The 72,089-nt window shown below is 42.9% G+C and overlaps 1 protein-coding gene across 1 annotated transcript; it reads left to right on the forward strand.

Moving 5' to 3' along the window:
• The first annotated feature begins 44,429 nt into the window (after window positions 1-44,429).
• On the forward strand, window positions 44,430-56,932 carry LOC127585425 (galanin receptor 2b-like). The gene is made up of 5 exons (XM_052042850.1): window positions 44,430-44,549; window positions 46,271-46,353; window positions 47,095-47,134; window positions 49,646-49,974; window positions 56,185-56,932. Exons 1-5 carry the CDS (start codon window positions 44,430-44,432, stop codon window positions 56,930-56,932), a joined length of 1,320 nt encoding a protein of 439 aa, XP_051898810.1.
• The last annotated feature ends 15,157 nt before the right edge of the window (window positions 56,933-72,089 follow it).

Below are 72,089 nucleotides of genomic sequence, written 5' to 3' on the forward strand. Positions count from 1 at the left end.
CCTCAATGATGATGGGGCCCAGCATGTGAGTGCTGAAGACAAGACTGAAGCATCCACAACTATGTTTAGGCAGAAGTGTTGAGCAGATGATCCACCTTGATTTCCTCCGAGATCTCCTAGGGCAACAGGTCTTCAGAAGAGGGGATGTTTGCTGACAATTGCATGATTTTCAACTTCATTCACAACTACTCAGCAAATGAAGCAGTCCATGCCTGGATGCAGTAAGATCTGGACAACATTCAAGCGTGAGCTTGAATGCTGACCGCTGAAACTGTCAACATCCTCTGGGTTGTCACAGACCAGATATTCATTTGGTCCAGCCAAATACATACCCAAAAGCATGTTAGAGAATGATTATCCTACTGCAGTTGACTTTCCTCCTAAGACAAGGTGGTATATTCTCCATTTGTCTGGATGATTGCTGGTCCACCAACTCTCAAGAAACTTGAAACCATTCAGCACAAAGCAGGCTGCTTGACTGGCACTCTATCCACTAACCTAAACATTTATTCCTTTCACCACTCACGTACCATGGCTGTAACGTGCAAAGCAGTTACTTATCTAATCTGTTGCAACAGCACTTCTTAAACCTTTGAGGTCTACCACCAAGAAAGACAAGATTAGGAAGTGAATGGGAAGACCACCACCTGCAGGTTCCCTCCAATCCTGACCTAATTCATGGACAACCTAATTCTTTCCAATTTACATAGCTCTTCATGTGTAAAACATGTCATATTGAATTTTCAACTATTTTAATTTAAATCAAAGGAAAATGAGATAGAAGAACTAATTAAATGTTGAATTAATCACAGTGGATCAATACATACCATCGGACACATCCAGGTGAATTTTGCTTGAAAGGCCAAAATTGTTGTCCATTCATGTCGTGGAAACTCTAATTTAATCTACAATAAGAGACAATAACTCTGAGTTTTGTTCCAAGGCTTTATTTTACATGGTACCATGGAGAGTGGGCAGCAATCTCCACTGTCACCCAGACTGTAACATACAGAAGGTTACAAGCTTATTTGATATATTAAAACAACAGCTATATCACTAGTTGTTACACACTTAAGAACTTAATCAATGTATCACACAGATCAAGATAATACAAAAAACACCAATCAGTTCCCCTTATCAGTGCACTCAAGGCTGACCTCGCACCCTGTTTTATTTCAAAGTCCGGTCACAGCAGTCTTCTGCAGACCTGCTGGCTCCAAGCCAAGATTTACTGTTGACTGCAAGCATAGTACTCTAATACAATGTCAAGTATCCCATCAGCCCCAGTGTAGTCAAAAGACACCATTTATTCTTCTACAATTCATAATTACTTTTGAGAAGTGGTAAGCCACCTTATTGAACAGCTGCTGTCCTTCTGGAGAAGGTACCCCAACAGCACTGTTGCTGGGTTTAAATCCTGGATTGCCGTTCCCAACAGCACTGCTGGGATACCTTCTCCGGAAGGACAGTGGCTGTTCAGTAAGGTGGCTTACCACTTCCTTCTCAAGAATAATTTTGAATGGACCACAAATGTTGGCCTTTCAAGCAAAATTCACCTGGATGTGTCCAATGGCATGTATTGATCCACTGATTAATTCAACAGTTAATTAGTTCTTTTATGTCATTTTCCTTTGATTTAAATTAAAGTGGTTGAAAATTCAATCTGACATGTTTTAAACATGAAGAGCTATGTAAATTGGAAAGAATTAGGTTGTTCATTATAAACTCTGTTCACACAGAGGTGGACAGTTGAAACAGATGTAATTATCTTTGTAGATTTTTGTGCAATAGAAATTGTAAAATTAATTATAAAATTTAAAAGGGACATTGGAACGTATAGACCTGGGTTTGTATGAACATTAGTCTTTGAAGGTGCCACTCAAATTGAGACAGCTGTTAAAGTGGTTTATGGGACCCTATAATTAGAGGCATAGAATACAAGTGTTAAACATTCATAAATCACTGGTTCAGAAGGATGTAAAGTCCTTACAGAGATTTCAAAAACATTTTATTAAAATGGCACGATGGACAAAGAACTTTAGTTATCCTGAGTGGCTTGAACAAAAGGAGATTTTTTTAAACCAGATAAGGTTAAGGAGAAAATTGTAAATACTTTCAAAATCTTTAACCGTTTTGTTGGAGAAAAACAAGGAGAAATTGTGAGTAATAAAAAGACATAGATTTAAGATGATTGGCAAAAGAACCAGATGCAAAAAGGAAAAAAATACACAGCAGGTTGATTCGGAATGCTCTTTCTGAAAGGGAGGCGGAAACATATTCATAATAAAAGCCATATGACTAGAAGATGTAGGAGCAGAATTAGGCCATTTGGCCCATTGAGTCTGCTCTGCCATTCAATCATGCTGATTTTATTTTTCAACCGATTCTCCTGCCTTCTCCCCGTAACCTTTAACCCCTTCACCAATCAGGAACCTATCAACCTCTGCCTTAATGACTTGGCCTCCACAGCCCTCTGTGGCAACGAATTCCACAGATTCACCACCCTCTGGCTGAAGAAATTCCTCTGCATTTCAGTTTTAAAGGGATGTCCCTTTATTCTGAGGCTGTGCCCTCAGATCCTAGACTCTTCTACTAATGGAAACATCCTCTCCACGTCCTCTCTATTGTTTTAGTATCTGATAGGTTTCAATGAGATCTTGCCCTCCTCCCCCCCCACCCCCCATCCTTCTGAACATCGAGTCCAGACCCAGAGCCATCAAATACTCCTTATACGTTAAGCGTTTCATTCTCGGGATCATTCTTGTGAACCTCCTCTGGATCCTCGCCAGGGCCACCACATCTTTCCTGAGAGACGGGTCCAAAATTGCTCACAATATTCCAAATGCATTCTTACCAACACTTTATAAAACCTCAGCAGTACATCTTTGCTTAGTCCTCTTATGGGATCTAGTCATCTCGAAATGAATACATTGCATTTGCCTTCCTTGCAACCAACTCAACCTGCAAGTTAACCTTAAGGGAATCCTGAATTAGGACTTCCAAGTGCCTTTGCACCTCTGATCTTTAAATTCTCTCCCCTTTTAGAAAATAATCTACAGCTTTATTCTTCCTACCAAATTGCATAACCTCGCACTTCCCGATGCTGTATTCCATCTGCCACTTCCTTTACCATTCTCCCAGCCTGTCCAAGTCCTTCTGCAAACTCTCTGTTTCTGCAACACTACCTGTCCCTCCACCTATCTTTGTATCATCTGCAGACTTGGCCACAAAACCATCAGTTCCTTCATCCAGATCATTAATGTATAAAGTGAAAAGTTGAGTCTCAACACTAACCCCCGCAGAACTCCACTAGTTACCGGCAGGCATTCTGAGATAGACCCCTTTATCCCTACTCTCTGCCTTCTGCCAGTCAGCCAATCTTTTATCTATGCTGGATAGAAAAGATTGCAGATGAATAACTGAAAGAAAACCAAAGTGCTGGGCTATAGAGAAAGATCAGAGGAACTGGATTAACTTGATAGCTTACTCAAAGGATTGTTATAAGCATGATGTGTCAAATGACCTCCTACTGCTTGTATTATTTTGTGATACAGATGCTGCCATTGTTATCTGATGATAAAATATCACATTTCTTCTGAAGTTGTACATGATAATGATCTGCTAAAAATATTGTGGATTTTTTCAACTGTATTATTGATTTTTTTTCCAGTATGTGTTCTTCAGTTTTTGAAGACAGTTCTAAGACACAACTTCACATCTCCCTTGCTTATTATTACTGTAATTAACACCAAGAATCGACCACTACCAGATCAGGATACCTTGCTATATCCATTCTCTTATCAACAGGTTTTGTTGCTCTTTTTCCATCTACAGAACTTTCTAGTTCAGGTAAAGATAGTACTTCCACAAAAACTACTAAATGCTGAGGATAACTTTTACGTATCTGTTTGCATAATCTGTGAGCATAATTAAGCATCGGTAAACAATGACTGCTACAGTAGTTATTACACCAATCCAAAAATTGCTGACTTTTCAAGCTCTTATCACAGCCCACTTTCTGTCACTTCATACTAGGTGATTGGCAGAAGAACCAGAGAAATAAAGAGAGGAAAAAATGTACATAGTATGTTGTTATGATATGGAATGCTCTTCCTGAAACGGTGGTGGAAACAGATACACAATAAATTTCAAAAAGATAGCAGATAAGTACTTGAAAGAAGTAAAAAGTGCTGAACTATGGGGAAATATCAGGAAAACTGGAATAATTCAATAGCTTATTCAAGGGGCAGTTACAATAGCTTATTCAAGGGGCATAATATGGCAAATGACCACTTAAATTATTTTACAATTCAGGCACTGCCATTGCAAGATGATATGCAACTTCGCAAGACAAACACAACTGCCCGTCCAGAAATGGTGTAGAAAATTTTCAAGACCAAGTTAATATCCCTTCTGGCCCTAGAAAAATGCCACTTTTATTGGGCCTCTTTTTTTTCCTCCTCTCTGGCTTGGTTTGTTCACAGAATTTTGTTGGTCATCCAAATTATGTTGATAAATCATAATCTTGAGGATGAATCAGGTCTGTTGAAATTAGCTGCAAATGGGAATGAGAAAGGTGAGGGGCGTATGGCAGCTAAGTTAAGATAGTTTCCATCTTGGGCAGACATCATATCCCTTGTCTCGAAGATGTAACACAAATTTACGTTAATGGACATATCAGTGCATTTTACAGTCTGTTAAATGCTGCAACTTTAATTACAGGGAGATGACCTGCTTTTCTGTGCTACAACTGGCTGTCTGGAAGCACTGGTGGAATACTTGCACATGAGGGACCAGGCCACAGGTAATGTTAAAGTATAAAGAAAAATTGAATGTTGAAAATGTAAAACAAGAGAAGAAGATCTTGGAGATACTCATCAGTGTGTCAGCATCTAGGCACTAAAGGCATGTTGGCCAATCGTCTTTTTTTCAGATGTAGTCATACTTGATGTATATTGCCAAGGCTGCCCTAAGTCAAAATTAATTATCATTGTGTTCTTTATATAGTACACGGTGGCAACCAAAAAAAACAGTAATTTTGCTAGACCAAGTACCTATCCAAAAGACACATGAAATACAATAAACCCATAATTGGGTGCTTAAAACTGTTAATGAATATCAAAAAACTGCAGATTCTGGAAAACTGGTGAAAACAGAAAATGCTGGAAATACTTGCAGGTCAGGCAGAGTCTGTGAGAAGAGAAATAGTTGATGTTTCAGGTTGGTATTGGGAAAGAAGGATAAACAACTTAATTTTCAATAGTAGAAATGATGGGGGAAGGATGGGTAAAACAAAGGGAATATCTCTGATGGGTTAATGGGGCATTTAGAGCCAGGTTATATTTCCTTGTCAGTGTAATGTGTTCTTAATAGTGAGGCTGTGAGATATGCCCAGCAGGCCCAACTATACTAACAGAGGCAAAAAAGGAAAAAGAAAAAGCAAGCCAAATTGATGACAGACAGAAATGGTGAGCTCTGGAAAGGCAGAAGTAGCGAGTAACCTAAAGTTGGAGAATTAAACTTTGAGTCTGGAAGGCTATGCTGAAAAATCTTAGTCTTCTTGCAAAGGTTAATGATTAGCTAAAGTCTGTTTTGGGACCCTGTGTTTATTTTGGCTTCTCTGGGCAGAGGAGACACTGGCTCCTATGAAGTTTTCTTCTCATAGATACAGCCTGGAAAGCATCCATGACTGAGAAGGTATAAACATAGTAATGCGGACAGTTTGATATGGAGCTAGGATGTGCAGGATTAGCTCTTGGGATGCTAATGCCGTCCTATAAGAAATTGAATGTCATCCTTTGAAAAACCTGCTCCCTCTGTTTTACTGGAAATTTAGTCAAGTAACACTTTTTTATTGAGCATTATGCAACTGAAAAATGATAATTAAAAAAATGCAACACCATCACTTCACATCACCTCAGAAATTCAACCAGGCACTTGTGGATGTGTCACCCTTGCACTCCTGACCTGATTTCTATATCATTCTCTGTGTAGTACTCCTGTCGGACCATATTATCGTGGAAAAGACCATCATTAGACATTCCCAGGATAACATGGTCTTCCCATTGCAGTGCCAGAGTGGGACCATTACTGGTTAAGTTTATTACTTACCTCAATCCCATGCGCTCTGCACTAAATCTTCAATTACTGTCCCAATCCCCATGCTACCTTGCCTCCTAACAATCTCCTGAGCACTAAACACCAGCCCATTGATCTGCCGCTCCTGGGTTCAGTTCAGAGTCTCACTACATAATCCCCTCTCAGTAGTATTCATCAGCACTGGCATTCCCCATCCTCAGCCATATATCCATTCCAGTATCCAATTCTACCCAACCATCTCACTGCCCACTGTCTCAATGCCAGTATTCCCTACTTACTGTCCCCATGCATCTACACACAGCAACCCCCCCTCCAAACCATTCATCAGTACCAGATTCTGATGGCTGGCTCTCTCCTGTCTCCACTAGCCACAGCAGAATAGATCTTGATTTAGTATAAAATTTCACTCAACCAGACCCAAACAAGACATATTGTGTGGTACTGTCAGGTTTGGGTTCAGTAGCCAGGTTCTGCAACACAGGCATGTTCATTCCAGGAATCATAGGCTAGTTGGATCTCAGGCATAACTGAGTTCTGTGGGAGTTGTTGTTGCCTTTTGTTATACCATTGGGAGTTTTCTGGTGATTATTTTTACCTATGGTGCTTGCTTGAAAAAGAAGAGACAGCATCAGAGGAAGCCAGGCAAATAATCTCAATCCCAGTGATTTTAGTATTCCATTAATTCATCTCGGTTGTTTTTTAAATGAGGAGAGTAATGAGTTTTAAAGAGACAGTTGTCAATTGAATCAAGGATTATTACCAATAGCTAATATAGAACACAGAATAGTACAGCAGAAGAACAGGCCCTTTGGTCCATGATGTTGTGCCAAACTAGTTAAGCTAATAATGTCTAATTGAACTAATCCCTTCTGCCTGCACATGGCCCGTATCCCTCCATTTTCTGCATATCCATGTGCCTATCTAAGAGCCTCTTAAGTGTCTCTATCATATCTGCCTCCACCACTACCCCTGGCAGCACATTTCCAGGCACCCACCATTCTCTGTGTAAAAAAAAACTTGCCCCACACATCTCCTTTGTACTCCCCCCCCCCTCACCTTAAATGCATGCCCTTTATTATTAGACATTTCTACCCTGGGAAAAAGATACCAGCTGTCTACTCTATCTATGCTTCTCAAAATTTTATAAACTTCTATCAGGTCCCTCTCAGCCTCCACTGCTCCAGAGAAAACAACCCTAGCTTGTCCAACCTCTTCTTATAGCACATGCCCTCTGATCCAGGCAGCATCCTGGTAAACCTCTTCTGCACCCTCTCCAAATCCTCCGCATCCTTCCTATAATGGGGCGACGAGAAGTGAATGCAATACTCCAGCTGCACCCCAACCAGAATTTTATAAAGCTGCAGCGTAACTTCCTAACTCTTGAACTCAATGCCTCAACTAATAAAGGCAAGCATGCCATATGCTTTATTTACCACCCTATCAACTTGTACTGCGTTGTTCAGGGAGCTATGGACTTGGACCTTCTGTACATCAATGCCATTAACTGTGTATTTTCCCTTTATATTTGATCTTCAAAAGTGCAATGCCCCACACTTGCCCGGAGTAACTGGAATAAGCTACAGCTTTGTCAAAGGAGAGTGATAGCACTTGATGTGGGTTAGCTGATTGTACACCAGAAGAACTTGTCTGCTCATTAACATAAGAGAATGATAATGGGAGACATACCAGAGAAAATATCATAAGGATGTGTAGAGATTTTGCTGAGGGCATATGCATCAAAGATGGATGTGGGAGAGAGAGAGTAAGCAGACTCTTAATGGCAGACATATCTTAACAAATGAAAGGCTCAAGAATAGAATATGGAAGTTTCAAAGGGAATTTGTCACAGTGTGCAAGGAGATTTTTCTGGAGACAAACATGGAAAGAAATGCGTTGGGAGGGGTTTATTGGGAGGTGGATGGTGTAGGTTTAAAGGAAGAGATGGCTTTGTACTTAATACAAATTGGAAAGAAATGGTGGTAAATGATGTGAATGGAGCAAACTGGAGATTGTTGAGATGAACTCACAGTAGGTGTGATTCAGTAGGTGTGAAATTATGTGGATTCAAATTTGAGATAGCAGCAGGAAAGTTTATCTACATTGGAAATTGCAGCAGCTCTTAAATTAGGTAGCTTTAATCTGCTTCTACCTGGTTTTGATGACAAAGGTGATAATTTCTGCTAATCTGTAAAGTGAGTAAAAAACCTGACAGATCCATGTTTTTAATCCATCCTGCCAGTGTTACAGAATACTCTGAATTGAGTACATCATCATTTTCCTAGTCACAGAGAGCATAATGAGAGCAAATACTTGTGACTGGAAATTCTTCATGACTTTTTGGCAATCTAGGTGGTCTGATTAGTAAATTTGCAGGTGACACGAAAACTGCTAGAGTTGTGGATACTGAGGAAGGTTGTCAAAAGATACATCAGGATATAGATCAATTGGAAAGTTGGGTGGAGAAATACCAGATGGAGTTTAATCCAGACAAGTGTGAGGTGTTGCATTTTGGGAGATCAAAAGCAAGAGGAAAGTATACAATGAATGGCAGGACCCTTAGAAGCGTGTACAGAAGGATCTTGGGGTGCAAGTCCACAGCTCTCTGAAAGTGGCAACACAAAAGGATAAGGTGGTAAAAAAGGCATACAGCATGCTTATCTTCATTGATTGGGCTATTTGAGTATAATAGTTGAGAAGTCATGTCGCAGCTATATAAAACTTTGATCACAGAGACACAAGAAATTGTGCAGATGCTGGAATCTGGAGCAATATACAAGAAGTGCTGGAGGAACTCAGCAGGTCAGGCAGCATCCATGGAGGGAAATAAACAGTCGACGTTTTGGGCTGAGACCCTTCATCAGGACCTCTTCCTTTCCAGTCCTGATGAAGGGTCTCAGCCCGAAATGTTGAATGTTTATTTCTCTCCAGGGATGCTGCCTGACCTGCTGAGTTCCTCCAGCACTTTTTGTGTAAAACTTTGATTAGGCCAGTTTGGAGTATTGTATGCAGTTCTGGTCACCACATGAGTAGAAGGATGTGGAGGCTTTGGAGAGCATGCAGAAGAGCTTCATCAGGATGTTGCCTGAATTGGAGTGTTTTAGGTATAAGGAGAGATTATTTCCTTGGAGTGTGAAAGGCTGAGAAGTGACCTGATAAGTATATAAAGTTATGAGAGACATACATAGGGTAGATAGTCAGAGTTTTTTGGTGGATATGTCAAATACTAGAGAGCAGAGGTTTAAGATCAGAGGGGAAAGTTTAAAGATTTGCAAGATTAATTTTTTTTACACAGAGTGGTAGGTGTCTGGAAACCACTGCCAGGGGAGGCAGTAGAAGCAGATACGATAGCAACACTTAAGAGGCATTTAGGCAGACACATGAACAGGCAGGAGATAGAGGATTACAAACCATGTGCAGGCAGATGGGAGTGGTTTAATTTTCATCATGGTCGGTGCAGACATGGTGAGTTGTAAATTTATATGTTTCTCTGTTTCTATTACTTCTATGAGTAAAGCAAACACTTACTATAACGCAGAAGGTCAATACCATTTGGCTTATTGACTCCACACCAGCTTAAAGCAGTCCAATTCCTTGTCATCTTATTCCGCTACAGCCCTGCAGCTTATTCTCTCTCTTTGACCACTAATTTTTAATTAATTTGCCACTTACATACATTAAGGGGTGATTTATTGTACCCTAACCCTAACCCACACATTCATGGGGTAAAAATGCAAGCTCCATACACAGACAGGACCTGGGGCCAGAATCAAACCCAAAGTGCTAACAGCTGGGTCACCATTGCCATCCATGCAACCTCACTAAGATTCTCATAAGGCAGCTTATCTGTGTCATCTTTTAATGATTTCATATCTGATAGGTGCTGCTTTATTTTCCTTTTCTTCATCCTCTATCTCACCTTTCACTGTGGTTTAATGGTATTCTAATGGGATATGGGGCATCGCCACTTGAGAAGCTTCACTGGATAGGAGGGGGATATTAAGATTTCCTAGTTGATTAGCAAGAAGCAAGTACAAAGTATTTTGGGTAGAATAAAAATAAATGCACTCTGGTTTCTTTCCAGCGGGAAAAATTGCGATTCAAATTCTTTATGTTCTTCAGGCATAAGAGCTGTCTCAGCTGATCTTGGAAGCAGCTGTGCTTCATATTTCACAGTCTTGCTGATATCTGATATGAACTGGGAAGTGGAGCTTCAGTGCCACTGGCCTTCTTTACCAAGTATTGTAACAAATCCAGAATTTGGCACAAAAATTACCATAAGGGTCATAAAGCACAAGTGAATTCAGGAGTACTGACTTTGGGATGGAAAACTACTGGAAACAACTTCTGGTTCTGTCATTAGCATAATAAGATTATGGCTCTTACAACACTGCAACATACTGTATATGGTGCAGTGTTAGCACTGTGGTCAATTAATCATACTGTGGAAACAAGCCAACCTTCTCAATAAATTATAATGAATGTTAACTTAGTGTACAATGTGAAAGAAAGTGCATTATATTAAAGACTTGCATTGAGTCTATTGAACCGTATGCTGTTTGTTTAGTCTGTCATGTGATGTCACAGCCCTGGAGTCGATTCCTTCTTTTCACATTGGTGAATTCTGCACAGAACTGCCTTCTCAATTCTGGCTTCCTCAATCTTCTGTCTGTGGTAAGGAACATTAACATGGGTTATAGCAAGTTTCACTTAAATAACTAAGGATTTTAAATTACTTATTCACCTTATTCACAGGAGGGGTATTGCAAGGCCAGCACATGTTGTCTATTCCTAATTATCATATGAACTCACTCATTTTAGGGCCCATTGCTCTGAGTCTGGAAGCACATATAAAACAGACAGGAGAAGGATGTCAGATTTCCTTCCCTAAAGGATATTACTGAGCCAATCTGGGTTTTACCCAACTCCAGTCATCATTCATATGCTTATTTAATTATTGAATTTAAATTTCAGGCTGCTGTGATGGGATCTGAACTAATTTGCCCTGGTTTGCTAATCTAGTAATCAAACCACTGGTCTACCGTACCCCTGCATAGTATGTATTAAATATTCAAAATTAGTGAATACTGCAATATTATTTTTATGAAAAAACATATATATTATATATACATTGACAGTTAAGACCAGAATAAAACAGAAAGCTTGATAATAAAGTAGTGAAAGTTATCAGTCATTGGTAAGGCCCTAATAAGTGCTATTACAGGAAAAAGTTTTGTCTCAGCAGGTAATTAAATTCTATGAGGTTGGTAGCCATGTAATTCCATTTTAATTAAATAGAGCAAAATGAGCTCTGTATCATGTGTTTTTGAGTGTTATCGGTGCCAGATTAGTTCAACAATGACATCTGATGCATACGTACTCATTTATGGTGTGAGTTATAGCAAACCCTACATTTGTGAGGGCATTAGCTCACCCTGCTATGAAAGTGCTAAACCAAGCTACCATCCAAAGCTTGTTCCTCACTTTTTTTTAATCTCTACAAAATGCACAGGTATAATGAAATGCTGAATGGAATATGAGGTTTGTATCAGGTCACTGCGTTGAAAGCAGGCGATAAAGGTAGTGTTGAATAAATAGGGTATGGCCAGTACTGACCTACATTCTTAAAAAGTGGAGTCTTCTTTGTTCCACACTCCAGTAAATGTTTTTAAAATCTTAATATGGGAGTAGTGTAACACTGAAATAGTTTAACACCTGAGAAAAGGGTGGAGTATGATCAGGGCCCAAAGGTTCCCAATTTGTTCTCTTCATCCTATAACTCCACAAACTGGTGAATACGAGATAATGATTGATAGGTTAAATTGTTAAATTTTAGTAGGTCAATGGGTTATATTCCAATTCTAGAAAAAAGATTCTGAACTCGCATAAAATTTCCATGCTTGGTTTGAGGGTCTTGGCAACATATTCTTTTTCCTATTTTCCACATAAACAGTTTTCTTGTTCATCTTTTAAGAAAAACAATGTCTGCATAATATATATGGGGTACAAAAATAGTTGTAGTAACTTGAGCTGGCATAAGTGTGGGATGCTCCAGCCCAGAAATACTGCTGTAAATGTGTTGTTATTTGTAGGATCCGGTGAGGTCTCATAATTGCCACAGCAATAGGAATATATCGTGGCTTTCCCCGAAGGCTCTACAGTAAGGCACACTTCTCCATTTGTGTGCTGGAGATAGTATAGGCTTCTCTTTATTCATTCCTGACCCTCCACAACCATGAAGAATGTGAAATAAGGAGGCTGTATGATAAATAAATAAATAATCTTGTTTGATGTAATATGCGCCATAACATTGTGGAACATTTATATCCATTTTATGAGTTAAAGGTAAGGAGGCAAAAAGGGTAGAAAAAAAGATAGGTTAGGAAAGGGAAGAAAAGAAGAGGCATGGTTGGAGGGGGAGGGGTGTGGGGAGATGAGTTTGGGGGGATTACTTAAAGTGGGAGAATTTAATGTTCGTGCCATTAAGCTGCAAGATTCCAAGACAGAAATTGAGGTGCTGTCTTGGAACCTTGCAGCCTAACGGCATGAACATTGAATTCTCCCACTTTAAGTAATCCCCCCAAACTCCTCCCCACACCCCTCCCCCTCCAACCATGCCTCTTCTTTTCTTCCCTTTCCTAGCCTACCTCTCTTTTTCTATCCATTTTACTCCTTACCCTTTGACCCATCCCCTGGTGGATCTGCTCTCCCCTCCTCCCCTGCACTTGCCTATCACTATCTCTTACCTGCATCTACCTATCACCACCTTGTGCCCACCCCACCTTCCCTCTTTTGTCCACCTATCATTGATCTGCTTTTCCCTCCTATATATTGGGCTTCCCTCTTTCCTATCTTCAGTCCTGAAGAAGGGTCCTGACCCGAAACGTTGACTGCCTGCTTTTCTCCACAGATGCTACCTGGCCTGCTGAGTTCCTCCAGCATCATCGTGTTTTTCATCTAGAAATTCCAGCATCCGCAGTCCTTTGTTTCTCTGTATCCCATATGTCTTCCTAACCACATGTCTACCTGCATTGCTACCTTCATGGACTTGTATTCTGAGGTCCCTCTGTTCCTCAATACTCCCTACAACCTTTCCATTAATTGTGTATGCCCTAGCCTCATTAGTCCTCCCGAAATGCATCATCTCACATTTGTGTGGATTAAACTCTATCTGCCATTTTTCACCAAAACATCGAAATCTCTCTGCAACCTAAGACTACCTTCCACACTATCAGCAACTTCCCCATCAGAATTTTCTGATCTTGCCTCCCACATCCACATCCAAGTCATCCCTGTATATTACAAACAACAAGAGTCCCAGCACCAATCCTGTGGGACACCACTAGTCACAGGATCCAATACAAAAGCAGCCCTCTAATACCATCCTATGTCTCCAATTGCCAAGCCAATTTTGGATCCAGTTTGCCAATTTGCCCAAGACCCATGAGCCCTAATTTTTTGAATCAGCGTCCCATGTGGGATCTTGTCAAAGACTTTACAAAATCTGTGTAAATCACATCTACTGCCCTGCCCTCATCAATACATTTTGTTACCTCATCAAATAATTCAGTCAAATTGGTGACACTGGATATGCCCTTGACAAAGTTATGTTGGCTGTCTCTGATCAGTCTATGCCTTTCCAAGTGATCATTAGTCCTCCCCCTCAGAATTTTTTCCAGTATCTTCCCTATCACTGATGTTAGGCTCACATGTCTACAGTTACCGAGCTTTTCCTTTCTGTCTTTTCTGAAAAGAGTGGTCATATTTGCTGTCTTCCTGTCATCTGGAACCCCGTTTCTCTCCAGTGAAGATTTAAAAATCTCAGTCAGAACCCAGCAATCTCTTCCTTTGCCCCAGCCTGGGATTAATCCCATCTGGTGCTGGGAATTTTCCTCCTTTAAGCTTGCCAAGGCATCAAATACCCTCTCTTTATTTATGGAGAACTGCCCTCGACTGTCACCTGCTATTTCACTGAATTCTCCAGCCACAAAGTCTGTTTTCTTTGTGAATACCAATGAAAAGTATTCATTTAGGACCTCACCTATACCTTCTGTCTCCATGCAGAGATTGCCTCCGTTATCCCTAATAGTCCCTACTTTTTGCCTTAATGCACTTATAGAACTCCTTCAGATTTAACTTAATCCTGTTTGCCAATGATTTCTTGTGACCCCTCTTTGCCTTCCTAACTTCCTTTTTAAGCTCCTCCCTACACTTATTATACTCTTGACAGGCCTCTCCCATCATTGGTTCCCTATATCTGTCATATGCTTCCTTTTTTCTCTCTATCCAACCCACAACATCCTTCAACATCCTGAGCTTCCCTATACTTTTTACTTCCCGGCCTTTACCATTATGGGAATATGTTAGCCTTGAGCTCTTGCTATTTCTCCTTTGAATACTTCCCACTCTGCAGATGTAGACTAACCTGCAAGTAGATGCTCCCAATCAATCTTTGCCAGGTCCTGCCTTATGTTATTGAAATTGGCCTTCAACCAATTTAAGACCTTAATTATTGGCTCATCCCTGTTATTTTCTGTAACCACTTTAAAATATGTGGAATTATGGTTAATATCTCCAAAATGTTCCCCTACTGACACTCTCTCCACATGACCCAGCTACATTACCCAAGATAAGGTCCAGTAATATTCCTTCCCTTGCTGATCTATCTACATACTGTATCAAAAAGCTGCCTTGGACACACCTCAAAATTCTGCCCCCCCTAAGCCTTTAACACTGAGGCAATCCCAATTAATGTTTGGGAAATCGAAATCTCCCAGAATGATAAACGTCATCTTATTGCATCTCTCTGATATCTGCCAACATATCTGTTCCTCTATCTCTTGTTGACTATTGGGAAGTCTGTAATATACCCACAGCAAAGTAATGACACACATTTTGTTTCCAATCTCTACCCATATGGGCTCATTTGAGACGCCTTCTTGGATATCCTACCTCAAAACTGAAGTTATGCAATATTTGACTAGTAGTGCAATACCTCCTTCCCTATTGCTGCCCCTCCTCTTTCTTGCCTGAGGTTTCTAGGTTGATTACCTTTCATCAGAGCAGTAAAGCAATGCTCCTAACAGTAAATACCCCAGAAATATACAGAACTCCACCTGTTAGCTGTGATCATAATAAAACTATTCTTTGGTTATTATTTTGTCATTCAACCTTATGAGTCACTACTGTGTTTAATCAGCTGTGGATATTTTTTGTTTCAACAGTTTCTGAAATACCACAGTAAAAATATTGTTTTCGAATCTGATGTGAAGCGAGTCCTACAGATGGCAGCACAGCTAAAATTGGAAGAATTGAGCAGTGAGGCAGCTGAGGCTTTGATTAATTTTCTAAAACAGGTGGAGTATGTTCTGATGTACTGTATACTTGGCTTTTGCGGTAGCCATTTCCATCAAGTAGGCTTTGCACTGTTAATTATATTGCAAACTAAACAAAAAACATTACAGCACAGTACAGGTCCTTTGGCCCACAATGTTGTGCCGACATTTTATCCTGCTCCAAGATCTATCTAACCCTTCCCTCCTATATAGCCCCCCATTTCTCTATCATTCATGTGTCTATCTAAGAGTCTCTTAAATGTCCTTAATGTATCTGCCCCCACAACCGCTGCCGGCAGTGCGTTTCACGCACCCACCACGCTCTGTATAAAGAAACTTACCCCTGACGTTCCCCTTATACCTTCCTCCAATCACCTTAAAATTATGCGACCTCGTGTTAGCCATTGTCGCCTTGGGAAAAAGTCTCTGACTGTCCACTCGATCTATGCCTCTTATCATTTTGTACATCTCTATCAAGTCACCTCTCTTCCTCCTTCTCTCCAAAGAGAAAAGCCCTAGCTCACTCAACCTATCCTCATAAGACATGTTCTCCAATCCAGGCAGCATCCTGGTAAATCTCCTCTGCACCCTCTCTAAAGCTTCCACATCCTTCCTATAATGAGGTGACCAGAACTGAACACAATACTCCAAGTGTGGTCTAACCAGAGTTCTATAGAGCTGCACCATTACCTGACGGCTCTTGAACTCAATACCCCGACTAATGAAGGCCAACACACCATACACCTTCTTAACAACCCTATTGACTTGCGCGGCAATGTTGAGGGATCTATGGACGTGGACCCCAAGATCCCTCTGTTCCTCCACACTGCTAAGAGTCCTGCTATTGACCTTGTATTCTGCCTTCAAATTCGATCTCCCGAAGTGCATCACTTCATACTTATCTGGGTTGAACTCCATCTGCTACTTCTCAGCCCAGCTCTGCATCCTATCAATGTCCTGTTGTAATCTACAGCAACCTTCTACACTATCCACAACACCACCAACCTTTGTATCATCAGCAAGCTTACTAACCTACCCTTCCACATCCTCATCCAAGTCATTTATAAAAATCACAAAGAGCAAGGGTCCCCGAACAGATCCCTGTGGAACACCACCTGTCACCGACCTCCAGGCAGAGTATGCTCCATCTACCACCACCCTCTGTCTTCCATGAGCAAGCCACTTCTGAAACCACACAGCCAAGTTTCCCTGGATCCCATGCTTCCTGACTTTCTGAATGAGCCTTCCATGAGGAACCTTATCAAATGCCTTACTAAGATCCATGTACACCACATCCACCGCTCTACCTCCATCAACATGCTTTGTCACATCCTCAAAGAATTCAATCAGGCTCATGAGGCATGACCTGCCCCTCAGAAAGCAATGCTGACTGTCCCTGATCAGCCTGTGCTTCTCCAAATGCCCATAAATCCTGTCTCTAAGAATCTTCTCCAGTAATTTGCCCACCCCTGAAGTAAGACTCACTGGTCTGTAATTCCCAGTGTTATCCATACTTCCTTTCTTAAACAAAGGAACAACATTTGCCACCCTCCTGTGGCCAGTGAGGATGCACAGATCATCACCAAAGGTGCAGCAATCTCTTCCCTAGCTTCCCGTAATAACCTTTGATATATCCCATCCGGCCCCGGTGACTTATCTATCGTAATGTTTTTCAAAAGTTCCACCACATCCTCTTTCCTCACATTGACATGCCCTCTCATATCAGTCTGTCATATGCCATCCTCACAAACGTCAAAGTCTCTCTCTCTGGTGAATACTGAAGCAAAGTATTCATTAAGGACCTCCCCTACCTCTTCCGACTCCAGGCAAATGTCTCCTCTTTTATCCCTGATCGGTCCTACCCTCACTCTAGTCATCCTCCTATTCTTCACATACATGTAGAACGCTTTGGGGTTTTCCTTGATCCTACTCACCAAGGACTTCTCATGCCCCCTTCTATCTCTCCCAAGTCCATTCTTAAGCTCCCTCCTGGACACCTTTTAACTCTCCAGAGCCCTGTCTGATCCATGCTTTCTAAACCTCAGGTAAGCTTCTTTCTTCCTCTTGACAAGATATTCTACATCTCTTGTCAACCATGGTTCCTTCACTCTACCATCCTTACCCTGCCTCAATGGGACAAACCTATCCAGAACCCCATGCAAGTACTCCTTAAACAGCCTCCACATTTCCACTGTGCACTTTCCCCAAGAACATCTGTTCCCAATTTACGCTCCCAAATTCCTGGCTAATAACATCATAATTCTCCCTCCCCCAGTTAAATACTTTTCCATATCGTCTGCTCCTATCCCTCTCAAAGGCTATGGTAAAGGTCAAGGAGTTATGGTCACTCCTTTTATGACATCAATGCAATTTAAATAATGAGTCAACAAGCTGAATAGGTAAGAGGTTACATGCTATCAATCTGATATCGTAGGAGTCATAGCTAAGAAAGATAAACTCGTGATGGAACCTTATGAATCAGAATTAGGTTTGCTGACAAATTTCAGAATTTTTAAGAGGATGATGTAGATGAGGCCTGAATATCAATCTGACTGTCACCAACAAATAATATGAATAGAATCAACGGCTTTTAGTTTTAGAAAAAAATCGAAGATTGTAAAAGATGAGGAAGAGCTGATACTTAGGGAGTGTCCATTTATCGCAAGACTGCAAACAATTGTCATATTTCCAATTTGTTACAAGTTAGATAATTAAAAAAATCAATTTATCAACATATTCTTCAATTTTTATACTGAAGTATGGTGGTAAAACCGACCCACTTATTTATTTGTTCTTAATTTGATGAACTACAGAATTGAAAATCAATTATAAAGCCTATTAACACTAATATGGCTGGGTCTTCACTATCACTTCATCATTGCCCTCTTCAGCCTACTCATGGTCATCGGAAAAATGATGGAAGCTAGTCTTCATCACTGCTATAAATTGTCTCTTATTCAGGAATAAGCTGCTCACCATTGCTCATTACAGAAGAGTTCCAGACATGATATGAGGGTTACTGTGTTTCACAATCAAGTCAGTGTTTGGCTAGCTGTTCAACTAATTAGTCTTGATGTCAATGAATTCAGTAGGGATCGTGAGGAAAATTCTGTACTTCCTGGGGTTAAAACTATCATAAAAATTATTGAATGTGGCTGCTCATCTCAGGCTCAGGACATTATTGAGGAGATCCAAAGGGCATGCTTCAAGCCCAATAAATTTCAACTGCTTCATAACAGTTTACCCTTCATCAAAAGATCACACATCAGAATGTTCACTGGTGATTATATAGTGTTCAGCTCAAATCCTAATCCCTCAAACAATGAAGTAGTCCATTCCCACATTAGCAAGATCATGTCATCATCAAGACTTGTGTTGATCAGTAACAAGTAACATTTATGCAACAAATTTTGTGCACATTGTACACCAGGTCAACCCTGAAGAATTTAATCCTACCCACAGTGGCTCATTTTCCAACTCTTTTCCAATTAACCTCTGTAGTTCCACATCCATCAGCAATTTAGAACTAACTGCACCTTACAACTGCAGTCGTTCGAAAAGATACCTCATCACCACTTTCTCAAGGGCAACTGCAGGTGATAAATAAGGCCCATACCCTGACATTACTGTTTTTACTTTCTCTTGGCTGTCCTTTATTTTATTACAACAACAAAAAGAATTTTTGTCAGTCTGTCTAATAAAAATAGTGTAGTTCCCATGTTTTATGATGGCGACAAGGAAGTGTACAGGAGTGAGATAGATCGGCTGGTTGAGTGGTGTTGCAACAACAACCTTGCACTCAACTTCAGCAAGACCAAGGGATTGATTGTGGACTTCAGTAAGGGAAAGTCAGGAGAACACACACCAGTCCTCATTGAGGGGTCAGCAGTGGAAAGGGTGAGCAGCTTCAAGTTCCTGGGCGTCGACATCTCAGAAGATCTATCTTGAGCCCAACACATTGATGCAATCACGAAGAAGGCACACCAGTGGCTCTACTTCATTAGGAGTTTGAGGAGTTTGGGTATGTCACCAAAGACTTGCAGATGTCAACAGTGTATGGTTGAGAGCATTCTGACTGGTTGCATTACCACCTAGTATGGAGGCTCCAATGCACAGGATTGAAAGAGGCTGCAGAGGGTTGTAGACTCAGCTAGGTCCATCATGAGCACAACCCTCCCCACCAACGAGGACATCTTCAAGATGCAGTGCCACAAGAAGATGGCATCTATCATTAAGGACCCTCACAATCCAGGACGTGCCCTCTTCTTACTACGATTGGGGAAGAGGTACAGGAGCCTGAAGACCCACACAACATTTTAGGAACAGCTTCTTCCCCTCCACTATCAGATTTCTGAATGGTCCATGAACCCATGAACACTACCTCATTATTCCTCTTTTCCACTATTTATTTATATTTGTAATTTATAGTAATTTTTATGTCTTGCACTGTACTGCTGCTGCAAAGCAACAAATTTCATGACATATGTCAGTGATAATAAACCTGCTTCTGATTTTGTGTTGGAGAGAAAGCAGACCTTCTGGTAGACACAATAACATCTGTATAGATTGCCCACCTCTGCCAGTGTATTCCTCCACACTAGTTCAATTGGCCGTTCAGAGGGAGAACACCATCATTTAGCAACAAATCTAAATTATTTTGTTGTTCAGTTGATTCTTCACTCACTCAGGAAGATGATTAGTGTGTGGCCTGCATATGGGCAACTGGGAGACATGGAGGACTCTGACAGTATTTATAACTTAGGTACTCTGCCCCTTTTTAAAATGCACAGTCTGTGCTTGGCATCAATGCAATTTAAATAATGAGTTCAACAAGCTAGATAGGTAAGAGGTTACATGCTATCACTCTGATATCGTAGGAGTTATACCATAACAATTCTTCATAATTTAGTAGAATTGCTGTACATGATGAAAAATATGATAGATTTGTAGAAAGAGAATAACTGGCAAACTGGTTAAACTGACTAGCAAAGGTTATCAACTCTAACAAATATTTTTTAAGATTGGATGTGAAAAAAAGCAAAATCCTTTGGTAAATTTTAAAACCTTTTCCTCTGCTACGTTTAGTGATTTGTTCAGTACCTGCTCCCAAGGATTTATCCTTGCATCTGTATTGTACTGCTTATCCTACTGCATTTTCAGAAACTATCAAGTGAGACAGGAAATACATTAGCTCAAATTTTAACTTCTGGTGGGACTTGTACAAGACACAACTGGGGCAAAGAATAAACTTTTTGTCCTTGTGAATGTAAAATCTGGTAGATTATAACTCATGGGCCTTGGCTGCGTGGCCCATTTCAGTCTTCTTCCCAGATCCAGCAGGAAATGTTTGGTAATAAAAACATAAAATGCTGGGGACACTCATTAACTGTAAAGGAGAAAGATAGTTAATGTGTCAGATCACTAATTTTTCTCTATGGTGCTGCCTGACCTACCAAATATGCAGATTTTCGGCATCTGATAACATTTTGCTTTTCAGGAAAGTGTAGCTGGCTGGCAAATGGGAGGAGGATTTTGGTCAACAGCTGGGATCCCAATAGAATGATATTAATAGAAGAGGACTAGGGGTGAGGGAGGTGGTGGGTGGAATAGGATAATTATCTCATTAGACTATTCTTGCTAATCTTGATAGTTCCAAGTCTTTATGGGCCTTGCTCATGTTTATAAACAGGCAAGGATATTACATCAGCTTTCTACATAAGCCTTGAGTTAAAATTACAGTTGTCCCCTCAATGATATTAATCAGGATCCTATCTGCATATTTATAGCAGAACCCTAGGTGCCTTCTGCAAGGTATATAACCTGCCGTCGAAAGGACAAGTAGGATCACTGTGGATTAGACTTCATAACCATTTTAACAGCATTCCTGTTGCTTTAATGTTGTTGATAGACTGAGCATCAAGGTCTCAAGTTTGTGCACTGCTATGTTCTGAGTTAACCTGTCTCATTTGTAACAGTCAGAAAGTCTTGCTTTTATATAACACCCTTTGCACACCTGAGGAAGACAAAGTATTTTTCAGTACTTTGGAAAAATAGTAACAGCTTTAATCTTGGAAACACAGCAACAATAAACTATGAATAACAATGCAGTAATGGCCAGAATCGACTCTAATGACATTAGCTAAGGTATATTGGCCAGGACAGCAGAGAAAGCACTTGTGCTCGTATTCAAAATAGTGCTATATGATCTTTAGCAAACACCTGAGTGGGCAGATGGAGTCTTGGTTTAATTTCTTACCATCAACAAATACTGTCAGAGTCTTCCATGTCTCCCAGTTCAGCACTTTCACAATACTATGCTGAAGTATTAGTCTACATTTTATTTTTGCTTCTCTAGAGTGAATACAAAGCTGAATGGCTCAGAGGAGAAAGAGTACCTTAAGATTTTTTTAAAGATATCCTTATTAGTCACATGTACATTGAAACACATAGTGAAATGCATCTTTTTTGTGTAGAGTGTTCTGGGAGCAGCCCGCAAGTGTCACCACGCTTCCGGCGCCAACATAGCATACCCACAACTTCCTAACCCATACATCTTTGGAATGTGGGAGGAAACCAGAGCACCCGGAGGAAACCCACGCAGACACGGGGAGAATGTACAAACTCCTTACAGACAGCAGCCGGAATTGAACCCGGGTTGCTGGCACTGTAATAGTGTTACACTAACCACTACACTACAGTGCCTGCTGAGATATAGATGGTAGTGACATGTGCAAACTTGTTGAGCCAAGGTTTCCACCCAGGTTAAGTATGCATGTGAACGTCATGTAAGAATTGTGTTAATTCTATCTATGATATGCACTGCAACCATGCAAGTGAATCTGTATCCATTCACTCTTGAGGTACATTGTATGTATAGCTCTTATAGATTTCCAGCTTCTAAATTTTTTGTTTACTTTTTAGTTGAATCTACAAAGTGGCAAGCTGCTCAATATGGGCCAGAAAGACATGGAGATTATTCATTCCTTGTTGGAGGAGCTGGAGAGCAGAACTTCAACTCAACCCAATGCCATGAAAATTGTGTATCCTTTGCTCTCATGTATTTACGTGTCACTAGCAGTTAGAAAAGAACTCATTTCCTGTCCGCCGTGTTACCTTATTAATCTGCTGTTCAGGTCGCTACAATAGGAAGATGAATCCAGTTTTAAATAATTGAAAATTAAAAAAAACTTCAGATACTAGACAGCTGAAATAAAAGCAGAAAGTGCTGGGGATATTCAGCAAGTCAAGCACATTCTGTGTAGAGAGAAACAATTTAACGTTCCTGCTCAACGAGTCTTCATCAGAACTGTGGAAGTGAGAAAACATGTTTTAAACAGAAACATAGCATAGCAAATAGGAGTAGGAATGGGCGCATTGAACCCTTCAAACCTTTTCTGACATTCAGTATGATCATGGCTAATCCTCCGTCTCAATACCATTTACCTGCACTCCCCTGATTCTCTTTATGTACTCTTAATGTCTTTTATAATCGAGAAACTTACCTACCTCCTTCATAAATATATTCAGTGAATTGACCTCCACAGCCTTCTGTGGTAGAGAAGTCCATTAGTTCACCGCCATCTGGGTAAGAAATTTCTCCACATCATAATTCTTTATGTGTTACCCCATATCCTGAGATTGTGACAACACACAAAGCTCTGGGGTGCTCAGCGGGTCAAGCAGCACCTGTGGAGAGAAATGGACAATTGGCATTTGGGGTTGAGACCCTTCACCTGGACCATTGAAGGGTCTCAACCCAAAGTGTCGACTCATAGCTCAAGGAACCGTCTTCTCTGCATTCAGTCTGTACTGGCTTGTCAGAATTTTATACATTTCAAAGAGATCCCCTCTTATACTTCTAAATCTGAATGAATGCAGGTCTAGTCAACCCAATCTCTCGTCAAACAACATTCCTGTTATCCCAGGAGTCAGTCTGGTGAATCTTTGTTGAACTTTCTGTGTTAATTATATCCTTCCTTAGATAAGGAGACAAAATTACACACAGTACTCACTCTAGGTGTGGTCAAACCAACACCCTGTATAATTGTAGTAAGACATCCTTGCTTCTGCACTCAAAACTTCTTGCAGAGAAGGACATTTCCCTTCTTAGATGCTTAGTGAACCTGCAAGTTTGCTTTCAGTGACGTATAGAAAGGCACCCAAGTCCCTTTGTGCATCAATATTTCCCAATATATAAGCGTTAAAACCGCCTTTCTGATTTTTCCTATCAAAGTGGTTAATTTCACATTTATTCATGTTATACTGCATCAGCCTTGTATTTGCCCATTCACTCAATTTACCTAAATAATCTTGAAGCTTCTTTGCATGCTCACAACTCACAATCCTACCCATCCCTCATGCCAACCGTAGATATATATTGTGAATAGCCAGAAATTAAGCACTGATTCCTGTAGTACACTACTGATAACTTCTTGTCATCTTGAAAAATACTCATTTATTCCTACTCTGTTTACTGTCTGTCAGCCAGTTTATAATCCATGCCAGAATATTATCATAATTCATGTGCTTTAATTTTGCACACGAACCTCTTGCTAGAATTTATCAAAGGCTTTCTGAAAAACTAATTCACTACATGCACGGGTTCTCCCTTATCAATTATACTAGTTATATCCTCAAAAAATTCCAGTAGGTTTATCAAACATGATAACTCTGTGTTGGCTTTGGCCAATCTTGTTCATGTTTTCTAAGTGTCCTGTTATCATTTTCTTTAGAATAGACTGTAGTATGGCTAACTGTTAAGCTAACTAGTCTCTATTTCCCTGTTTTCTCTCTTTTTTTAATAGTAGAGTTATATTTTCCACCTCCAATATTCAGGAACTGCTCCATAATCTATAAATTTTGGAAGATGACAACCAATGCAACATTATTTCCATGGCTGCCTTTTTTTAATACTCTGGGATTTATTGGCATTCAGTGCCATTGATTGTTCCAGCACTATTTTTATTAATACTAATTTTTCCTTTAATTCTTCCTCTTCATTGTGCTCTTTGTTCCCTAACATTTCTGGGAAGTTAGAACCATAGAAAGATACAGCACAGAAACAGGTCCTTCGGCCCAACAAGTCCGTACTGATCATTAACCACCCATTTATGCTAATTTTACGTTAATTCCATTTTTTCAATTCTCCCTACCTTCTCATTAGCTCTCATCCCCCCGATTCTATCACTTACTTACACACTAGGTACAATTTACAGTGCCCAATTAACCTACCAACCTGTATATCTTTGGGATGTGGGAAGAAACCAGAGGACCCGGAGAAAACCCACATGGTCACAAGGAAAACGTGCAAAATCCACACAGACAGCACCCGAGATCAGGATTGAACCCAGGTCTCTGGACTGTGAGACAGTGTCTCTACTAACCTGAAGACAGAACCAAAATATTTGTTTAATTGTTCTGCCACCACTCTGTTCCCATTATAGATTCTTCCATTTCTGATGGTAAGGGAGCTTCACTAATTTTTTTCTCTTTACATATTTATAGACACTTTGACAGTCTGCTTTCATGTTCCTTGCAAGTTTACTTTCACTTTAATTTTGCTCTCAATCAATTTCTTGGTTCTTTTTTGCTGAATTCTAAACTTCTCCCAGTGCCCAGGTTTGCTATTTTTCTTGCGACTTTATAAAGTTGTTAGTCATGATTGGGTCATTTTTCCTCTTGAATTTTTGTGTCAGAAGGAATGTATAACTTGCATTTCTTGCATTCATTTCTTAAATGTTAGCCATTGCCTATCCAATGTCATGCCTTTTAATGAAGTTCCCCAATCAATTAGAACCAACACCCTCCTCATACCTTTATAGTTTCCATTTTATTGATTTAGGACCCAGTTTTGTATTGAACTACTTCATTTTCTATCTTAAGAAGGGATTTTATCATGTTATATGTACTCTTCCATAAAGAACCCTGCACAACAAGATGATGAGCTAATCCCTTCTCTTTGCACTTTACCCAGTTGAATATCTTGTTCTCTAGTTGGCTTCTTGGTGTACTATCTAAAAAAATCATCTTGTATAGCGTTTCATCATCCTTGGTGTAGTAGTTAATTATGTTTGACCAGTCTTTTATAAATTCAAGAGATGACAGTTTGGAGGACTTCAGATGCTCTTACCAATATTTTCTTCCCCTTGGTGTTTCCTGGCTCCACCCAGACTGGTTCTACATCTTAATTTTCTGACCCAATATTATTTTGTACTATTGCTTAGATTTCATCTGTTGCTAACAACGCCACGCCTCCCCCACCTACTTCCATATGCCTATCACCCATACACTTTACCTACTGGGTCTCCTGTCCCCTCCCCCAGCTAGTTCCATCTGCCATCATCCCTCCCATATCTGGTTCCATATCACCTTCCTTACTTATCAGATTTCAGCATCTGCAACCTCTTGTGAGACACATTCCAGCCTGTGTCTCTATCTCCTACCTCCCCTCTGCCCAGCTGGCTCCATCTACCCCTATTTTTCTATCTCTCTTTTTCTGTCTCTACCTATCAACTACCAGCCACTGTCTCCCAAATCCATCCCTCCCCCTTCCCCACCTGGCTCCATTTGCCCATCATTACCCTCCTCACCTGGTTCCACCTATTACCTCTCAGCCCCTGCCTCACCCTTCCATCTTACCTTTTTATACTGGCAATCTCTCCTGTACACCCTCAGTCCTGGTGCAGGGTCTCAAACCAAAGCATCAACTGTCCTTTTGCCTTCACAGATGCTGCTCAACCTGCTGAGTTCCTCCAGCAGTTTGTTTTTTGCACCAGGTTAGCCTTTTGTGTCTCCTTTTGCTTTTTGCCTGCCCTTCCTAAATATTGAATCTCCTTGGATGTTCATTTCTTTTGGTTTGATCATCCTGCAACCATGTCTCTGTAAAAGCAAAAATATCAAATTTGTTTACAACTATCTGCACTGTTAATTTATCAACATTATTACAACTGCTTCACACATTGCGATACAGTGCCTTTTACATTTTTAGACAATTTAATGTTTTTTTTGTAAAATGGCCCCATTTGTCTTATTACTGTTCTTATCCAGAACTTATTTGCATTCTTTTCCTTATTTCCTATTCTGTCCTTTTCTTGCACAATTTTCTTATCCTTATCCCAATCACTTTCCTGCACTGCTTTCTTGTTTTTTTTATCATTCAGGCTTTCTCTCCACTGGATTGCCCCATCTTGTTTTTTAACTTAAAGTTCTGTCTACCCTGATCGTCATTCACTAGAATTCTGGACCCAGCATGGTTCAGTTGTGGTTCTTTCCAAAGAAAACATTCTTTCAGTTTTCCACCGTAGTGGTAATTCAGGATACCACCATAGTAGGCCATATCTCAAATAATGATGAGTACAGGAAGGAGATAGAGAGCTTAGTGACATGGTGTCATGAAAACAACCTTTCCTTCAATGTCAGCAAAACAAAAGAGCTGGTCATTGACTTTAGGAAGGAGGCGATGCACATGTATCTGTCTACGTCAACGGTGCTGATGTCGAGAGGGTTGAGAGCTTCAAGTTCCTAGGAGTGAACATCACCAATAGCCTAGTCTAACCACATAGACGCCACAACCAAGAAAGCTCACCAGTGCCTCTACTCCTTCAGGAGGCTAAGGAAATTTGGTATGTCCCCCTTGACACTCACTAACTTTTATCAATGCACCATAGAAAGTATCCTATCTGGATGCATCACAGCTTGGTATGGCAACTGCTCTGCCTGAAACCACAAGAAACTATAGAGGGTTGTGGACACAGCTCAGCACATCACGAAAACCAGCCTCCCCTCCATGGACTCTGTCTACACTTCTCGCTGCCCAGCATAATCAAAGACCCCACCCACCTGGGACATTCTTCTCGCCTCTCCTATCAGGCAGAAGATACAAAAGTCTGAAAGCACCATATCACCAAGCTCAAGGACAGCTTCTTCCCACTGTTATAAGACTATTGAACGGTTCCCTAGTGCGATATGATGGACTCTTGACCTCACAATCTACCTCATTACGACCTTGCATCTTATTGTCTACCTGCACTGCACTTTCTCTGTAGCTGTAACACTTTACTCTGAATTCTGTATTGTTTTACCTTGTACTACCTCAATGCACTGTATAGTGAATTGATCTGTATGAATGGTATGCAAGACAGGTTTTTCATTGTACCTTGGTACAAGTGACAATAATAAACCAATTCTAATTCTCCCCAAAACCAAGGCCATTGTCCCGCAGATTGAAACCTACTTCTCTCACACCAATCTTTGAGCAATGCATTCATCTCCCTAAGCCTATAAATATTGTGTGAATTTGCTAATGGATTGAGTAATAACCCAGAGGTTATTACCTTTGTAATTTGAGTTTCTAATTTCATCCCAGTGGAATTCTGCCTGACCTGCTGAATGTTTCCAGCATTTCCTGTTTTCATTCCAGTTTTAAATCTGCAGATAGTGTCTGATACAAACATAAGAAATAAGGAAAGGAGTTGGCCATATGGGCCCTTGAGCCTGTCATTCAATCAGATCATGGCCTTAACTCCATTTTCCTTCCATTTTCCCTTAGCCTGTGACTGCCTTAGACGAAAAGTGTACCTGTATCAGCCTTAAATATATTCAATCTTTCAGCCTAAACAGCACTCTAGGGTGAAGAATACCAAAGATTCATAACATTAAATAATTTGTTCTTATCTCTGTCTTGAATGGGTAATGCTTTATTGTGAAACGATGCCCTCTAGTTCAGGAATCCTATGAGAGAGAACATTCACTCAACATCTCCTTAGTCAATTTTGCTCAGAATCTTATTTGTTTCAAGATCACCTCTTATTCCTCTAAGTTCAACTGAGTATTGGCCTAACCTGTTCAGCTTTTCCCCAAACAATAAACCATCCATCCCAGAAAATCCACCTAGTAAACTTTCTCTGAACTGCCTTCAATGAAAATATGCCTTTCTACTGTATGTACTACTCCATGAGTGGCCACACAACACCTTGTACAGCTGTAGCAGGCTACCTTTATTTTTATACTCCATCCCCTTTGCAGGAAATGCCAACATTCCATTTGCCTTCGTAATTGTTGTGCTTGCTTCCTGTGTTGCATATGCAAAGACACCTAGAAATCTCTGTAATCTCTGTCCATATAAACTTTCTGGCTTTATAAAGGTCATAGAAGACTGGTGGGGTGGGTTGGTAGCCAATGTTGTTTCTTTGTTCAAAAACAGAGATAGGAATAATCCAGGAAATCATAGGCTTGCGAGCCTCACATCAGTGGTAGGGAAGGTATTGGAGAGGATTCTTAGGGGTAGGATTTACATGCATTTGGAAAAGCATGGCCTGATTAGGGACAGTCATCATGGCTTTGTGTGGGGCAGGTCATTTGATTGAGTTTCTTGAGGAGGTGACAAAGGTGATTGATGAGGGTAGGGCAGTGGGCATTGTCTACATGGACTTTAGTAAGGCATCTGATAAGGTCTCTCATGGTAAGCTGATCCAGAAAATTAAGATGCATGGGATCCATGGTGACTTGGTAGATTGATTCAGAGTTGGCTTGCCCATAGAAGACAGAGGATAGTGGTGGAAGGGTGTTATTCTGGCAGAAGGTCCGTGACCAATGGTGTTCCACAGGGATCGGTGCTGGGACCTCTGCTGTTAGTGATATATACAATGAATGACTTGGACGAAAATGTAGATGGGTGGGTTTTCAGATGACACAATGACCGATGGGATTGTGAACAATGAAGAAAATTGTCAAAAGATACAGCAGGATACAGATCAGTTATAGATATGGGCAAAGAAATGGCAAATGGAATTTAATCCAGGCAAGTATGAGGTGTTGCAATTTGGGAAGTCAAATATAAAGGAAAAGTATACAGTTAATGGCAGGACCCTTAACAGCATTGATGTAACCAGGGGTCTTTGGGTCCAAGTCCATAGCGCTCTGATAGTGGCCACAAAGGTAGATAGGGTAGTAAAGAAGGCATGTGGCAAGCTTGCCTTCATTGGTAGGGGCATTGGGTATAAGAGTCAGGATGCCTTGTTGCAGCTATATAAAACTTTGGTTCAACCGCACCTGGATTATTGTGTGCAATTGTGGTCACCCCATTACGGGAAGTATATGGAGGCTTTGGAAAGGATATGGAAGATGTTTACAAGGATGCTGCCTGGAATAGAAGGTATGAGCTATAAGGAGAGGTTGGACAAACTTGGGTTGTTTTCTCTGGAGCGTCGGAGGCTGAGGGGAAACCTGATAGAAGTTTATAATATTATGAGAGACATAAATAGGGTAGACAGTCAAGAATCTTTTTTCCTGAGTAGAAATGTCGAATACTAGAGGACATGTATTTAAGCTGAGGGGGGAAAATTTAAAGGAGATGTGCGGGGCATGTTTTTTACACAGAGTGGTATGTGCCTGGAACAGGCTTCCAGGGGTAGTGGTGGAAGCAGATATGTTAATGGTATTTAAGATGCTTTTAGACAGACACATGAATATGCAAGAAATGGAGGGATATGGATCATGTGCAGGCAGAAGAGATTTAGTTTAATTTGGCATTGTGTTCAGCACAGACATTGTGGACCGAAGGACCTGTTCCTGTGCTGTACTGTTCTATGTTATAAACAATATTTTGCTTTTCTGTTCTTCCTACCAAAGTGGATCACCTCATATCTTCCGATGTTATATTTCCTCTGCCATTTTTTTGCCCAGTCCTTTACCTAATCCATATTTCATTGCAGACTTTTTGTATCCTCCTCTCACAACTTTCTCTCCCATCTATCTTTTATCATCAAATACTACACTTTTTCCCTTCATCAAAGTAATTTGTATAGCTAGGAAATAGTTAAGGACCCAGCATTGATCCCTGTGGCATTCCATTAATTGCAGCTTGCCAACTTTAAAATAGCCCATTTGTTAGCCAATCCATTACCCATGCTATCTTCAATGCTACAACACGTTACTTTACATAGCACCTTAAATTTTTTTTATTTACAGCATGGTAACAGGCCTTTCTGGCTCAACGAGTCCGTGTCACCCATTTTAAACCCAAATAACCTACCCGTACATCTTTGTAATGTGGGAGGAAACCGGAGCACCCGGAGGAAACCCACGCAGACACGGGAGAACGTACAAACTCCTTACAGACAGCGACGGAAATCGAACCCCAATCGCCGGCGCTGTAATAGCATCGCGCTAACCGCTACGCTACCATGCCACCCACTGAATTGAATACTTTCTAGAAATCCAAATATGCTACATCTGCATTTACTGATTCCCCTTTATGTACTTTGCTAATTGTATCCTCAAATATCTCTAATGTATTTCTCAAATACAGTATGTTTTCCTTTTATAAAACTATACTGAATCTGCTTAATTATATTTCTGAATGTCCTACTACTACTTTCTTAACAATGGATTATCCAATGACATATATCATACTAACTGGTCAGTCTATCTTGTGTCATTCTAACTGGTCTATAGTTTCCTGCTTTCTGTCCCTTTCCTTTCTTGAAAAAGGGCGATACATTTCCAGTTTTCCTGTCCACTGGGAGCTTTGCAAAAATCACAAAAGTTTTAGAAGATCACGATAAATTGGTCCAATATTTTTGCAGACACATCTTTTAACATCCTGGGATGGAGACCATTAGCTCAAGGGTCTCCTTAGTCTTTAGATGCATTAGTTTGCTTAGATCCTTTTCCCGAGTGATAGTGATTGATTTGGGCTCTCTCCACCCCACCCCCTCTGATTTTCTACTATTATTGGGATGCTTTTAGTGTTATCTGCAGTTTCTTATTTACTATATCAATTCTCTACTCATCCTCTAAGGCAAGAATATTTACCCAAATTACTCTCTTCTTTAAGTAGATACTGTCTATTACTCTTATAATCCATCTTCTCTATCTTTAATATGTTTCAAATCACCATTTGCAGGTTTCTAAAACTTTCCTAATCTTCCAACCTACCACATAGCTGTGCAATATTATATGTCATTCAATTTGATGGCATCCTTAACTTCCATAGTTAGCCATGGATGAATCAACCTTCTTGTAGGGACCTTATTTCTAACATAATTCAGTTTAGTTGAAAAGTACATCTCCTTACATATCCACCACAGCTTATTTGCCATCTTATTTTTCAATGTTTTCTCACCTGACATTAGCTAACTGCCTTCATGTTTTAAGAATTGCTTTATTTAAGTTTAGTACAATTAGTTTAAGCCCAAAGTTTCTCACTCTCAAACTGAGTATGGAATTCTATTTTTTTATTATTCATTGTCAGGATCCATTAATTAATTAAACTTGTCTCATGACACATGATGGGATCTAATATAATCTATTCCTTGGTTGGTTCCACAACATGTTGTTCTAAAAAACTGCCTCTAATTCACTCTTTAAGAGCTCATCCTCAAAACTACACTTCCATGTGCATTTGAGAAACCGGCAATATGGATTTGCTGGCCACTACAGGGCTGCAGGCATCTTCTGCCACCTGGGAACTTGGTTTGCAGCCACATTTCTAACTTGCAAACTGTCCAGGTTACAGACAGTTCACAGGAACGGAACCTACCGTAACCTGGGGTGGACTTGTACATTCTCTTCACACTTAGGCTTAAATCATTGTCTAAAGAGAGGCAACATCCAAGGATCCATCCCTCAGTATGATTCTGCATTATTGAAGGGTTTGAAGTAGATGAGAAAAACATTGTTAACAAACTATGTATCACTTTGAACTGACATTTATTTCATTAGTCATTTGGGCATTTCCATTAACCATGCATCACAGATTTGTTGGCAAACTAGCAGTCTGTCTGTCTGATGTCTCCAGCTGCAACAGGGAATAAGGAAACTAAATCAAGACTACATTTTCATTCTCACACAGATTAGACCAGCTTCTTTTTCCCAAAGGACATTTGGCTGTGGGAAATGGCGGAAATAAATGCTGCTTGAACAAAATTAGATAAATTGCATACTGATTGGAAGTAATAATTCTATGACAGTTATTTATTTAATTGCATCTGTTTCCGATCCTGCAAAAAATGTTTCTCTAGGCAAGGTACAGAGTAAGGATGTAAGCAGAATGCATGGAAGATTTTCATTTTTCATAAACATCTTTATCATCAAGAATATTGCTTACTGACCTCGGTCACTTTGTGTTCTTTTTAAAACTATACTTGTTAACTTCCTGAATCAGGATGTCTTGGTACAATGATAAATAGGGAGAAAGATCTTGGATTTACATAACAACATAAGAAATAGGAGCAGGAGTAGGCCATCTGGCTGGTCGAGCCTGCTCCACCATTCAATAAGATCATGGCTGATCTAGCCGTGGACTCAGGTCCACCTACCTACCTTTTCCCCATAACCCTTAATTCCCCTACTATACAAAAACCTATCTAAGTGTGTCTTAAATATATTTAATGAGATAAGTTCTACTGCTTCCCTGGGCAGAGAATTCCATAGATTCACTACTCTTTGGGAGGTAGTATCTGATTTCTGATTGTGCTGATCTCAGCAGTGGGAATGCCAAAATTTTCATTAGAATTTCTCAACAAAGTGGCATAATGGAAGCCTGGACTTTAATTGCAAGCCAGCTCTTTCAACTGAGGAACAAGAAAATATTTGCCAATTGAAAAGATAGAAATGCATATTTTGACATCTGAAATAAAATGTTTTAAAGGAGCTATGAACCTATTTTCTCTTTTCAAATATTTTTCTCCAAATGGTAAGTAATAGTAAAAGCTCATGGTTTAGAAGAACTTGTTTCCTTGGTGCGTGGGAGCTAAATTAATGGGGAAATATACTGCTTGCTATTGCACAGAAGATTTTTTTATAAAATCATTGCCTCTAGGCAAATTTAAAGTTTCCTCTCTGTTAGATAATATCTTGGGGATTTTATGTTAAAATGAAAAAATGTTAGTGCTGTTAGCTGTATCTCTGTTACTATTTTATAAGAAGTGGCAGGGAGGTGGGGGCGGGTGGGTGGAATTTGTCTTTGAATACCAACTAAACGCCTAAGAGAGAATTGGCTGCTGGTTGTATGTATCTCTTGCTTCCATTGAAGTCAGTGAAACCAAATATTTAGAGGTGAGTACACTTTATTGCACAAAACTCTTTTAATTAGTTATATAAAATAAGATTTTTCTTACTGGCAGGATTTCTGACTTCTAATCAGTATATTTTGTGAATCCTTAATTGGAATTTAATTGCTAGAGAGTTTCACCCACTGCTCTTCTACAAAAATTCAAAATTCTAACTATGGTTCTGTCAATGACCTTTCTACAAATGCTGAATTATACTGTGACAAATGATGTGGATCTCTCTATATATTCTACACAGGTGAACTGTTTTTAATTGTCACATTATGCTGTTATAACAATAACAACTTGCATTTATACACAGCACTCTTGGCCTTGTAAAATTTCCCAAGGCAGTTGAAGCAATTAAAATTGGGAATGCTGAAGAGCCAAGAATTGGAAGATCACAGATCCCAAAAGGTTGCATGGCTGAAGAAGACTACAGAGGTTGGAAGGGCCAATGTCATGGATAGACTTAAAAACAAGGATGGGGCCTTTTTAACTGGAACCTACTATGGGTGAGAGAGCACAGGTGATGACTGAAGAGGAGTTGGTGTGAGGTAGAACAGGCAGCAGAATTAGAGTAATTTTAATTTTTTTTCCATTCAATTGCTAGCCTTCACCTAATCTCTGTAGGACATGTGCCTACAACAAGTTATAGGCTTTGTCCCTAGCCTGAAATATATTTACAAGCTCATGAAAAGAACTATTTTCTTACTATGAGAGATGGCAATGTCATGATATAACTCTTGTGTCATGTTAATAATATCTACTTGTTGTGACATCCTTATAAAAAAACACCATTACTAGTGTTGCTTTCATTAATTCCAAGTTGACAATGCTCACCAATCTTTAGTTTGTGAATTAGATGAATACAGAAGACAGCCGTGATGAAAAAGATGACAGGCTCCAGCCCACCAAAGAGTTCCTGCAGAAATTTGCTTGATGCTCCTTAATCCCCAATCCCTTGAGCTCACCTTGTGTCACCTGTCATATTCTTTCCCCTCAAAGCATTACATAATATTAGTGCTAAATTTCTTAAGCTCAAGAGTGTATTAAATAGCACCACATTGCAAGTTCCATCAAAAGGTTAAACATCTTTCACAAGAAAGTGTCACTGTTTTTCATCCTCCTCATCACCATCATGCTCCTGTGGCTCCAGTGATGAATTGGAACTTAGGGTAAAGAAGATAAAAGCTAAAAACGGGCAATAGAAAGTAACAGAATCTTGTGGTTGAGTGAATCTTTACAGGAGAACCATGTTAGCTGCACAGGAAAGTAAAGATCAAAGATTTAAAATTAAATGTGTAATTGATTGAACAAGGCAAAAGAGGCAAAGTTGACAGAGGAGTAGGGAGACAGTTTAGGGGTAGACTATCACTGCAATGACTTTGGTGAGGTGAATAAAGGAGAGTCAGGCAAGGAAATGTCATTAAAGAGAAAGGTATCGTCACCTCTCAGGTCACACCTTTATGAAAGGCAAAAAGATGGGCAACAATATTGGCAAGCGATGATTTAGATTAACAATGGGAGACATATAAACTGGTATTCAACAACACAGTAAAAATATATTCAGCTAATTAGAAAACGCACCAGTCAAGATGGATGAATAGATTTATAAAGAAACAGTTGAGAGTGGGGAAAGAGGCACATGTCAAGTACATAAGCAGCAGATGAGTACTCGATAAGAGAATATAAAGGGTTTGGGTGGAGGGGGGGATTATAAAACAATCAGGAGTGCTAAGGGGAACAATGAAAATGAATTGTCAAGGGACATAAAATAGTAAAATATTTTCAATCAGCAAAGAAATGAAAGGCTGGCTTAAGAATGGGGCTATTAATGGATGGAACAAACTACACCATAGGAAACAGTAGGGAGACAGCAGAGGTTTTTTTTTCTTCACTATTTACTAGACATGACATTGAATGGTGAAATGAGTAAGGGCATTTAAAATAATGGAGTACATTAAATTAAAAAAGCAGATGGGACAGATGGATTGCACCCATCCATCTAAAAAGAATCGGAAGAGACAGAAGAGGCACAACTGAAAGTATTGTGCTGGAGAACTTGGAAAATAATGAAATATCTATATTTAAGAAGCATAATTGAATATATCCAAGGAATTATAGACCATTCATCTTAACATAAATAGGAGGAAAAGTACTAAAAGAGAGAATAGAAGTTCATTTAGAAGCAAGTATCTTCTTAGGTCATCCATCAGGATTGAGGATGATTTGTCCATTCCAGTTTTGTGCCTTCTGAGGTAGCTAATATGAAAGTTGCAGATTCTTACACCAATGATTCTTACACCTGCTTGATGGGTCAGACAGATGGGTAGCTTCTGAGGTGGTGTGCTGCTAATGCAGGGCTACAGTGTGTTTTCGATGCATAGAGTTAAGGTTTTCAAAACTGTCCCGAGTGCTCCTCATTTTGAGTGGTAATTGGCAAGAGGTACCCGGGAGTCAGTGGGGACATTGCATTTCTTCAAGTGGGCTTTAAGCATGTCCTTGAATCTTTTCCTCCACTTGGTAATTTCTTTCCTTGATAAAGCTTGGCATGGATGTTGATTTCGGAAGTCTGCTCTTGGGCATGTGAATGATGCCACCTGTCCAATACAGCCAGCTGTGTGTAACTACAGCCTCTGCTGGGGATGTTGGCCTAGGAGAGGATATTGACATTGAATTTGTTATCCTTCCAGTGAATTCTGAGAATTTTTCAAAGACAGTGTTGGTATTTTTCTAGTGGCATAGTGATGGATATTCATTTTTCAGGCCCCAAAAAGGCTTATTGCTAACTTCAGCTTTTTAGCACAACAGCATGATCTGTCTAAAGGTCAAGAAGTGGTTGCTCATTAAGCTAAAATCTCTTTTGCAAAAACAGCAGAAAATGTCCAAGGCTCAAGATGTTTGTTGCGTGCTAAAGTTAAACCTAACCAATATTCCCTGTTCAGCCTCTTAACATAAACAAGAGAACAATGGGATTGGCATTTACTTAATTAAACCCTCCAGTCACCTGGCCTGAAAATGTGGTTGAAAAAACATCACATGCCAATGATGTCAACAAAGTGAAAATACAGTATAAATGTTAGAAAGCAGTCAGGGTAGAGGGGAAATGACAGAGAGAAAGGGTTACAGAAGTAAGACCTAGAATTCATTCCTCAGCCTTTGGTTTTTCATCAGATAACTTGTTCATCTGCAACTTGTTGGTATGGCGTTTTAGCCTATAAGAATTGGACTTGTGTTTGGAAATCCTTTGTAAGTTACAAGTCATTGTTAAGGATTACTTATTAGAATTAAATGTGTCTCACTTAAAATAAAATAAACCGTGTTTAATCTGCTTCATTAGTTGGAAGTATCTTCTCCGTTGGGAGAAGGGACCCACCGCTTGAAATAGTGATTATTGACAGCTAGACCTTTCCATAGAGACTAAAGTAGTGAAGTAAACTAGTCCTTGAAGTGTAGGTTGACACAGTATAATCTCCCTATAGTGAGGGTATTCATAGATACTTATGCTAGATAGAACTTAAAGTCTTGATTTAAGTTTAGAGCTCTCGGAAGGTACACTCAATATCATCACAGCATGAGATCCCTACTGTATGTAGTCCAAGTGTCAGAAGCATAATAAGGGCACGGACCCTTGCTGTCTAGTAGACCATGAGGTTTGAGCCAGGTCTGAAGGCTTAATCTCCAAAAAAAACACCTTTCCTTATTTGACCAAAGGTGGTGCTAGTATATTGAAAGCAATGTTAGATTTCATCATTAATGTCTGCTTTTGCTGAAAGATGTTTCTCAAGATATAGAAAGTGGTTCATGTCTTCCAGGATCTTATCATGAACCCTTATTGTCAGAGGGAAGTGTAAAGCCATGGGGGCAGATTGGTAGAGGACATTCATCTTGCAGAATTCTAGTGTAATAAGCATGCATCAGTGAAAGTGTTGATGATGGCTTGGAACTCAGCCTCTGAATGTTCATAGACATGTAGGTCATCTGCATACTGCACCTTGACTGTTGAGTTTGGATGACGTTGGTTCTGGAGTGTAGATGCCATAGATTGAACAGTTTCCTATTAGTTATGAAGATTCCCTCCACTTATGCAATGTTTGTTGAAGGTGAAGGGCAACATTGTGGTAAGAAAGAGTTGAAGTAAGTTGTGAGATAATGATGCAACCTTATTTAATAGTGAATAGCATGGATTTCAAAAAGGAATATCTTGCTTGACCAATCCTCTTGAGAGAATAAGCAATAGTAATACTGTATATGTAATTTATCAAGACGTTCAAAAGGCCTTTGATATAGTGACTCTTTTACAATGAATGTAAAAGTCAAGACAAATAACAGAATGGATTGCTAAAAATAATCTGGATTGCTAGTTGGCTTCAAGGCAGAGATCAGAGAATGGAAATAAAAGAAGACTCTGCACAATAGAAGAAGCTGGGGGAACAACTGCCTTAAATGATTTACATTAATTATTTAAATTATGGAATCAAAATTTCTAAATTTGTAGATGATATGAAATTGGGGGAATAATCAATACTCAGAACTACAACCAATTACAGGAGGTCATTAATAAACTTGCAGATTGGGCAAATATTAGACAAATGAAGTTCAACACAGATAAAGGTGAGGTTATACACTTTGGCCGGAAGAACAGAGAGGTCAATCATTACTTGGGAAATCTAGTGTGGTATAAGAACAAAAGGATTTTGGTGTCCAAATACACTGATTGCTAAAAGTTGCACCAAAAATTAGCAAAGTCATTAAAAAAGCAAATCAAATATCAGGATTTATTTTGTAGAAGCATAGAATTGAAAAATTAGGAAGTTATGCTAAATCTATATTGAAACTTGATTATAGTGCTGTGTGCAGTTCTGGTCACTATGTAATGCTAAAAGATACAGTGGCATTGGAGAAGTTTTAGAGAAGGTTTACAAGAATGGATAGACTAGGTCTGAGGGAATAGGGCTGAGGGGTGACAATAGAGGTCTTTAATATGGAAAAAAGTTTTAGTGGAATGGATATTTCCACTTGGGAGTAGGGCATAATTGGATGCCATCAATACAAGCTGGTCACCAAGAAATCAAATTGGGAATTCAGAAGGAATGTTAATTTGAAGAATGGTAAGAATGTGGAACTCACTGACACAGGTCGTGGTTGAAATGATAAATATAGATACCTTTTTGGGAAGCCTATATAAGCACATGAGTGTTGGCATAAATGTTGGCACTTAGCGGTTGAACTAAATGGTCTGGTTTTGTGCATATTATGTTATTCTATGTGGTGTAAGTGTGACCATCTGTAATAAGTCATGAATGGCATAGGCCTTGTTCATATGTTAATGGGTATTGTGAAGTGACAATGATACTGACCGACTGGTAAAGTCCAAAGTACTAGAGCTGGGAACAGTGAGTGGAACATGAGGGAGAGTGGTACACTTAACCCATGTTAGACCAATTGACTTGAGAAGCAGAAAGACCATAGGATGCACTAATTAGTGTTGGTGCTCAGTAGGATCAATGACAAGTGCCTTGTTGAATGGCACAGAGGAAAGGTGTAGAATAATTTAAAAGGGAGATGAGCATGGGACAGCATTCAAAGAATAAAAAAAGATTAATGCTGAAGGGGTTGGGTTTGCAACAAGATGATCCAAAGGTGAAGAAAAGAAAGGAGGCAAGGTAGTGGAAGGGAAAGAGAAAGATAAAAAGTGAAAAACACTCGTAAGTCATTTGAGTAGAAGTACTTAAAGATGAACTGAGTGAGTCAAGCACTTCACTGCTTACAAGCTGCTGCAGTCTAGAGCTACAAACAGCATTATTAAAGCTGAGCTAATTTCAAGCAAAGACACCTCCAGCAAATTACCACTATTGAGAGCAAGGTTAATACTAAAGGTCTCGCCATTGAATACAAAACAGCTGAACTATTGCTCAACAAGTATAATTCATGAACAGGCAGAGAATGGAGGGATATAGACCATATGCAGGCAGATGTGCAGTTTAAATTAGCGTAATGGTCAGCACAGACATCATGGGCTGAAGGGCCTGTAGCTGTGCTGTACTGTTCTATGTTCTACCAATTGGACACAAATTCTGTGTAATTGACTGTGGAAGTCTGGGCCACAGTATCCCATAATATCAGTTTCTGACCTGCTAGGAATCTATCAGTCTATAATTACAAGGGATCTTTCCAGTACATTGGTTCATAGAGTCATGCATCACAGAAACAGGCCCTTTGGCCTATTGTGTCTATGCTGACCATCAGGTACCTAAATAAATTAATCCCATTTACCATCACTTAGTCCGTGGCCTATTCTGCCTTGGGTGATTCAAGTGCTTATCCACATGCTTCTTAGATGTGGGCGTACCTGCCTCTACCACCTTCTCAGGCAGTGCTCCAGATTGCAACCGCCAAATGGGTGAAAAAAATGTTTCCTCAAATCCCCACCAATACTGGTACTCCTCATCTTAAACCTACAGCCTCATGTCTTAGATACCACTACCACAGGGAAAAGTTTCTTGCAATCTACCTGATTTATGCCTCTCATAATTTTGTATATCTCTATCAGGTTCTTCCACCTCCTCTGCTCCAAAGAAAATAAACCCAGCCCATCCAGTCTCTGATAACTGCAACATTCCATCCCAGGCAACATCCCACCCTATCTACATGTGCTGTATCGTCAGGGACATTTGGATTCACACACCAAGGCCCCTTTGTTCTTCAGTGATCCTTCAGGCTCTGGCATTCGTGGTATATGTCCTACCCATATTAGACACCCCCTGCCCCCAATGTATTACTTCACACATTGGAATTAAATTCCATCTGTCATTGCACTGTCCAATTTACCAACAGATTAATATCATTCCATAACATAAAACTACCCTGTTTACTATCAACAACACCACCAATTTTTATGTTATTTGCAAATTTACTAATCATACCTCCCAAATTCACATTGTCACAAACCAGCAACAAAAGAAACACACTGAGCATGTTTCAGTGTTAAAAACTATTTTATTAATCACTACTATTGATAATACGTAAAATAAAAGTAAAAATGTTAGTATGTTAGAATTCAAGAATGTTAAACCTCGAACGTTAACCCCAAAACTAAACTCTTCGTGTGTGTGTGTGTGACAAAGTCCAAAACTCCCAGTTCCTGAATGGTTCTTAAAGTTCAGTTCCGCAAGCCATAAGGTGAAACATGAGCAAGGGCTTCTTCAACAACCACCGTTGTCTGAAGATAAGATGTAGATGTAGAAAAACATAGAGAGAGTACATACGAAATCCAAATGTTCCACGATGAAACCCAAACGACACTTCAGTGTTTACTCGGTAGTGACTTCCTCACCCCGAAAAGCATCCGAACCGTGGTCGTCCACACACAAATACCTGTTTCCTTCTACAGGTCAGCAACAAAGTGAACTCCACCGGATTACTTCCAACTTCCATACATGGATTTCAGTGGCAAACACAGTTATTGTTTCTCATCCATCGATAGAGAAAACAAGCAGGCTGGTGTCTCTCTCCCTTCTCTCTCTCTCTTTCTTCTTCTAACTTCTTCAACAACGTCATTACGTCCTTTATCTTCTATTGACGTAAGCACGCCCCACACACACATACACACACACTCTCTATCTTAAAGGGACTTTCACTGAGTCCGTAACAACATCTGTTAATGTACATGCCTGAAACTTCCCATATCCTGGAATGTTGAGTTGCCAGCCCTTCTTTCAACCATGTCTCAGTGTTGGCAACAGTATCATATTCTCTCATGCTAAATTCATCTGCCATACCTGTCGGGCTCTTGCATTAAAATAGATGCAAAATCTAAAGCCTCTCTCCTACACAATTCCTTTAGCAATGAATTTATCTGACCTATGTTCTTATTCCTACACTCAAGAGCACATGGCACTGGATGCAATCTGAAATTACAACCTTAGAGGTCCTGCCCTTTAATCTGTTATCTAACTCCTTAAATTCATGTTGCAGGACCTCATCCCTTTTACTACCTGTGTAGTTGGTACCAACATGTACTATGACCACTGACTGTTCACCCTCCCTGTTCAGAATGCTTTGCAGCTGCTCTGAAACATCCCTGATCCTGCCACCAGGGACGCAACATACCACTGAAGAGACTCATTCACAGACACAGAAATGCCCGTCTGCTTATCACTGTCACTTCCCTTATTACTAAAGCTCTCCTAGTCTTCTTCCTCCCCTGTTGTGCAGCAGAGCCAACTGTGGTTCCATAAACTTTACTTTTGCTGCTTACCCCTAAGAGACCATTGCCCCCAGTAGAATCCAACACAGTACAGGCAACCCCCACATTACAGGGACAGGGGTGGGGGTGTGGAGGTTGTTGACTTTCTAGAAGAAGGTCTGTGATTTTCTGTAACATGAAGCAGTGTCATCTGCACATGCATCAAGAAATGCAAGTTTAAAAAAATGTTTATTAATTTCTTTTCACATAAATTCCGTGACAGTAAATTTTATTCTGTATCTCAAATTTCTGGGTAGTGATTTGTGAATTCTGTAAGGGCAAATTTCCATTACCTGAATGGACGTAATGTGGTGGTTGCCTATTTATTTGTTTGAGAGGGGATGGCCATAAGCATGTCCTGCAATAATAAGAAAACACTATTATATTTAATCGATGCACAGTTTTAAAGAGCCTTCCAGCGCATTTCATACTGTATCAGGTAAGGCATTGTAAATATGCTTCAGTGAACAAATTGACAAAACATTAGAGAGATTGGGCTTTAAACATAACGAGACACTTACCTCAACAAGACAAAGGTCCTCTACAAACCATCGTCCACTGTACAACACCAGCAACAAAGGTTCAGAGCAATATCCTTGAAAGCATGGACCACTTCTTATATCTCAGAAGCTGCCTTTCAACAAGTTAGACTAGATTGATCAATTTGCGTTCAATTCAGGATAAGAGTACTTGAAGATCAAAACCTCAGGTGTGCAATAAAATGTATAGTCTACCAGGTAGCATTGATCCCTGCACTCTATCACACTTTACAAACTACCCATCCATCCCATTACCCATCTCTTGCCCTCCCTATGGAAGAGTCTATGTATCAGTCAACTCAGAACCAACAAAAAGAGATTGGAAACAAGTCATTCTTTAACGCAAGGACCTGCCTAAGAAGAGAAGTTGTGACCAACTGGTATACAGGTTCAAGTTCCACTCCAGAGGCTTGAGCATAAAAATTTAGTCCCTGACTTTGTGATCACATGAACATTAAGGATCATATAGCAAAAGTTTGAGGAAAACAGACAGAAAGCAGGTGTCCGTTCCAATGCTTATTCCCCACTCAGAATCGCTAAAACATAAAAAGATAATGCTCCTTTGTGAGAGCATTGAGTGCAGTTTGGATGCAGCATTTCCTGTATTACACAGAAGTATCTAAAACTAGAGGGCATAGTTTTAAGGAAGGGGTAAGAGATTTAGAGGGGATCTGAGAAAGAATTTGTTCACCCAGAGGGTGGCTGGAATCTGGAATACACATTGGTGCAGGCAGGTACTCCTACATCATTTAAAAAGAATCTAAATGAGCAATTGAATCATCAAGGCATAGAAGGCTACGGACCAAGGCCAGTAGGCAAGATTAATAGATGGATATTTGATGGTTGGCATGGACATAGTGGACCAAATGAGCAAGAAGTGAATCAGGGGCAATTGTAAAAATTGTCCTGATCTACCTCAGGATGAAGGGAAACTAATTCACCAGAGCTGTTCCCTGATTGGAATCTCAGTCTGAGTTGTGACCTCATTAGTGGAACCTATACTGAGCTGCAATGTGGTTTTCCAGACATATCAAATCACCACCAATGTGTATTCAATGGCCAGCATGGACAAGGTGGGCTGAAGGGCTTATTTCTGTGCTGTATGACTCTATGACAGCATGATTCCATGATCATGTCAACTATTACATCACAAAAGAGAAAAAAATAAGGTTGACAACTCATCTTGAATGTATTCCTGAAGGTTTTTTTTTGCAATCTCCTCCATCCCAACCTAGTCAAATAGTTTTTTCTCCCTGTCACTGTTTTATAATTGTCAGTGTTGGGCAAGAGATTGATAGAAAGGGAAAGTCTATAGCAAAGAATATGGAGGTTAAATATCCTGGGCCTCATGTTGTCTAGATCAGAACAGGTCATCATCTCTGCCTGCCCTTCTCAACATCACTAAAATATTGATAAGATAATGCTGTTCTATAAGATTATTGTGTGCAATTTGGTTGCAACAGTTCCTTTATTACACACAGGTGTGTAAAACGAGAGAGCATGGTTTTAAGGAAAGGGTCATAGTGTCTGTCGGTAAATGTCACTGCAGTACCATTCTGGTCCTGTTTCATAACTAATGATTGGGATTTTCTGCTGAATAGTGTTGTCCATTTTGAAAGAATAGACAAGGAGAAACCATGTCCACAGATGGGAGGCACTTGGAAAATGGGATCATAATCCTGCACATCAACAGTTTCATTTATATAATGCCTTTAGTCTAACCAAACATTGAAGTCTCTGCACAGAAAAATAAACAAAAATTGAACCACATAAGGGAATTTTAGATTAGGTCAAGAGTTCTACCAATTTTGAGGAGTATCTAGAATGAAGAGATAGAGATGGAGAGGGCCTTTAGAGGGAATTCCTGAGTTTAAGGTCTTGGCAGCCGAAGGTACAGCCACATTTGATGTACCTATTAAATTTGTGGATGAATAACCCAGAAATGGAGGAGCATACAAAAGCAGAGACAAGCTGGCATATAAAAATTAGGAAATGCTCCTTCATGCAAATGGCAGAGAAAGATTAGATTGTTTTCTTCCAATAATAAATAGGAAATGCCAGCTCAATTAATAGGTTTATAGCAAAATCAATAGGCTTTTCTGAGACAAAGGTACAAACAGATAGGGAGTGGGGACAGGTGGACAGAGTTAAGACGCAGATGATTTTCAGCTACGATTTCATCAAATGGAAGAAGTTTGAGAGGTTGAAAGGTCTTCTCCAGTTCCTGTTTAACAATCCAGGGCCATCATTCCTGGTGGATCTGTGCACCTGTGACAAGGTGACTACCAAGTGGTTAACACTTTCTGTGTTTTATTAATTTATTCATTCACATGACTGAGAGTGCCCATATTTATTTTTCAACTGCTAATGCCCCTGAACTGAGGATGTAGTTGAAAACTATCCAGACTCACCTGTAGGCCAGACTGAGGAAGATTTCCTTCCCTGAGCAACATTAGTGAAGCAGATGGGTTTTTTAATTACTTGAAGTTCCGTTCCCCAGTTGTAAACAATGAAGAAGCGGTGATAGGCTTCGAGGGAATGAAGACCAAAATGGACTGACCAATGCTAACTTAATACAAAGGGATGTAAAGTTACACCCTTTGGAAGGAAGAACGGCAAACCACGTGAAGAAAGATTTCTGGGGTAGTAACCTCTGGAGAGATCATTGGGAGAGTTCCCGGCGAGGGAGGGAGGAGGGGTCATAGAGAGAAAGAAAGAGAGAGGTGGTGGGGAGAGAGAGAGAGAAATTACAGGATTAAGATTGTGAGGAGAGGTCACTGGGGAGATATTGTGGGGAGAGGGTAAGGATGTGATTGCAAAGGGGGAGAGATTGTGGGCAGGGGTGAGAGATCACAGGGCAGAGGTGGTGGTGGGGAAGAGGTTGTGGGGCAGTGATTGCAGGGGGAGTTTTGGAAGTGATTGCAGGGGAGAAATCACAAGGGATAGAACTTGCAGTGAATCCAACCGTGTGAGGAAGAAACCGGATCACGGCTGACTAGTTTGTTGGGGATGGATGAATGGGTATTGGCTCCACAAGTCATTCTGGAAAAGCATTTGTCCGCTGCATCAACAATCCCTATCTCCCTTCAGCTGTTGGGTTTCCCGAGCTCTGTGAATATAACCAACAGCCAGTGAATTTAAGGCTGAAATCTGAACTGCTCCTTGAATCTACCGATCGTTCCAGAGATTGCTACCCCAGAAATCTTTCTTCCCGTGGTTTGCCATTGTTACTTCTCTCTAATGTTTCATTCTGTCCCACCTCTCCCCATTCCCGTCTTCCATATTTCATATCTTCGCACAGCATAGAAGCAGGCCATTCAGAGGAAATCAGAACACCAGGAGGGAACCCACACAGTCTCAGAGGAAATGTGAAAGCTCCACAAAGATGGCACTGGAGTCCAGGATTGAATCCAGGTTGCTGGAACTGTGAAGCAGCATTGTAACTTCTATGCCACTGTATGGCCATTATATGGTCGTGGTTGTAACCAGATCATCCATCACTAACCAATACTATCTTTCAGTTAAGTCCGGATTTTAAATTATTAACCCTTGTTTTCAAATACCCCATCCAGCCCTTCATCCATAATGTTTTCCAACCCTACAACCCTCTGAGATCTCCACGCTCCTTCACTTCTGGCCTTCTGATCTTCCCAATTTTAGATATCCTACAGCTGCTGACTCAAGTTTCTCATTTTAAGGTATTGAATCTTCTCTCCTTCCTCCACCTCCTCATCCTGTAGGAGATAAAATTCACCACCCCCAGCTCCTCACGTAGTGTACAGAAGTCAAGAAGCTCTGTGAAACTTCTGTGTGAGATCTCATCTGGGGTGTTTTGGGGCACTTTGTATGGTGAAGGCTGTTGCTGCTTGGGAGAGAGTGCAGAGCAGATCCCCAGGTAGTTTGAGGAATGGGAGGCTTGAGCTGGGAATTGGAAAATCTGGGAATGTGTTTAGAACAGAGAAGAATGTAATTTAATAAAGCTGCTCAAAATCTTGACAGGTTTTGACAGAGTATTACAGAAGAAACTGTTTCTACTGTCAAGAGGATGAGAGGGATATGGAAAGGGGCACTGATTTTGTCTGGTGAGCTGTTACAATCTGGAAGGATGGTGGTCTTGCATAATCAGTTTCAGTAATAATTTATTTATTGTAGAATGCACTTGACTGAAATACCGGTTTGTGTGAAATGATCTTCCACTGTTACATCATTACAGCTTCTTTGTAGAGAACTTATACAAATTCAGTTTGCTGAAGGTCATTGAATATGATTTTGTAACGCGGAATTACCTTCTGCAAGAAAATGTTGATTTCAACCATTAATTCATTGGTCACCACAGAAAACAGGTTGAGTGCAGTTGGAGGAGGAAACAAAAATCAATGTTCAATCAGGTGTGAGCTAAAATCAGTTCCAAATGAAATCTGGGGCAAGTCAGTTACCCACCCTCTCAAAAGGGGCGTATTCATTGTGTGTTTTAAAAGAACAATATAAAAAAAATGAGTCTGTTGGCATAACAGAGAAGGCTATCACTAATGTATTTAATCTGTAGGAAGGGTTTGTGATACAATGTGCCAGTGAAGGAGTTAATGCTGATTTGCTTTCTATTTCACCAGAGTCCTGATCCAGTGCTCTCCGCTTTATATCACAAGATCAGTGTGAAAGAAGAGTGCACTTCCTTTCAGTTGCTAATATGTGGTCCCACTGAGAGAGACCAGCATCTCTTCCTCCACTGATATGTCAGAACAGCAAGGTGAATACTGGACAGGCAGCACGCAGTATTCAATAAACCACTGATATGTCAGAACAGCAAGGTGAATACTGGACAGGCAGCACGCAGTATTCAATAAACCAAAGGGTGAGGCAAGTGTTGGTATTCTAAGAGAGATGGAAGCTTGTTGCTTTTGAAAGGCTCTTTCATGGGGATTCAGTGTAACTTGCAGAGTGTTGTCTGAGTGAATTCTAATTCCGTGACGAGCACCTACTGAAGGTAAGTTGGAATTTGAGGCTGTCGTTCCCATTGTGTTTATTATTTTGCATTGTCATTTTCTTTACCAGCATTACTCATTTTCATTCATATCTGGAATTTAAATTGGTTTGCATAATTGTTTGAATTTCTGTTTTTGTTTATTTATGTGGACAGGTATGCATTTTATAATAGTATCAATGCATATTGTAGTATATGTCCATGTAGGTGTGTACAGGTGTACCATTCAAATCTGTGGATATCTATTAGTGTGTATCTATGTATACGTGTGTGTAAAGATAGATATCTATCCTCTTCTTTCTATGTATTGTATCTATATGGATGTGTCCATAAGTATTACTAAGTATATGCATCAGCAATTGTATAATTTGAAATGTGTGCATCAATATATGTGTGTTTGAGAGTGTATATAATACCTGTGCAGTGATGATCACAGCCAGGCAGGTACTTGAGTGTAAGAATATAGAGAAATAGAAATAGAGATTTAAGTGGGTTGTCAGTATTTAAAAGATAAAAGCAAGGACCCATAGGGCACCTAGTTACAAAAACTGTGAAGGTAGATACAGCCATATATAGTAGCTAGGAAGTTAAATACAATCAAATCATAATTAGATGCACAGAAGTAGATCAATGTAAGTAGTGTCAACAATTATGACAGGATTGTGGAGAGATTGACAATGGAAAAATAGCATGAGAAACGGAATAGTTAATATACTATAAGTGGGTGTATAAATGTTCCTCACTGCAGTTCATTCATTTAAAACTAACTACAGCTTTCTTGGTTTTATTATATATATAGATGTACATATAGTAGCTGAATTTTTGAAGTCTAATGGTAAAGGAGCTGCCTTGGTTTTTGTTGCAATGTGTCTTTACCAGAATAGCTGGAGTCTCTGAAACCGAGGAGCAGGTCTTCATCCTGCCCTCACCTGCTGCTGAAGTTCATCATTTGCTGAGCTGATCAGATTAAAGCTGGAAGTCCAGTGCACTCTGGACTTTAATGCCCTCTAACACAGATTATAATGTATAGCCTTTAGGAGTTAATCATGAAATATTGCTGGTTTTTGCTAACTGCTTCAATACTGCAGGAAATCAGGGAGACAGAGTAACTGCTGTCAAGGAAAAACATTCAGTGGGAAAAGATGTAGTTAAATCTTTATCAGGTGCCCTCTAAACCAGTTTGATGTTAGTTTGTTGTCCAAATTAAAATCATTGTACAATTAATCTCCATTATATACCATACACAAGGCTTTTGTGTTAGCTATTTGCTGCCAAATGTTGGAAAATAGTTCTTGATAAAAGCACAGAACCTTGTATTTCTTGTTGCCTTTCAGAAGAAACTATGATATTGAAATGTTTTAATGTACTAAGCAAGCAATAAATGGATGCTGTCAAGTCATGCAGGAGGCAGCTTTATTATTGTATTTTTTCAATTTCTCTGTTCTCCTGAATGTCAATAAATTCTTGGTTTCAACAATTTGTCAGTGGCCATGAAACAGGTTTTACATCTATGGAAAACATCATAACTGAGTCCAATCTTACCCTTACAAGAATCTCTCAGATGTATGCATCTTTTCCAGCAAGGACTGGTTGATAATGGCCTAGAGGTCAGTTGCAGATCTACCCGATCTGGAAGTCAGCTGGACTAACAAGACCCACTGATCTGTGTAGCTTATTATCTGGGTGAATTTATTTACATAGGCATTGAGGGGCCTTTATCTTTTAAACCAAACTTGTACTGTACTGTGCTGCTGCTGCAAAAAGCTAACTTTCATGGCATTTATACCACATAGAATCATAGAAAGTACAGCACAATACAGGCCCTGCGGCCCACAATGTTGTGCCAACATTTAAACCTCACCTAAGGCTATCTAACCCCTTCCTCCCACATATCCCTCTATTTTAACCATTCATTCCTTTTATTTCATTCCTTTTAACCATTAACCTAATTCCTTCTTTAAGAATTTCTGTTGACCCTGATTCTAATATCTTATAGTTCTGGGTTATCACAATGTCCCACATGAAAAACGTTCTCCTCATTGTCCTCAATGTGTTTCACCAATTATCTTAAATTCTCTGGTTGGCAATTCTGTGCTCTATCAAAACTGGACCTTGCCTGAAGTTCTGCACAGAGAGTGTTTGAAAGTATTAAGACTCCCACACAAATGTTAAATCTAGAGATTCCTGGCTGACTACTGGCAGTGGTTTCCCACATATGTATACAATAAACAATGAACCTGAACTTAAGCTTGAGTAGGCATTAGAAGGCAATAATTGTGATCAAGCTGATTGTCATTATCTATTTTAATTCCAATGTTTTATCTTTTCACAGAATTTCATCAATTTTTCCCTGTTTATAGCCACCAACCAACAACATGGCAGATGACTGGAAGGTCTCAGAAAATCCAGACTTTAGGCCCGGGAGCATCATAGTTCCAGTCATATTTTCTCTGATATTCCTTCTTGGGACAGTAGGGAATGGTCTTGTTCTGGCAGTGTTACTGCGGAATGGGCAGATGAGTTACAGTACAACCAACCTCTTCATCTTAAACCTCAGCATCGCTGATCTCTTCTTTATTATTTTCTGTGTCCCCTTTCAAGCTACCATCTACTCACTGGATGGGTGGCTCTTTGGCTCCTTCATGTGCAAAGTGGTCCACTTTTTCATCTACCTCACCATGTACGCCAGCAGCTTCATACTGGCTGCAGTCTCTGTGGACAGGTAAGCTCCTACACAAGTCCGATTGCATATCATATGTGAGAACTTAGGTCAGGTCGAGTGATCGAGGAATCCATGCTCACAGGATAACCAGCTGTTAATTCCTACCCAGGTATTTGCTCTACAACACATTCTCTGTCAAGGACAGGTTTCCAAATGCATATGGGGACACCAGAAGCAGGGTCCATAAATACTATTGTTACCTATAAACCTGCGTTCAAGAAAAAGATTTTATGCAGAGATTGGTCAGATTGCAGAACAAGCAGCCAAACGGAACCATGGAGGCAAAAACACGATGGCAAGGGGAGAGTGGATGGAGATGTGAGAGAGGATGGAGCAAAAGGGATGTGGGGAAGTGGAGGTGGAAGATTAGGTCCAACCTCATCACAAGTGGCCGTGGTGTTCCAGCAATGGTGGAACGAGCTGGAAGAACCATTCTTCAGTGAACTTGTCCTTACGATGTGTGCCCAGAGTAGAATGAAATTGATGAGCCGAGGCTTGTGCAGCGAAGAAACATGGACATATACCTTTTGAAGTCAAGTCAAGCTGAATTTATTGCCATGTCCACAAGTACAGTGAGGTAAAGGTACAATGAAAAACTTGCTTGCAACAACATCACAGGCACGTAGGTACAGACAACATACAGAACATAACTTATACGTAAAGTGGATAAACAGACCGCAAAACAAGACATTAGTGTAAAAAGACACAATCAAGACAAGTCTATGGCAGTGCAAGAGGTGGTCCGCAGTGTTCTGTTGCCGAGGTAGGGTTAGGGTTGTGCAGGTCGGTTCAAGAACCTGATAGTTGAAGGGAAGTAGCTGTTCCTGAACCTGGTGGTGTGGGACTTCAGGCTTCTGTACCTCCTCCCCAACAGTGGCTGTGAGAAAAGGGCATGTCCTGGATGGTGGGGATCTTTGATGATAGATGCCACCTTCTTGAGGCAGTGCCAAATTGGGCCAGTTAGCCTGTTTCAGTGCTGTAGAATGGATGCACATCTGTAGCAGTGGTGGTAGAATGTATGTCTAGGTGGAGTACCAGCATAGTTTGCTCCCTCTGAGAAAAACCCTGAGGCAGACAAGTAAGACATCAAAAGCAGAAGCCAAATCCTTTGAAGTTTACACTCCAGACACGGATTGAAATCCTGTTGGAATCAGAGAGAGAATCCACTTGGTTGACCATGCCTGCTCTGGCCCATAGAAAAGCCCATGCCAGGCTTTCCCCACAGCTCTGCACACCGCCCCTTCTAATGTTCCCTGCTGCATATTACTACACTCACCTCCATTTGCAGACAATGCACTACAGGCCACGAGAATTTTCTGCATTAAAAATAAATCTCACCTCATTGTCTGCTTCCTTTTGCTGATTATCTGGAGAGTTGCAGCTGAACATCTTGTCTGTGAAGGTTATGGTGGATTACAGTGGCATTGATAATACTAATTTATCTGATGTGTTCTGAGTAAAGATAATCACTCAGTACAAAATTACCAATAATTGCACCTGCAGTGGGAATTCTTGGGGCTGTCAGTTGATGCAAAATCAAAGCTTTGTCGGTTCTCCAGACTATCATCTTGCACTTTTGTGAGATATCAGTATGAACAGAGATTTTTTCTCAGTGGTCCAGAGAGAAATATTAGCTTCACTTTATTATCTGCTACAGGTAATCTTTAAAACGATGATGTGACTTTGGATGGCTTAGGTAGTGATACCTGATACATCTCAATTGATTCTTGAACGTGTGGGATAAGGCAGAAATTTATTTCTTCAGAAATTGGTTTTGTAGTAACAGTTCTACTTACAGGATTCAGCAGTGATCTGTTGACATTGCATCGTCAGTGGTCAGAGGGCATGAGGCAGTGCTGTACAGGATCGCAGAATCCAGCTCTGGATATCTTCCCCTCCAAGAACAGTGAACTGATAATGGGTTATGTACACCAGCTAAAGATGGTAATCTTAGATACCAGACCTACTCTCTGTTCAATCCACCTCTGTTCAATCCACCTGCTCAGCCTATGCTCTGTCTCACTGACAATTCAACAGTCAGCCCATATACTCCCAGCCCCACAAACTGTCTCTCCCACCAACCCTCCTCCCCACCAACACCCTGACCCACCAACATCCTCCCCACCAACATCCTCCCCACCAACACTCCTCCTGACCTACACCCTGACCCACCAACACTCCTCCCCACCAACACCCTGACCCACCAACAATTCTCCCCACTGACACCCTGACCCACCAACACTCCTCCCCACCAACACCCTAACCCAACACTCCTCCCCACCTACACCCTGACCCACCAACACCCTGACCCACCAACAATTCTCCCCACTGACACCCTGACCCACCAACACCCTGACCCACCAACACTCCTCCTCACCAACATCCTGACCCACCAACACTCCTCCCCACCTACACTCTGACCCACCAACACCCCGACCCACCAACAATTCTCCCCACTGACACCCTGACCCACCAACACCCTGACCCACCAACACTCCTCCCCACCTACACCCTGACCCAACATTCTTCCCCACCTACACTCTGACCCACCAACACTCCTCCCCACCTACACTCTGACCCACCAACACCCTGACCCACCAACACTCCTCCCCACTGACACCCTGACCCACCAACACTCCTCCCCACCAACACCCTGACCCACCAACACTCCTCCCCACCAACACCCTGACCCACCAACACTCCTCCCCACCTACACCCTGACCCACCAACACTCCTCCCCACCTACACCCTGACCCACCAACACCCTGACCCACCAACACTCCTCCCCACCTACATCCTGACCTACCTATACCCTGACCCACCAACACCCCTCCCCACCAACACCCTGACCCACCAACATCCTCCCCACCAACACCCTGACGCACCAGCATCCTGACCCACCAACACCCTGACCCATCAACACCCTGACCCATCCACTCTGCCTCTTCAGAATTCCGCATGTTCTGGAAGAGTCCCAGCGGACCTGAAGACAGACGATCTAATTCTACTAGTTAAAAAACAAGGGAGGGAAAGAAATATTGAAGCAATAGAAATGTTAGCTTGGCATCTGATATCAGCAAAATGCTAGAATCCCTCATTCGGGAAACAGTAACAGTGTACTTAGACAATCATAGCATGTTTCCAAAGAGTGAACATGATTTTGCAGAAAGAATCACTTCCAACAAATCTAATCATTTTTTGAGGGTGTAACCGGTAGATTAGCCACCCAGAGCCAGTGGGCATTGTAAATCTGGATTTTCAAACACATTTGGACAAGAGGCTACCTGGTTGGGAGTAACATGTCAACGCTGGTGGAGGATTGGTTTCAAGCACAGAAACAGAGTGAAAATAAATGGGCAGTTTCTGGGTGAGCAATCTTTTACTGATGGGGTGCCACATGGATCACCTCTGGTCCTCAGCCTTGGTAGCCTAAAGTGCAATACATCCAAGTCCGGTGTTGATGCAAAGCTGGGTGGGGGAGTCAGCTGTGAGAGGACTCAAAACAGCTACAAAAAGATATAAAGAGGTTAAGTGAAGAGGCAAAATTCAGTAGCAGATGGCGCATCATGTGGAAAATGCGTGATGATACACTTTGGTGGCAAGAATTGAAAAATCGAATATTTTACAAACTGAGAAATGCTGATACTCAGAAGGAACATGGTGAAGTGAGTCATTTGATGAGGCACAGAGAGCTGACAGGCAGGCATGACGTGAAGAAGGCAGATGGCACATTGGCCTTCCGTGCAAAGGATTGGAGTACAAGAAATTCAGATATGCAGCATCAGTGCTCCCCTTCTGAACATCAATGATTTCCGGGATGGAACACGATCGGCAAGATTTCTGGGGTGGTTGACAACATTCTGAAAATTCACAACATTCTGAGAATTCACAGGGAACATCTGGCTGTGAGTGTCACTTGCCACCAGTGGCACTCAGGGTGACATCAATTCTCCAGACAAGGAGAAGGGAATTTGACCAAGTTGTCCTCGGAGTGACCATTGTTGAGGGTGTTGAGAACCTTCATGTTGCAGTGTTGGAATGAGACTCCACTTTGGCAAATTCATATTTCCAGTTATCCTCGAGAACCTTCCCCACGACACTCTCCGACACCCAACCCCTGTAACATACTGGTCCATTCCAGTCTCCAGTCCCAGTCTAACCCCTGCTGTAGACTCTCCAATCAGCCGCGATCAATTGATCTTACCCCAGAGCCTCTGTTCAGCCAAAGCCTGCACCTCCCACATTCCTCCAGCAGATTGTTTGTTACTATCACTCTCCACCTTCACCTTCACCCCCACCACCTCCATCCTCCCCTTTGTCTGCCTCCATCTATCACCCACCTGTCTCTGTCTCCCCCCGTCCCCTACCTGGCTCCATCTGCTCATCATCCTTCACCCCTCCTCCTCAGTCCACCAGTCAGCTCTGGTCCCTGTCTCCCCTCTCCCCTTTACACTGGCCACATCCCTTCCCCACTCTTAGTCCTGATGCCTATTCGACAATTCCTTCCCCCACCACCCCCCCCCCCCAACAGATATTGCTCGACCTGCTGAGTTCCTCCGGCAGATTGGTTGTTGTCCCACAATCAGACGAGGCCCACGGTGGAAATCCACCATCTCAACCTCCCACTTACCTGATTCCCGCCTTCCCAGGGTCCAGATCTTGCTTGCTGACACCCTATCCCCAATCCCCTTCATTGGTCACCATACCTGATAAGTGACCTCACTCCAGTTCCCAATCAGGACTACTGCTACCTGCCTTCTCTTCCCAACCCCTGCCTCATCTCTTGGATCTGACCTTGGTGTTAGTTGGCCCATTTTTGGCCATGATCAGGCCCTGAAGTGGTGGTGTCCCATGGCTGAAGTAGTCCTTGCTGTGCTCTATTGCTACCCCAGCTGTACAGGTGCACTGGATTCTCTAGGTTTTGAGAAGATTGTGTCGGGTTTTGGTGAGATAATTGGTGAGATAGTGAGATGGTGAGATAACGTCTGCAGTTATGGTCTCCACATCCGAATATGGACCTACTGGCTTTGCAGACTCCTGAACTGAGCAGGTTGTGCTGAGGTCAACCATGGTCCAGTATTCAGTGGGGTTTAGGGGACAGAAAGGTGACTTTACTGGGCCATTCAGGGTTCCAGGATCGACTGAAAGGTTTTTCATCCTTTAGAGTGTGTTGAACTAACGGGTACAGACTCAGGATAAAGAATTATCTCAGAGGGTTGTGAACCTTTGGAACCCTCTGCCCCAGAGGTTTATGAGTGCTCAGTTATAGAGTATATTTGTTGCTGGGCACCAAGTGAATCAAAGGATACAGGGAGCAGCAGAAAAGGAGGCAAGGTCACCACCTTGTAGTGAGAGTTTCAGGGCTGCATGGTCCACTCGTGCTGGGAGCCTCAGGATACAAACTTCTGGTGCAGGATCCTCTTCACTCCTGGAGTCACAGAGAGACACAGCACAGAAACAGGCCCTTCAGCCCACTGAGTCCATGCTGACCATCCACCCATTTACTCTAATCCTACATTAACCCAACTCTTTTTGTTCTCTCCAATTCCCGTCATGTCCCCCCAGATCCTACCCCTCACCTACACACCAGGGGCAAATCACCTCTGCACCCACATTGTCAAACCCCTCAAGCACTCTGTACGCCTCAGCTCTTCTAAACGCCAGGGAGTGCAGCCTGCTTCATCTCCCCTCAGATGACAATCCTTCCATCCCAGGACTCAGTATGGTGAACCTTTGCTGCATTACCTCTACTGCAAGTATAAAGGAAGGCCAAACCTGTACACAAGGTTCCAGATACAGTCTCACCAAGGCTCAATATAATTGGAGCAAGATATCTTGTACTCAAATCCTCTCGCAATAAAGGTCAACGTACCATTTGTCTTCCTGATTGCCTGATGAATTAATTTTCAGTGGCTTGCGTACAAGAACCCTTGGGGTCCCACTGTTTCACTGCCCTCTCACCATTTAAAAATACTCTGGGTTTTTAATTTTTGTACCAAAGTGAGGTGGGACCCTCAGCTTGGGTTGGTGGCAACTGGGGGCAGGGTCCATGTTTTGGGGAGGGCTGAGGGTGGATGGTATTGATCATAGAGCTGCTTCTCATCCTGTTCCAGGACCAATCCCAGTCCTGGGATGATAACCAATCACAGAATGGGAAAAGATGATGTAGCAATTCACAAATTCACAAAACCCCTTTGTCTTCTGTTGTAGATACCTTGCCATAAGGTACCCCTTGAAGTCGCGGGATCTTCGCACAGCACGTAATGCCTTAGTTGCCATTGGAATTATCTGGGCATTGTCAATCATCTTAGCTGGGCCATACTTGAATTACTACCATATTGTCCTCTACAACGGGATACCCATCTGTGTACCAATCTGGGAAGACGCCAGCAGAAAGATCATGGATGTTTCCTCGTTTGTGTTTGGCTATGTCATCCCTGTCACAGTCTTGAGTTTTGCTTACACCAGGACAATCAAACACCTGTGGACATCAGTGGACCCCATTGAGACCATCTCAGAGGCCAAGAAAGCCAAGAGGAAGGTGACTAAAATGATTATTATAGTTGCTGTGCTCTTTTGCCTGTGCTGGCTGCCCCACCATGTGGTTATCATGTGCTTCTGGTTCGGTTACTTCCCATTCAACAAAGCAACTTATGCCTTCAGGCTTATCTCACATTGCATGTCATATGCCAACTCCTGCCTCAACCCTATTGTGTACGCTTTGATATCAAAGCATTTCCGGAAAAAGTTCAAGCAAGTCTTCACCTGCCTCCTGAAGAAGAAAGCTCCCAATAAAGTCCACGTTGTCCATGTAGCCAATACCGTGACTGGGTTTCAACCTGTCACCACTGAAATCTCCCAGATAAATGAACAAAACTGCATGGTGGCACGGTCAGCCCAGGTGGAAAGTAGCCTGGTGCGGGAAGAGCCAGGAGTTAGTCTCAGGCAGGAGGTCTGAGGTTACAAATCGGTAAAGGTTTTGTCCTGATGGTATTTCAAAGCACAGCGCTGGCACATTCAAGGATTTCCTTCAGTAGAATTGGATCCAGGGTAGGAGTTGATCATTTGCAGTTCATGTTCTGATGGAACCAGCTTCCTTAATTGAAGCAGGTTCCTGTGAGGATGCACTGTGTGAAAAGGCACTTACCACATTTTAGAATCATTTAAACTGAAGAACTTGTTAAGCAGATCCATCAACCACAAATAATTGGGCACTTTCCATTGTGCTGTATAATCATCGATGTATTATTATCTGTCTTGCTATGTGACTGTTGATTATTTTAGGATGCTCTCCAACCGCCAACACATAAGGCTTTCTGTGGCTTTCACTGGCATTCTAGTCCTCAAATTCCGTACTTTGTTGTGAGTGTGTCAGCTTCATGTACTGTAGTGAAGTATTACTTCAGGAAATTGAGTATTTGATTGATTTGTTTCAGTTAGTTGTTTCAGAAATAAAAGTCTTCACTGAATTACTGAAGTGTTACTCAGATCTGACCTGGGACCAAGGTCTAAGGGAATGCTGATTTCTGATCTGCTGTGGGTTTTCCAGAACGTTAACATGAGCTTTTATCTGCTTGGACACTGCCTTGCTTCCTGCAATGTCCTGAAAAAAATCTAAGGATTTACCTCAGTATTTTAAATGTTGTTTCATGGTCTAATAACTACAAAGAAGGCTTTAGAAGTTGGTGAAAGTGTAAAAATAAATATAACTGAGTGCTCTGCCAGTGATGGTACATCAGCAATTTTGGTCTAGTGCTGTGAATTGTAAACACAGGAGCAGAAAATAGGAGGAAGAGGAGGCCATTCAGCCCTTCGGGCCTGTTCCATCAATCAATGGTGATAGACTGAGTAAAGGGAATCAGAATGAGGATCAGGTTTATTATCACTGACATACGTCATGGAATTTGTTGTTCTGTGGCAGCAGTACAGTGCAAGATATAAAAATTCTGTAAGCTACCAATAAATCAACAGTGCCAAAGAGGAATAACGAAGTAGTGTTCATGGGTTCATGGACCGTTCAGAAATCTGATGACAGAGGGGAAGAAACTGTTCCTGAATCATTGAGTGTGGATCTTCAGGCTCCTGTACCTCCTCTCCAATGGTAATAATGTGAAGAGGGCATGTCCCAGGTGGTGAGGGTCCTTAGTGATAGATGTCGCCTTCTTGAGGCACCGCCTCTTGAAGTTGTCCTCGATGGTGGGGAGGGTTGTGCCCGTGATGGAGCTGGCTGAGTCTACAATCCTCTGCAGCCTCTTGCAATCCTGGACATTGGAGCCTTCATACCAGGCAGTGATGCAATCAGTCAGAATGCTCTCCACTGTACATCTGTAGAAATTTGCAAGAGCCTATGGTGACATACCAAATCTCCTCAAACTCCTAATGAAGTAGAGCCACAGGTGTGCCTACTTTGTGATTGCATCAATGTGTTGGGCCCAGGAGATCCTCTGAGATGTTGACGCCAAGGAATTTGCTCACCCTTTCCACCGCTGACCCCTCAATGAGGACAAGTGTGTTTTCTCCTGACATCCCCTTCCTCAAGTCCACAATCAATTCCTTGCTCTTGCTGATGTTGTTGCAACACAACTCAACCAGCCAATCTGTCTCACTCCTGTACACCTCCTCGTCACCATCTGAGATTTTGACAACAGTGGTGTCATTGGTGAATGATGTTTGGGCTGTGCCTAGCCACACAGTCATGTGTAAAGAGAATCGAGCAGTGGGCTAAGCACACATCCTTGAGGTGCATCTGTGTTGATTGTCAGTGAGGAGGAGATGTTATTACTGATCTGCACTGACTGTGGTCTCCCGATAAGGAAGTCGAGGATCCAGTTGCAGAGGTAAAGAGGTCCAGGTTTTGAAGCTTGTTGATTAGTACTGAGGGGATGATGGTGTTGAACGCTGAGCTGTAATCAATAAACAGCAGCCTGACGTATGTTTTGCTGTTGTCTAGGTTCTCCAAAGCTGAGTGGAGAGCCAGTGAGATTGCATATGCTGTAGACCTGTTGTGGTGGTAGGCAAATTACAGTGGGTCCAGGTCCTTGCTCAGGCAGGAGTTAATTCTAACCATGACCAACCTCTCAAAGCACTTCATCACAGTAGATGTGGGTACTACCCGGCGATAGTCGTTGAGGCAGCTCACCCTGCTCTTCTTGGGCACTGGAGATTGCAACAAGACTTGAATATCCTTATTCACCAGTCACTGAAAGCAAGAGTTCAGGTACAGCAAACAGTTAGGAAGGCAGCTGGTGTGTTGGCCTTCACTGCAAGAGCATTGGAGCACAGAGCAGGGATGTTGCAGCAGTTGTACAGGGCCTGCTCCACCAATCAATGTGATCATCCACTTCAGAACCCTGTTCCTGCCTTCTTCCCACATCCTTTGATCCCATTAGTGTTAAGAAATGTGTCTACCTCCTTCTTGAACATCGATGACAACTTGGTCTCCACTGCCTTCTGTGCTGGACACTTCCACAGGTCTCCAGCCTCTGGTTGAAGAAATGTTTCTTGATCTTGGTTCAAGATGGGACCTCCCATACCCTGAGGTATTGACCTTGGTTCTAAACACGTCAGTCATCAGGAACTTCCTCCTTGTATTTAGTCTGTTGAGTTCTGTTAGAATTTTATAGGTTTCTACGAGGTCCTCTCTTGTCCCTAAACTCCAGTGAGTTATGGGACCAGTTGACCCAATCTCTCCTCATACAACAGTCCTTGCTATCAGACCACTCTTGTTGCTCTCTGTCCATTTCAAGAACATTGTTCCTGATACAAGAAGAAAACTGCACACATAAATCCAGATGATGTCTAACCAATGCCCTGCCCAACTGCTGAAACATCCATACTCTGGCCTCCAGTCCTCTTGCAGTGAAGGCCAACACACCAGCTGCCTTCCTAATTGCTTGTTGCCCCTGACCGCTTGCTTTCAGTGACTGCTGGACAAGGACATCCAGGTCTTGTTGCAGCTTCCCTTTCCTCAGCCTACCACCACTGGGATAACGATCTGTCTTTCTGTTTTTAGAACCAAAGTAGATAATCTCACACTTATCCATGTTAAACTGCACCTGCCTTGCATCCGCCCACGTACCCAACTTGCTTAAAAATATTGGAACCCCTTTGCATCCTCTTCAGTGCTCACACTCCACACCCACCCTTTTCCTCACCAACACTGTGTCATCTCAGACCCAGAGATGTTACATTCAGTTCCCTCATCCTTATCATTGATGTAAATTGTGAATAGCTTGGGTCCAAACACTGGTCCCTGCAGCTCTCCTACTACCTGCCAGCCACCCAGAAAAAAAGGTCCATTCCCAATCTGTGTTTCCTATCTTTCAACTAATGTTAACCAATGACAGCCACCCCCCATCCCCCAACCCACGTGCTTTAATGTTGCACACTGACCTTTTACGTGGCGCCTTATCAAAGATCTGAAAGTCCAAATACTCCCCGTCCGTACCCGTTGGTTCCTCCTTATTTATTCTACATCCTCACAAAACTCTAGCAGATTTGCTAAAATGATTTTCCTTTCATAAACCCCTGCCAATCCCACTAGTGTTTACTATGTGCTTTGTTATCACATCTTCCCCGCCCCTGTCGTCAGGATAACTGGTCTGGAATTACAGTAAAACTGATAATCCTTCAGCCTCGGTACCTTGGTGGTGCTGCAGTGACAGATTTTCAAGACTATTGGATATTACTCCTCGTAATACACCAGCACACTTCTAATTCAGTGTTATGTAGTAATATAACAAGTTTCCCAATGTACCTGCAGTTCTCAAAGGGAGCATGGGTCCCAGTGAGTTCAAAGGGAGTGTGGGAATGGGGCGCTGGTGGGTTCAAAGGGAGCGTTGGGAAAGGGGTTCTGGTGCTTTCAAAGGGAGTGTGGGAACAGGGCGCTGGTGGGTTCAAAGGGAGCGTCGGGAAAGGGGTGCAGGCAGGCCTGATGGTGAACCATTGGGATTTCCAAATGATGGAACAGAAGGTTATCAGAGTTGTACTGTGACCTTTTGTCCTCTCCATCCTTTTGTAAATGGTGCAGTTAGATTTGCCACCCTCTGATCTGCAGGAACAGCTCCAGAGTCCAACCAGTTTTGGAAGATGACCATCACTATTTCCGTGGCCACTTCCTTTACTACTCTGGGATATGATTATCAGGCCGTGAGCATTTCTCCCCAGTAACTGCTCTGGCACTATTCCTTTACCAAAACTCATTTCCTCTAGTTCCTTCCTCTCAGCAGATCCTCGTGCCTGTCGACATACTGTGGACTGACGGTCCTGTATTGGCCCCATCTTTAGGATGAGACATTAACCTGAGATTCAATTTGTTCTGAAAATCAAAAAAAAACTGCAGCTGCTTGAAACCTAAAATAAAAACCGAAAATACTGGAAACATCCACAGGTCAGGCAGCATCTGTGGAAAGAGAAATAGAATTATCATCTCAGGTCAAAGATCTTTCGTCAGAACTGTTCTGACAAAGTGTCTTCATCCTAAGTATTATCTCTGTCTCTCTCTCCGCAGATGCTGCCTGACCTGCTGAGTATTTCCAGCATTTTCTGTTTTTATTTCATTTGTTCTCACAGCTCAGTGTTAAAGATTCTGCAGCACATTTCAAAGAAGAGCAAATGATTTCTCTTTAGCATCCTGGACAATACTTACCCCTCAACTAACATCACTGTAAGGGGTTGTCTTGCATTATCACATTACTGTTTGAGGGATCTTGTAATTGGAAATTGACTGCCGTGATTCCTTCCACCACAGTATCTGCTTCAAAAATAGTGCACAGCCTGCCAAGAGCTCAGGGAACTAAGTACTAAAAAGTGCAATAGAAACGTATGTTTGAGGATTGCTATGTCAGATCACAGGTGAACTGCTCAGTGAATTTAAACGTTTACCATGTACAGCCACAGTGCCTGAGATGACTGTACGTATGGAATAATTCAGGTTCTATTCCAGCTGCCCCCTACTTAGCCTTTCCTATTGAGTCTTTCCACTCTCTACGAAGAAATGCACTGAAGATCAGGAGGCAAAAGGAAGTGTGGAACTTAACACAAAACTTAACACAATCCCTGTGAGTATGGAAAATGAATGGGGCTAAGTACCCTGGGTCAGATGGCTTTCATCCCTGGATATTAATAAAATGGCTGTGGGAATGAAAGTGTTTTATGATCTTCCCAGGATTCTAGAGAGGTCCCGGTAAACTGGAAAACTGCAGTTTCAAGAAAGCAGAAAGTAGAAAGCACAAGTTAGCCTGATATCCATCATTGGGAAAATAATGGAATTCATTATTTGGGAACTCGTGGCAGAATATTTGGAGAATTCTGAACAATTCCGTGGAGTTGATGTGGCTTTGTGAAAAGGAACCCTGTCTGATTTATTTGAGCTTCTTGAGGACGTAACAAGCAGTAGATGTGGTGTATTTGGATTTCCAGAAGGCATTCAAAAAATGCCCTGTGAAAGGTTTTTACACAAGATAAGAGTTCGTGGATATTTGGGTAATATACTCGCGTGCACAATGGACTGGTTCACCAGCGGGAAACAGAGAGCCAAGATAACTGGATCACTTTCAGGTTAGCAGGCAGTGACTAGTGAGGTACCACAGGGATCAGTGCTGGGCCCTCAACTATTTACCAGCCACATTAGTCACTTAGGTGAAGGGATTGGGTGTCCTGAGGCCAAATTTGATGATGAAACAAAGGAAGCAAGTTCTGAAGAGGGCCTGGGTCTGCAACGGGATATGGAGAGGTCAAGCAAGTGGGCAAGAATTCAACAGACAGAGCACAATGTGGAGAATGTGAGGTCATCTACTTAGACAGGAAGACTGAAGAGGAATAGTTTAAATGGGGGACAGACTGCATGATGTTTCTGGTCAGTGCTCTGTGGGAAGGAACCTTATTGAACTGGAGAGGGTGCAGAGGAGATTGACCAGGATGTTGCCCGGGATGAAATGTTTTATTTGATAGGGTAAACCTGGGTAGGCCGAGGCTGTTTTCCTTGGAGCAGAGGAGGCTGAGGGGGGCAGAGTGAAGTAGATAAAATTATGAGGGACACAGACAAGGGTAGACGGTAAGAATCTTTACCGCACAGCAGAGGTGCTTGGGGAAGAATTTTCCCACCCAGAAGGTGGTTGGGATCTGGAACACCTTGTGTGGTCGAGGTAGGGGCTCTCACAGTCCGGAAACCTCCCACATTCCAAAGACGTATGGGTTAGGAAGTCGTGGGCATGCTATGTTGGTGCCAGAAGCGTGGTGACACTTGCGGGCTGCCCCCAGAACACTCTACGCAAAAGATGCATTTCACTGTGTGTTTCAATGTACATGTGACTAATAAAGATGTCTTGTCAATAAGCACTTGAATCGCCAAGGCACGGAAGGTTCTAGCCCAGGTGCTGGAGAATAGGATTAATAGAGGTGGTCAGTACAAATGCAGTGGGCCGAAGGGCCTGTTTCTGTGCTGGGTGACTCTGCAACAATATCTCATTCTGAAGGATGATTCCTCGGATAATGAGGGAATTCTAATATCCCGGAGGTGCTGTCTTCAGATGGATGATTCAGTCTTTGTTCTGTCAGCATCCGTGTGTCAGAAGCCACAGGAAAACACAAGGTTCTGGCACCAATTATCAAAGTTACACCCCACCCACTCCCTTGCATACTAATACACTGTCTCTTTCTCTCCGGTTCTCTCACATTCTCTCTCTCCTGGAGAGTGGGGGGGGGGGGGGAAGCGGGGAGAGAGACAGCAGTGTCTGGGGAGAGTTCAGTGCCTGCCTGGGACGGGGAACAATGGTGCAGAGCCTGCAGAGGTTTCAGGGAGTCTTCCCCCTCCTCCCCGGCACCGGCTCAGGGGCAGGAGGGCGCAGAGCGTCCCCGCTCTCCCGCAGCTTTCAGCGCGGTCTCTTCCTCACTCTCTGCTCCATCCTCCCCAAAGGTCGACAGCTGAGGAATCACAGCAGCTGCTTCTCAGTGGGAACCGCAAGACATCACCATTGGTAACAAGTGTCAAGTGTTTAAGTGGAGCAGTGTTTATGTAATTTAAACGCTGAGAAGCAGCCCATCAGTCCAGCAAGGATCAGCGGGAAGGTGATGGCTTCAGTCAGGCAAAGGAAAGCAGAAAACCTGTGTCCAGAGAGAGGGCATCAAATCCAACCAGTCTCAGTGTCTAATCAACCTGGACTTGCTTCAGCTTGTGTGGGTGTGTGTGTGTGTGTGTGTGTGTGTGTGTTATTTTGTGTGTATGTGTGTGTGAATGTGTGCGTGTGTTAGTGTGTGTTAGCATGTGTGTTTGTGTGTGTGTTTGTGTGTGTGTATGTGTGTGTTAGTGTGTATGTGTGTGTGAATGTTTGGGTGTGTTTGTGTGTGTGTGTGTGTATGTGTGTGTTAGTGTGTATGTGTGTGTTATTTTGTGTGTATGTGTGTGTGAATGTTTGGGTGTGTTAGTGTGTGTTGGTGTGTGTGTAAGTGTGTGTGTAAGTGTGTGTGTTGGTGTGTAAGTGTGTGTGTTGGTGTGTATGTGTGTGTGTGTAAGTGTGTGTTGGTGTGTGTGTGTGTGTGTGTGTGTGTGTGTGTGTGTGTGTGTGTGTGTGTGTGTGTGTGTGTGTGTGTGTGTGTGCTTGTGTATAGATGGGTCTGGTTCAGTTTACGGGCATTCACCTTCAGGCGGTCATCACTGACCCACTGACGTGTTCCTCGCGGTGTTTACCTTGCCTCGGATCGGGGTTCTGGAGAGAGGCAGAGAGAGAAAATTGAACAAATCGCCCCCTTCTTTCCAACAGTTCTTATCACTACAGCTCCAACAGAAAGCAAGACAGACTTTGCAATAAAATTTACATCATACCTGAGGGCATTTCATTAGAATGCGGCTGAGGAAGAAATGGATCCAAAGTCTCTGCATTTCAGCCGCTGGAAGGAAATTTAAATTCCATCCCTGGAGAGAATTATACATCAAAATGTAAAACTACACACCAGGATGAAAGAAAATGAAATGAAACGGAAAATTCTGACAGGGTTTGGCAGGGTAGACGTGGGGCTGATGTCGCGGAGTCTAGAACAGGGGTCACAGTCTCAGAACAAGGGTCCGACCGGACAAGGTGGAGATGAGATGAGATGTCTTCACTCCGGGGGTGGGGATGACTCTGGAAACTTCCACCCTAGAGGCTGTGGAGGCTCCGTCACTGAGTGGGCACAGGGATTAGTAGGTTCACAGGACGTGGGCTTGGGGACTGAGGGCCCATGATCTTACTGAATGGAGGAGCAGGTTCGAGGGCTTGAATAGCCGCCTTCTGTTTCCGTTCCCAATGTTATCTTCTCCTTATTGGAACATTGATTCGTTAAAAGAACTTGGGAGGAGTTTTGAGAAGCAGATCATTGGAAGTTTAAGCGGAGCAGGTTCCTTTGGTCAAACTCCCTCCTCCGGTGCTCTCGGTATTTCCGGGGCTTAAGTCAAATCATCTTCTGGTCTGAGAGATGATCCCATGGCTGGCCTCTGCCATGTTATACATCCCGGACGTACTGCAACCGGATTTGGGGTCACACTCGCCCTTCCTGCGATCCTCAGAAAGCCCAGACGCCTTGGATTTCCAAAATTCTGCTGACAACACGTGCAGGGCGTGTTCCCCAGGGCTCCACCCCCCATCATGTAACCCCGTCACCTTGTCCTCCTATCCCTGTCTCCCCGTGGATTTATCTACCTTGCCCTTGAATACATCTGCATTTGTCATCTCAACCACGAGTCAGAGCGAGTTCACATAGCATGGAAACACGCCCCTTGACACCAGGCCGACCTTCAAGCACCCATTTATTTTACACCAATCCTACCCTAGTCCATTTTATTCTCCCCACATTCCCACCAACTCCTCCTCCCCACCCCCCCCCCCCCCCCCGCCGCCCACCAGACTCCACCACTAACCTACCAGGGGCAAATTACACCCTGCGGCCAATTAACCTTCCACCCCACACGTCTTTGGGATGTGGGAGGAAACCGGAGCACCCGGGGGAACCCACACGGTCACAGAGAGAAGGTGCAAACTCCACACAGACAGCTGAACCATTGGGCCACCAGTGGCGTTATATATGGTAACAGGTTCCATTTTTTGAGTAAGATATTTACGGGTGGTCCCTGGGTTACGAACACCTGATTCAAGGACCCCCTGTGATATGATCGATCTCCCATAATATTATTAAATTCTAAAGTCCGATGTACATACACAGTACTGGAACGAGTGGCATCCATTGGGGGGGGGGGGGGGTGTGGGGGCGTTTGTATGAATGAGGTAATTTGATGCCACTCGTTCCAGTACTGTGGTGGCGCGGTTACCATATCGAGCGATTTTTGTGTTTTTTTCTGACCTACGGACGAAATCGACATGGATATCGGTAAAAACAGAACCATCTTGTTACCCGTGGATGGCTGGGTCATGGATTTCTTCATTGAATTTGTTAGTGACTCTATCCCTGTAAATTCCACGAGCTCTATAACCCTCTGAGGTCTCAGAGAATCTCTGGTTCTGGTCTCTTTAGTTGACCTCAACTTTAATTTCTCCATCATTAGAAGCTCTGCCTCCAGCAGGCGGGACTATAAACTCTGGAACTCTCTCATACACATCTCTGCCTCTCTCATCCTTCTGGATAGTTTTTCAAACTTACATCTTGAAAGAAATGCTTGCATTTACAAAATATTTTGCAGCCTCAGGATTTGCCATCCAGCGATGGAAACAGCACTGGGGATGCTGTTGCGAGAACCTCGAGCCCATGCGCTGGGATCACACAGAAGTCCCGTGTGAACGCCAGAAAGCACACACCACCTCACAACGTGCCCGGCACAGCGCCAGCGTGGAAGAGACTGGCGTTCCCACGCTGGCTTCACCAGCCACCGCAGAACCCACCGAAAGTGGAGGCAAGTCATCCTCGATCCCGAGGGACTCCCAGAGAAGAAGGCCTCAGATGTGTGACCACTAATCCAGCAAGGTGACTCCAGTCAGATAATCTGGATTTTTACTGTGATTCTGACTGAAATAAAAACAAAGAATGTTGGAAATACCCAGCTGGTCGGGCAGCGTCTGTGGAGAGAGGAACAGGGTCAACGTTTCAGAACCTGTCGTCATCACATCTTCTGCTCTTTACCTCTGATCACCTCTGGTCAACCTCGACCAGCACTGCACCATCACTGGGCCCGAGATCCGTCCCTGGGTCCTGCAGCAAACACCAGCCCTCCTGGGCAGCTCGGTGTGTGTGTGTGGGTGGGTTTGTGTGGGTGTGTGTGTGTGTGGGGGGGGGGGGTGTTTGTGGGTGTGTGTAGGTGGGTGTGGGTGTGTGTAGGTGCGCGCGTGTGTGTGTGTAGGTGTGTGTGGGTGTGTGTGTGGGTGTGCGTGTGTGGGTGTGTGTAGGTGTGTGTAGGTGTGTGTGTGTGGGTGTGTGTAGGTGTGTGTGTGTGGGTGTGTGTGGGTGTGTGTGTGTGTAGGTGTGTGTGTGGGTGTGTGTGTGGGTGTGTGTAGGTGGGTGTGTGTGGGTGTGTGTAGGTGGGTGTGTGTGGGTGTGTGTGTGTGTGTGTGTGGGTGGGTGTGTGGGGGGGGGAGTGTGGGGGGGGGGTCTGTATGAATGAGGTAATGGATGACACCTGAGAACAGAATCAATTTCTTCACCCAGAGGACCGGTGAGAATTTATCGAACTCAGATTGTTTAATTTCTTGTTCGTTCCTGGCCCAATTTTATTCTCTAAAATCAATTTCCTTCTGCCTCAGACAGATGTTGTTTTGATGTTAAATCAGGACTCAGGACTCTCCCGGGAACCTGATGTAGATACTTCATTAGCCACAAAGCCTCTGTGAAATCTGCCCTTATCCAAAACACTGACCGAAAGATGTCGGAGTGTTTCTTTGCAGGGTACCCGTGACGTGGGGGTGCTCACCGGGAGAGGATGAATATTTGAAGCGGAGAATTTACTGAGACGTGGATAAACAGCAGGGCACGAAGCTCATTTGAGTTTCAAATCCAACTCTTTCAGAGAGACAGTACAGCAGCAATGGGCTGAAGGGTCACCTGTCCTCACCCAGTCAGGTTCTATAGCTTGGTGGCTCCTTGTTCTGGACATCTTGCCCACGTCCGCCCAATCTGCACTGACAGAGCTTAGGCAGCTCTTAGAAAACTTTCAGGTTTTGTGAGAGAGAGAGAGAGAGAGAGAGAGAGAGAGAGAGATGGGGAGACAGGGGGGAACAGAGAGAGGGGAGAAAGAGAGGGAGAGAGAGAGGGAGAGAGAGATGGGGAGAGAGATAGGAAGAGAGAGAGAGAGAAAGGGGGAGAGAGAGGGAGAGAGAGAGGGGGAGAGAGGGAGGGAAGAGAGAGAGGGAGAGAGGGGGAGGGAGAGAGAAAGGGAGGTGGCTTGTTTCATCGTGTGTTTCTCCTCTCAGTGCAGCTACAATATCTGCAACTCCTTCTGAACCTTCTCCAGTGCGTCTCTACCCTTTTCTAATGCAGACACAGAACGAGGCGCACAGCATGAAATGCCAATGTCACTGCCAGAGACCAGAACAGGTATGGGCACTAAATGTCACAGGAGCAGTCGAGACTCCTCTGGAGCTCGTGTGAAGACCTGACTCAGAGGACAAGAAAGGTGGGGGTGGAGGAGGAGGAGGAGGTGAGGGAGGAGGAGGAGGGAGAGAGGAGGGAGGGAGGAGGAGGGAGGAGGAGGGAGGGAGGGAGGAGGAGGGAGGGAGAGAGGAGGAGGGAGGAGGAGGGAGGGAGGAGGAGGGAGGGAGGGAGGAGGTGGGAGGGAGGAGGAGGGAGGAGGGAGGGAAGGAGGAGGAGGGAGGAGGAGGGAGAGAGGAGGGGGGAAGGAGGAGGATGGATGAGGAGGAGGGAGGGAGGGAGGAGGGAGGAGGGAGGGAGGGAGGGAGGAGGAGGGAGCGAGAGGAAGCGAGGAGGAGGAGGGAGGAGGATGGAGGGAGGGAGGAGGGAGGAGGGAGGGAGGGAAGGAGGAGGAGGGATGAGGGAGGGAGGAGGGAGGGAGGAGGAGGAGGGAGGGAGGGGGAGGGAGGGGAAGCGAGGAGGAGGGAGGAGGAAGAAGGGAGAGAGAGAGGAGGAGGGAGGAGGAGGGAGGGAGGAGGAGGGAGGGAGGGAGAGAGGAGGAGGGAGGGAGGGAGGGAGGAGGAGGGAGGAGGAGGGAGGGAGGGAGGAGGGAGGAGGAGGGAGGGAGGGAGGAGGTGGGAGGGAGGAGGAGGGAGGAGGTAGGGAGGGAGGAGGGAGGGAGGGAGGAGGAGGGAGGAGGAGGGAGAGAGGAGGGGGGAAGGAGGAGGAGGGATGAGGAGGAGGGAGGGAGGGAGGGAGGAGGAGGGAGGGAGGAGGAGGGAGCGAGAGGAAGCGAGGAGGAGGAGGAGGGAGGAGGATGGAGGGAGGGAGGAGGGAGGAGGGAGGGAGGGGGAGGGAGGGAGGGAGGGAAGGAGGAGGGATGAGGGAGGGAGGAGGGAGGGAGGAGGAGGGAGGGAGGGGGAGGGAGGGGAAGCGAGGAGGAGGAGGGAGAAGAAGGGAGGGAGGAGGGAGGGAGGAGGAGGGAGGGAGGGGGAGGGAAGGAGGAGGGATGAGGGAGGGAGGAGGAGGGAGGGAGGAGGAGGGAGGAGGAGGAGGGAGGAGGAGGAGGGAGGAGGAGGGAGGGAGGGAAGGAGGAGGGAGGAGGGAGGGAGGAGGGAGGAGGGAGGGAGGAGGAGGGAGGGAGGAGGAGGGAAGAGGAGGGATGAGGGAAGGAGGAGGAGGGAATGAGGGAGGAGGAGGCAGGTTGACTGAGATGACTCCAGTGTCTCTGTCTGTGTCAACAGGCAGACACAGGGTGAGCTGGCGCCGAGCAACCAAGAATGGAACGAAGGCGTCAACAACATTGCACTGACCAAGGGAACTGAGCGAATGAACAAGTCCTTGGCAGGCAGTGCTCGCTCGTTCCTCCGTCCTCCGCCCTGTGGTTCAGCTAATGTCCGGGCCACTGACCCCTGAGCTGTGAGCTGCCAGGGCTCCCTGCTGGCTGGGTGGGGGTAGAGGCCAGAAGGGGCAACACTTTGGGTGAGCTCCCACTGCTGTGTCCCCTCTTACCTTCCCACTGTTGGAGGGGCGCAACGCTCAGAGGCTGGGGTCCCCGTGACAGGCAGCGCGCTCTTCCCTGAGTGGAGTGTTTGATGTTCCACGGAACGGGAGGACATTGTCACGGCCCCTCTCCCACCTGAGCTCGGAGCCCCTGCTCCCTCTACGTTGTGGCACAGTGTGTGGGTTGTGCGGTACATTGTGTGTTAACCACTCCTCCACCACGGGCTCCCCAGTCACACGTCGCCCCGGATCGGGATCGTAGATCCACCTGCCTACACCTCCATCTACTGAACCCAGTGTCCCGCCAACATGGTAACCATGGCTCCTGTGTTCCTCAACGGGTGCACGGTAACCACTGCTCCTGTGTTCTAGAACTGGTGCACGGTAACCAGTTCTGGACATTTAAAATAAAAGCAGAGAATGCTGGAAATGCCCAGCAGGCCGGGGTATCTGTGGAGAGGGACATTTCTAACATCACTGGCGTTGCTCTGCAGAGTTGAGTCAATGTTGTAATGTGGAAAATGTGACAGCTGGATGTGCAAACACCAACATGAACGACCACCTGTTGACCACATCTCCTGCTTCAGGGACCCTGATGGAGGATAAACACCGGTGAGAACTCCCGGCTCTGCTTCAAAACACTGCCAAGGGTCCCGTTATGTCCGCCAACTTTACAGATGAACAGGGTCTGTGTGGTGTGGACAGCGGCCGTCTCTACTGATGTTATAATCGGAGTCCTGCCGTGTCATAGCAGCGTACGGCTGCAGATTTGCAGTAGCATGGAATATTGCAGATTTGCAGTAACTGTTTAGTATCGCAGATTTGCAATGATAGTGCATCACTGCAGATTTGCGAAGGCAGTGCGTCACTGCAGATTTGCAATGATAGTGCATCACTGCAGATTTGCGAAGGCAGTGCGTCACTGCAGATTTGCAATGATAGTGCATCACTGCAGATTTGCGAAGGCAGTGCGTCACTGCAGATTTGCAATGATAGTGCATCACTGCAGATTTGCGAAGGCAGTGCGTCACTGCAGATTTGCAATGATAGTGCATCACTGCAGATTTGCGAAGGCAGTGCGTCACTGCAGATTTGCAATGATAGTGCATCACTGCAGATTTGCGAAGGCAGTGCGTCACTGCAGATTTGCAATGATAGTGCATCACTGCAGATTTGCAATGGCAGTGCGTCACTGCAGATTTGCAATGATAGTGCATCACTGCAGATTTGCAAAGGCAGTGCGTCACTGCAGATTTGCAATGATAGTGCATCACTGCAGATTTGCAAAGGCAGTGCGTCACTGCAGATTTGCGAAGGCAGTGCGTCACTGCAGATTTGCAATGGCAGTGCGTCACTGCAGATTTGCGAAGGCAGTGCGTCACTGCAGATTTGCAATGATAGTGCATCACTGCAGATTTGCGAAGGCAGTGCGTCACTGCAGATTTGCAATGATAGTGCATCACTGCAGATTTGCGAAGGCAGTGCGTCACTGCAGATTTGCAATGATAGTGCATCACTGCAGATTTGCGAAGGCAGTGCGTCACTGCAGATTTGCAATGATAGTGCATCACTGCAGATTTGCGAAGGCAGTGCGTCACTGCAGATTTGCAATGATAGTGCGTCACTGCAGATTTGCGAAGGCAGTGCGTCACTGCAGATTTGCGAAGGCAGTGCGTCACTGCAGATTTGCAATGATAGTGCGTCACTGCAGATTTGCGAAGGCAGTGCGTCACTGCAGATTTGCAATGATAGTGCATCACTGCAGATTTGCGAAGGCAGTGCGTCACTGCAGATTTGCAATGATAGTGCATCACTGCAGATTTGCGAAGGCAGTGCGTCACTGCAGATTTGCGAAGGCAGTGCGTCACTGCAGATTTGCAATGATAGTGCATCACTGCAGATTTGCGAAGGCAGTGCGTCACTGCAGATTTGCAATGATAGTGCATCACTGCATATTTGCGAAGGCAGTGCGTCACTGCAGATTTGCGAAGGCAGTGCGTCACTGCAGATTTGCAATGATAGTGCATCACTGCAGATTTGCGAAGGCAGTGCGTCACTGCAGATTT

This window comes from Pristis pectinata, chromosome 33 (assembly GCF_009764475.1).
Source record: "Pristis pectinata isolate sPriPec2 chromosome 33, sPriPec2.1.pri, whole genome shotgun sequence".
Taxonomy (NCBI): Eukaryota; Metazoa; Chordata; class Chondrichthyes; order Rhinopristiformes; family Pristidae; genus Pristis; species Pristis pectinata.

Bases quoted from the DNA above. Each gene is read 5' to 3' on its own strand.
- LOC127585425 (XM_052042850.1), top strand. From the start codon at position 44,430: ATGATTTTCAGCTACGATTTCATCAAATGGAAGAAGTTTGAGAGGTTG. The intron at 44,550-46,270 runs GTGACTACCAAG...AAATCTTGACAG, and splicing joins ATCTGTGCACCTGTGACAAG to GTTTTGACAGAGTATTACAG. The intron at 47,135-49,645 runs GTTGGTATTCTA...GATGACTGGAAG, and splicing joins AACCAAAGGGTGAGGCAAGT to GTCTCAGAAAATCCAGACTT.